Source organism: Anarhichas minor, unplaced genomic scaffold, assembly GCF_050575085.1.
Source record: "Anarhichas minor isolate MPS153535 unplaced genomic scaffold, ASM5057508v1 ptg000049l, whole genome shotgun sequence".
In the NCBI taxonomy this organism is placed as follows: domain Eukaryota; kingdom Metazoa; phylum Chordata; class Actinopteri; order Perciformes; family Anarhichadidae; genus Anarhichas; species Anarhichas minor.
In genome coordinates this window covers 1,339,673-1,411,761 of record NW_027466495.1, presented here as the reverse complement: position 1 = coordinate 1,411,761, position 72,089 = coordinate 1,339,673, and the positions used below count along the sequence as shown (strand labels likewise).

Below are 72,089 nucleotides of genomic sequence, written 5' to 3'. Positions count from 1 at the left end.
GGTTTTTAGCGTCATATGGCGATTCTCTTTGTCAAACTAGTATTTCTAAGTTTAAGATTTGTGGCTGTTTTTACAGATACTTGAAAACTTCCAGCAAAATCCTATTTTTAAATGTGGTGAATTGTTTATCAGTGCATGTCAAGTCGATGCAATTTAATGTAATGATTAAAAACTCCTGCACATTTCATTCCCATTGATTTATTTTCACAATTCTGAGAGGCGTGTGGATCCAAACACTCCCATCACAGATAATTTCAAGGACTTTGTTTGACTTAACACGTTAAAAATGTCGGCCATAATGTGCCGCCGTGGTCAATGTTTATGAACAACCATAAAGGCAAACTTAGTGTAGCGTCAAAGCCAAGCTATTATACAATAAAAGTTAATGTCCATGAAGAGAGGAGAAGAGAGGGGAGAACAAAGCAATCATTAAATACAAAATTACTGCTGTGTCACTCAAATGAATGCTATGCATAATAAGAGCTTTGTGGGTTTTAGAGCGATGGTAAATGCAGAACAAAAACCTCAAACTGAACTGACAAAATGGAAAAATTGCTGTTTTTAGATGGCTAGAAAAGGAGGACAATGATGGTATTTGGTACAAAAGACAAACGCTAAAGTACATATTGTGATTTCTCAAAAGTAAAACACTTAACACCCTGTGGCATTCGAAAACAGATCCGTGGAGCAGTTGTGTGAGGGAGCTGGAATGTAGGAAACTCTCAAAACTTGGCCACTGACTCAGAGCAGACACAGGAAAAAAAAAAATCAATATTAGCAAATGTCCTATTTTGCCTTTGTCTTGAAAACAGATATATAGAAAAAATCCCTATCTTAAAAGGTTAAAGCCTGTTCTCTCGGCTCATGTCGGAGCACTCGAGCCTGGGGACACGAGGTCTGACGGAAGTGGGAACTGGGATGCAGTGCACATGATCAGGAACAACTCTGGCATTTCATCCTCCTCTGGAAGTGATGCCACGCTGCCCGGACTTTCCTCGGCCCTGAGAAATGGAATCAGGTGCAGACAGAGCGTCAGCCACAAAGTACGTTCTCTGGTTTGTGAGGCCACTTAAAACCAGCATAATGGATTATACACATGGATTTATGACACATCAAAAACACTGTAAACAAGAATGTAAATGCTAGGGTGAAGTAATCTAGGATCAAAGTGCAGTTCCTGATTCAATCTGCGGCCAACAGGTTCATTTGCGAAACACTTTCTGTATTCCGCACTAAAAGCCGTACACTGAGATAATGTAAAATTCCGTAATGCAAATCTTTTCTTGCCCTTGACCTAAAAGCTTTGCCATATTGTAAGTTGCGTGGTGTGAGAGGTTGAAGTAATAAGAAATATTATCTGAATGGGTATCATCAGGTTCCAAGTGGGTTATGGCCACTTGATGTGGGTGGCTTTCAAGAGGCCTTCGCTGTGAAAATGCAGCGCCGCTATGCTCATCATCAGGTATCGACGTTAACTGTTTCTTCGCCTCGGTTCAAGGTCCCAGTCACTGTACGCCTTCGTGTCGACAGTTACTACATCAAAAGAGCTTTGCAGAACATATTTGTTTGCCGATTGTATAAAGCATTGCATCCCACGCTTCACCGATGGCTGCTTCAGACCACCTACTTGCTAACACATGCTTTGGGGAACTGTACTTTTTTTTAATTTCGATTAGGCATTTTAATGTGCAGGAAATGATCATCTCCCATCTCAGGCCGTCAACATGCCATATCTTCGACTTTGATTCTATGAGCTTACTGGATAGAGGGAAAGTCTGACTGCAGACAAAGGCGGGGGAGGAGGCTGACCTCAGAAAAGGACACAAAGGTAGCCTCCACAGACAGCAGATTACACTTTATCACATTTAAAGGACTGGGACCTTGAAATAATGCACCTTTAATATAATTACCTGCCAATAGTGCAGGCAGGGAAGAAAAAAAAAACACACATCTTTTGAGTGTCACCCCCGTATCTGGCCTGACCCTCGGTGAGCCACTTAGAATTTCTGCTGGCGTAAAATCTTTTGTCCGCGCAAATTTGATTTTCGTTTGAATTGGGGGACCTTAGGTGAAGCGAAGGCTTTTAATCCAAGACCAAACCGATTAATTAAATCTTTTTCTTATCCGTGTTTTCTGATAAGGCATGTAGAATATGTTCAAAAAGTATATTGATTACGGTAAGAATGGAGAGGTGACTATGTAGCTTATTTAAATTATCTGCCCCTCCTGAGGAGTTGGAAAATGGTTGATATCAAGGATGAAAAATGATGTCTATTGGAGATGCCTCACTTAGTACGAGTGAAAGTGTTTTACAGAAAACTTGTATTATAACTAAAACGAAAGTCTATTTCACCTCTGAACACAGCCGCCGCTATCACCGATTGGTAATAAGTGTGCTCCGTTGCACCTGTAACCACGCCCAATAGTGATGCCACAGTTGTAAAGTTCCTCTATTAAGTTATAATCCTTTTTCATCATGTCGAATCCTGTTTCTGCAAAAAATGCAACACCTTTTTCAGCAAAAGCCAGTCTGTAATTGCCTCTATATATAGTAGTTTGCATTGTTAATGAAGGAGATCGCCTTTCCCGCACTGAATTAGAATTTTGTACCCAAGCATGAGCGATTAATGGGAACCAATGTACGTGCAATTTAACTGAAGTACACTCAGATATTTCAAGTGATGTGGAAGACGACATTCATTCTGTAGTTCAGTGCTTCTAGTGCTTTTTTTTCAACCTTTCTTCTTCTTTTATGTGTAAAACAGTCTGTACAAGGTGAATCTTGATGAAGTCTGGAGAATATTAGCTTGCTATATTTAACAGGAAACAATTAGTTTCACGTAAAAGCTACCGCTTTTCTTGTTTTTGGGGTCTGCTGGATGTGTTCTCCCGGCCGGATTATAACCCGATTGGCTCCGTTGCTGATGAGCTGCATTAAGACTCTATTCTTGGAAGCTATAAAACTCAGCAGAGAATGGACTCAATCTTGTTAATATCAATTTCCTTAACATTAAAAGCGCTGAGGTAGCTATCTAACGGCAGATGTAGCGGAAAGGGAAGGGGAAAGAGATGTTCTGATGCACTGCAGCAAAGCAAATGCGTATCTAATCTGACACCTATAGCACCCCTGGCTAATGTCTTGGTCGGGCATAAGTGGATAATTTCTGCCCTTAGATAACAATTTTGCCAAGTGCAGCTTGAAAGAAAGAGACTAAAAAATATATCCCTGTGCCTTTTCTCTGAACTGTGCCCCCTGTTCTCTTACTGCTCCTGTAATATGTCTCCCAACTTTATTGATTTTGGATTACAGTCGCTTTATGTTTCCCTTGTATTCCGTGCTTTTGTCCAGTGAGACACCTCGCAATGCTGCCCCAGTGTTAGGTTTCCACCAAGGGCTGTTTTTAGTCCTCTGTTGCATTGGTTCGCGTGTCAACACAAATCCCATAGCACCACGTTGCTCAGCAGTGTGCCCTTCTTATCTGAAACGCTTGTCCAAGTTGATGCAGGAAGGTGGGAGGAGCGCAGACATCCATCACATATTTGCTTTGTCATGGCTGGAAAGGGAAGTGCGTCTCTCTAGGCGGAGCTTGTTGGGAGTGTTAGGTTACCCCTGCTTGCCAGCAGCGGGGCCAACGCCTCCAGTTGCACTGTAATAGTATGCCTCTTTTAAACTCTACAAGGTCGAGATAAACAAATCACTATTTATGGAAGCCTCAGCTGTGCTGTGAAGGTTAAAGTACACAATATACTAGCCAAAGTATTCTCCCTATGAAACTGCTCTGGCTTTGGAGGGAAGCCAGAGTGCATGCTTCATCAAGAGAGAGACGCACCTCTTAATGTATGCTTTCGTATGTAAATATTTGGCCGATACATAATTTAGGAAACGGTACCCGCGCTTTTTAGTATTCGCAGGACTAATCACATATGGGGGAGGCGAGTGCAGACAACGAGGCGATGCTGCGAGTCAACAATTACCCGACGAGCGGTGGAAATGACAGGGTGGACGTCAGCCGCTCCCGTGTCCGCACTCGCCACAATTGATGAGTTCATTTATCTCTCCCTGGCCTGTCTTCTGCCTTTCCGTCCCCTCTGTTGCTGTGGAAATGAATAGCCTCTGTAAAATGGGGAAATCATGCCCTGAAAAAAAACAACAACCCCTGTCTTTACAATACCACAGAGGCATATTTATTTCATCTTAAAGGGGAGGTTTGAGACTTACCCAGTGACATTTTCCGACTTGACATTCTGTGACATTTCCAGTTAAATATTGCTGATATTCCTGCAGAGGAATTAAAAGCATGTCTGAAAGGGACACCAGCATTAAAGCGCTTTCTCTCCCTCTCTATCTTCCTTCCTCACTCCCTCCCTCCTTTCTCCCTCTCTGTCTCTTCATCACGAACGCTCTGTTTCCCTCCTCCTCATGCAGCAACACAGGCTTACATGCACTACCTACTAAGTGCGGTTGACTTGCATCCCCAGGTATTAGAGGAAGTCTTTTTAATCCGAAAGGATTACCGGAAAAATTCTATCACCCGGAATATACAGGAGACAGACCCAAAAGTGTGTGACTGGAGACGGTTGCTGATGCTATTTTCAGCAAAAAAAAAATCAAAGATTAAGATGCAGGAACATACCGAGAAGCACACGGGCAAAATAGCCTGAACAAGTGTCCTACAAGGCTGCACGTAAAAATGGATTGGTTGAAGAATCTAAATTCACTTGCTGGTGCTGAATATAATTTCCAGTAATTCTTGCCCACATAATGAACCATTTTAAGAACAAGTAGCCGGTTGCACCAGCTTTTTCTAACTTCAAGAGATTAGTTGGAAGTAATCTCCCTGTAAGATATTGTTATATTTGTACTATTTACACCAAATAACTGCCAGTTGTACTGTTGCATAACTAACTGAACTAGCTTAACTGCTGAATGAAATTGCTTTTTGGTCGTTTTTCCCATAATTAGATTGCATTTAGTGACAGTGTGGGCTCCATGGTAGTATTGACAGTATGACGGAGTAGAGCTGGAGGAGGGGTCAATTGGGCACTAGTTAAAACTATCTACTGAGAACTTTGGAGGGACTTTAAACACAGGCTTATGGTCCAGCACAATTCAGGGGAAAATATATTGGTACAGTTTGTCATTCCCTAATTAAAAGTGCAATGCTAATCGATGTTGACAACCACCTGTCAACCATAAGTCAATTATTCCATTGCCTCCTCAGGGTTGCATGATTTAGCCTGTCACTCACTGAAAGTTACGTACATCAGTCGGACCTTAATGTTTTCTGCATACAAGGTCCTTTAAGTGTTTCCTATTGATTCATTAGACCATTAGCTCTGATACAGAATCCCTAAAAGCTATTACTGACGTACTGTCACTGTCATTAACCTCGCTGAACAAAGTACCTTCTTAGTTCAGTCATCGTGATTCACATCCTTTCCCACACGAACATGATGTGAGCATGAACTATTGCTCCCACTGTTTGTCATAATAACACGTAAAACGAGAGTTATTTCAAATCCATCTTCGACTTTGTTTGGATGCAGATTATGACTGTTTTTCCAAATTTTAATTAATGCCACACTTTTATTCTTAGCCCTGTATTCAAGCAAGCGGACTCAAGAAATGTTTAGTAACAAATCTTCAGACTATAAAACCAAAACAATGGCGTGAAAAACGCTGAAACACCTGAACATTTGCTAATATATAAACATATGAATTGGAGAATTTTTGAAAGAATGGGTTGTATTTGGGCTGTTCAATGTTGTCGGTGTGCTCTTTTTGTCCTTTGTTGGTATAGAGCCAGCCTCTGATTCATGTGCCATGTCTGCACTCCCCACACACATCATCCCCACTCATCACAGAGAATCTCTCTGTAAATAACCCGTGATAAATATGGTACTACACCCGCCTATAGATCGCTGTCATTAGAGCCCTCTGGATTTCATTTTGCACTTCCATCGCCAACAAGATAATGATCAGCGCCTATAGGCTCGCTGAGCAAAACCATAAACGCACAGAATTTCAAGGCCCTTTAACAGTGACTTTTATCAGTGACTTTATCACCCGCTGCTCGAGCCTGCACAAGCAAAGCATTCTAACATTTGGACGGAACCACAGAATCAGGAGATAGCAATTGATTGTAATCAAAATGTAAAGTAAGCCTGAGCTGTCTCGCTAATGGATTTAATAGTTTATTTGACTGGAGAGGTGAATCAATCTTAAAATATTGACCACAGGATCCTGAAGGATTAAGGATGGGCCAAGGGGGTCGCAGGGCCAGACCAGTGCCTTACCTGCGAGAAGGCGAGTGCTTGGATAAAGTCCTGGGTTCTAAGCAGTTTAGCATATTGAATGGGAATTAACCTTCCTCTGAAGGAGAGCCCAAGACAAGTAAATCCTCTTCCTTTTGTTAATCATTCATTAGTCCAAGAATGACGGGACCACCAAACACACTCTGACACTCTGAAAAAACAAAATTATTTCAATAACTTGCAGTGAGCTGTTTACCACATTCCCCCAATAGGACGGTATTAATATTGGATGGATTTCATTTTGCAATGCACACACGGAAAAATTAAAGTGTTTATAGCCTGTGGCTGAGTAAAGGGCTCGCCATCAAATTTATGTGTGCTCCGTTGCCAGGTTCCACTGCGAATGTTTCCTTGAGGATAATGGAGGATCAAGCGCTCATGATATTGACACTGTAAGCGTGATGGAGGGTCTCAGCGGATAGAAGTCCTCAATGGAGCACAAACAATAACTTCTCTTGCAGCCAGTGTCAGGGACCAATCAATGGCACAATAATAATAACAATCAAACTCTCAGGAATAAAATATGGATTACGTGCACTCTCCGTCTTCGGCTTGCGTCCGTGGATATGCACGCATGTGTCACGTTTTGTCAGTAAATGGAGATAAACCTCCAACTTTATCTATTGACGCTGGCAACCCACCATGCAATCAACACAGAGCACTCGCCTCAGTTTGCGAAATTAGAAGTGAAATTTTTGATTGTGCCATTAAGGAGGGCCCTCATTACGACTTGGCAAGGACAATTTGCATGCTCTATTCCACAGAATCTGAATGAGGCTCCGATCAATTATACTCATTATCCAGGCAACTGATTGGTATGTGGTCAGACGCACATCCCTGCACGAGGCAGTGATGTGGTTACCGGGCAGGCTAACAACTCGCACGCAGGGAAAAAATAAGAGAAACAAAAAAACATCACTTGAGCGGCTGGTCTGTACAAACATGGTCCCCCCAGCGCGCACACACACACACACATAAGACAAAGAAACAATGCGCGGGTAATGCGTGATGATGCCTCTGGACCAAGTTAATTAGCTTTTTAAAGCATCTTAAGTAGGGTTTCTTTGTTTTGCTGTTTCTTTGCTGTGTGCGTGTGTAAATGTGTTGATCCACCCAGGGTTCATATGCCTATTTACACTGATAGGGACATATGCACCCTTCATTATATCATCAGATATTGAATTCATGCAGGAGAGGACATGGGAGTATAGTTGGAGTTATTATCACATCAATATATATATATATAAAATGATTCTTTATGTAAGAAAAACTCTTGAAACTGGAAATATAAACTGTAAAACCAGTGTTATGTAATGTGCGTTTATTTGAAATAATGGCTTTGCTCTGCGATGTTAAACTTCGAATGAAAGCAGCAGCAGCAGATAAATGACATTGAGTTACCAGAGAAGTGAATGTACTTCCTTCCAACACAATTGTGATGACGGTTTAATGCAGTCAAATGCAAAGACAATAAAAGCTAGGTAATACAGCACGTCTTCAATGTGATATTTTGCAAGTTAGTATTATTTTTTATCAGTGAACTCATCAGGGAACCTCAGAGCAAGGATGTACTGAAACTGCTGGCAGCTGCTGGCAAACGTTAAAAAGGTTGCTCCCGCCCACACACTGTATCTGTACTGTAGATGAGAGACGCCTCATCCACCACCCAAGTTTAAATATGAATTATAACATAAGCGACCTGTGTTTGTCTGACTTTTTGTAGCTTCAGAGGAATCCCCCAGTGAGCCTCCCCTAACAGCCAGAAGAAGTGCTTGCGAACATAATGCCCACCGACACTTTGCCAACTTGAGGAATGCCTTGGCAGTTCTTAGGAAAGGTTTCCTTCGCCTTGTGGGTAGCCTAACCAGACAGCTTCCCTGCCGCCGGCTCGGTTAGGCTGCGGGGCAATATTTGCTCTCATGAGTACCTCCGAGATCATGCTGCTATTGGCAGGTTAAATGACTGGACACCAGCCAAATGCAATGGCCCACCACGAATCAGCTCGCCCCTCTGGCAAATGCAATTCTGAGGATAAACAGTCAGAGTCGAGGCTGTATTTTAGTGTTCATGGAGAAAAAAACAAAAAATAGGTTGGCCTCAGTAATCAATGCTGGATTAACCTCTCATCAAAGAGATTTGCAGCCTCAATTTAAGCTACCACCGCTCATGTTTTGTGCATTAAACCACAAAATGCCATGATTGCTTCGCCTATTTTGCAAGAGTTGTTTCTGTTGACAGAGCTATTAGTCTGAGAGATACCACAAAATTCATCATAGTCACCCTGTGGTTGTTTGAGAAATTCATCATTTCATTACTTTTCCACAGAGGGGGGGGGGGGGCGACGGGGAGGGGGCTGGCGGAGGCATCGTGTTTGTAATAACATCGAACTCCGGGGGAAGAAAAGGGAACACTGTGGTTGCTGGTAGGCTGTTTGGGTGTGGCGTTGAATGAACAAAAAACTCAACGGCCTAAACAAGGGCAGGAATTAATATGTAAATTCATGAGCGCTTGGTGAGAGGACCTAAAAAGGTTTTCATTATATCTTGATCAGAAAGCCATTCATCTCCAGGCTCTCAATAAGTCTGGCCCCCTAATTAATATCTGCTTATTGAGTACGTGGAAGTCATTATCTTGAATTCATTCAGATTATTTATCCGTCCGTGCTTTATAGAGAGGACACTTGGTGTGGGCCACTTTACCTCAGCAGGTATTGATTACAGTCGTATGGTGTTTGGGGCTTTATTGGAAGGTGCCCTTTGCCAATAACAACAGATCACACAAACGTCGTTAAAGCAATACATTAATATCTCGACAGCCTCAACACAACTCCAGGCAGTCTGCAGCTATACTCCTTCTCTTCTTGTGAACATGAATCACAATCACTTTTCTTCTATTGCAATGCCCCCACATCAATATACGGAGCCCACTCTCAAATGTAGATCTCAACTCACAGCACACACGCATCAGGACGAGAAACCTTGGCAACCGGCATACATACATTGATTGTCTGCAGCTAATAGTTTTGCTGCGTTTTACACGGACACAAAAGGGGAGGCTGTCATTTGAAAATGTCTTTTCAAATAATGGTGCGATCACTGTTTTTCCCGTCTCACATTTACATAATAAATGCAGCTTTTAGCCAACTGGTATTTGGGAGCTCACACTCTAAATGTCACACGCTGGTGTGCGTGAATGGTCTCTGATTCGGATAATTTTGGACAACTTTAAAGCTTATTTTGATGGAAACACTGCATAACAACTGTAATTTGTTGCTTTCAGTATACATGAATGTAATGCAAAAATGATATTGACAGTGTTTGTTGTTTTTTGTCGTTCTACAGGGCGGTTTAGAGAGGGAGTGAGGGGATGTGATCCCGGATCCTTCGCGGCTTCTACTGTAAAGCCGGTCAAATTCACAGGTTAGTGCCATCAAATGCCCGCTAGAGGTGATTATTAGGGGAAAATCACCTCAAACCAAAAAAATTCAAGTACAACTGAGAAAATACAGTGCATGTCCGTCTATTCTCTTTTTTTGGGTTTGACAATTCTGTAACATGAGTCCTCAGCAGTGGTTCGGGGTCTGTGGTGATTATCGCATGCGTGGCAGAGCTCCGTCTACAAAAGTGATGTATTTGTTCCGTCGTAGCCCGTTTATTCTGTAACACACTTTCGGAAATCGTGGAGGAACGAACAAGTTCACTCGCTCATATTCACTGACGGGCATGTTATTGAGCTTATCGGCTCAGGAAAATAATGGACCCCAACTCTTTATACTTTGCAGAACGATGAACAATCAACGCGGAAGTAATTGTAATTTACATTATAGCAATGGTAGTTTATTTCTATTGCACATTTCATTTTAATCAGGCTAAATGCTTCCTCAGGCGTACTAGTAAAGATCGTCAGTGTGCATTTCGAAAAGGAGACATTGAGCAGACTTCATATGACAGTGAGAAGAATATGAACGTGGTTACATAAGTAAAAGTACAAAAGTATTGGTGTCAAAATATACTTTAATTACCAAAGGTAAAAGTACACACATTATGCAGAATGGCCCATTTTGAATATTGTATTAATAGTAGGCCGATATGATTAGATCACAATTATTGGTGCATTAAACCTCAATAATGTGTTCATCACTTTAGTGGTACAGCTGGTAAAGGTGGAGCTCATTTTAACTACTTTATTTAGGCTGTATACTAATTAAAAGTACATCGTAGTTTATAAGTTGATTTATACTTTAGACTTCGTATCTGAATCAGCATTGTAGCCGATGTAATTAATATTGTCAAATAAATGTCGTGAAGATAAAAGTAAAATAATCCTGAAATGTAGCGGACCAGAAGTATAAAGTTAAATAAAATGGAAATACTCAACTGAAATAGATGTACCGCAAAATTGTACATAAGTACAGTACTTGAGTGGCGTAAATGATCTGATTAACATTTACATACACGGGCCAGGCGTCCTGCTGGCAGGCCTCTGGCCGCATGCCTCGGCTCGGCTGCTCCATGTCCTCTGGCTCTGCGGGTGGTGCTTGCTAACCGGGGGTTTCCCCCCCCCCTCCCCCCGAACCCAGCGGAGGCAAGGGTGGGAAAAAAAAAAAAAAGAAAGAAGTGTGACTTCTTATCTAATGGGCTGAGGCATTACAGTGAGATTGTGCAACTGATGGTGTTGTTCACACTTGTGTGCAAAGCCAAGCAAACATACAGTTGGTGGTTGGCAGGGTTGCGTGGGTTGTTCACACCTCGGGCTTAAATTTAAACCCACTGTACAGTAGTAGCCGCACTCCTTTATCCTGCAACTGATTACATTACTGCTGGAGACCATTCTCGGTTAGAAGCAAATCAGTGCACAGACGACTACATTTTATTCTTTTTTTTTTTTTTTAAATGAAAAGGATGCTGCTGCAGCAGCAGTAGGGAGAACTAGGATGAAGGGTATCAAACCACCATGTCAAACTACAGATGTTTTTGACCCTTCAGACAGAGCCAGGCTATCTGTTTCCATCCGATTTCAGTATTTATGCTTCGCTAACTGTATCCTGGCTTTAGCCTTCTAATTAGACAGAAATAGCAGTGATATAAGTCCTCTCATCTAACTCTGGGCAGGAAAACAAATAAGTGTATTGCAAAGGTGCCAAGCTATTCCCTTAATGTGTCCCTTGCTTAGTCTAGCATAGCTTGAAGACTAAAAGCAAGTGGAAAAAAAGCTAGTTTTTCTTTCTCCAAAGTTACAAAACATGCCAAACAACACGTCTAAAGCTAATTAAAATACATTATTTTATTTATTTTATCTGCACACAAACAAAAAAATTTCTTCTGCGTTTTGATTTTCATTTAATTCTTTCGTCGTCGTACCCTTTGTGAAAAGTATTTACAGTCAGGATCGGTTGTAGGTCAACACTGATAAAACTGAATCCTATGTAGAATGAAGGAAAAAGCCGAACCTGTCCCGGAGCTTTTTCTGTCAGTTAAACGTCTCTGTCCTGTCTGCAGAAGTCAGACCCTGAATGGCAATATAGATTCCTAATAACCCTGTCTTCTTTTTAAAAGAAACGGCCAGGCTGCGAGAGCGAGAGAGTGAGAGAGATTGATGGAGAAAGCTGAGGGCAGATGCCTCTGCCTCTTTACAAAACAGATGTTTGGCTTGTCTAATGTCGAGGAGCTACGTGATATTTAGGATCTCCTCTGCCCTGTCTGCCAGGGCCCCTCAGGGTAGAAGCGTGGTGGGGGTTGGTAGAGGTGGTGGGCAACACTTGCCGGAGACTGACGGGAAGCTTTATCTCGACATCTCTGTCACTCACCCGCGTTAGACCTTCCCTCTACGTTCGGGGAGCTGTCATGCCAAGGTTTGCCTCTCAACTCCTGTGCGCCCCGCCGCTGCCCATCTTTTGTTACGTAACCCGCCGCCCCTATCACAAAGGCCCATCACAAACCCAAGCCTCTCTCACACACACACACACACACACACACACACACAGAGCACCACGCCTGGAATGAGATCCGACTGCTGTGAAAGCTCGCAGTATAGGGCGCTATATGGAATATGTGGTTGAATGAGGTCCTGTGCGGTGATAATACTGATCATACAGTGCTGGAGTCCAAAGCAATTTCCTCCTCTCTCTCCCTCCCCAGCACCTCCGCCTCTGTATTGGACATAACATCCTGAGACGGCGGAGATTGGTGGCCAGGATGCTGAATTTTTCATGAGGCAGGAAAGGTTAGATAAGATCCTCCCACATATTCCAGATAGTGCACTTACAGATCCGTCTGCCAAATAGTCAAAAATACATTTTGTAATGGCTCCGATTTTGAATGTGACCTCTTTCCTGAAAGAATGTTCAGAAATGAAATTCTTCTGGAGGGTGTCATCGCAACAGGGTATGGAAGTGGCACATGCGAGACAAGCCTGCCCATGATTGCTTGCATTGTGTTGTTTAGGCAGACGCATGACTCGTGAAATAAGGAACAAAACGCCCGCTGATACTTCATATTTCCATCAAGTTCAGTGTGTCTTTCCCCACAAATTACAATTGGTTACTTGGCAATTCAAAGAAGGAGAAATTACTCTGATTGTTGTGTTTATTATAATTTTTTCATCACAGAAGAGACAAGAAAATAAATATAAACTGACCTCAAAAGAATCAAACTGACAGTGTGGTTGTGTGAGTAATAGAAGGTGCTTGATCACGATATTCGGTTTTGTGTTTCACTAAATTGTAAAGATTGTAAGGATTTATTGTCATTGTAAAGATTTGTTCCTCAGTCTCTTATTGCATTTGATTTCATTTTAATTAGGCGTAGTTTGAGAGCGTGGATGCAGGATTATGTTGTGAGAAGGTTCCTGCTTTTCATGTTTGACGATAGAGAAATGTGTTACTTTTAAAACAGAAGCATCCCCGTGGTGATACTTCTGTTTTACTCAAGATGGTTAGTTGGGGAGAAGATTACAGGCTGAGAAACGACCGGAAGCACACAAGGAGGAATCCGACACAGAGATGGGGAGTCGGAGTCTTGATGTTAGGCCTGGTAAATGCTCCCCTGGGCTTTCTCCCGGCAGAGACATCTACAAATATTTCCATAATCACCAAATAGCCCAGTGACTGCCAGGCGCAAAGCCCAGATGTAGCAGACAACATGTTATAGCTCTTAGTCGTAAAGGTCAGTGGCTGCCTCCTCAAACATGGATAAAAAGCCACGCTGCCATTTCCAATTGCGTTCTCAACCACAGGTTGCAATCGTTTCTTGACAGGGATGAGCGTTTTTTTGTTTTTTTCTTTCTCCACGGCAAAGACGAGATAACGTAGGAAGGCCGGAGGAGTGTCCGTCACTCAGACTTCCTGGCATTGTATATAGATCTGTTTTCACTTGGCAGGATTTTCATGCAATTTGGCGAGATTTGTTTTGGCACCGGATCATTTGAAATGACGTGCGTGCGTGCATCCAATATAATTATCTTGTTGTGTCGATACCTCTGGTCATATTCTTCCACATCTTCTCCTTGCGGGCGTACAGTACCCCACCTAATCGACTCTAAGCTCAGCCTCTTACCGCCTCAGCAGAGGCACCTCCCACCGAGGACATGTTTTGACTTGCAGGTCAGCACTAAATTCAGCTTTCATGACACTAGCAATAATCAAGAAATGGCGTTCCATGTGTATTTAACTCTGCTCGTTGAGCTGACCATTAACTGGCTATGACTCACCACACAGTGACGTGCGCCAACTCTTTTGCAAATGGTGTTTAAATGACTTTTATTAGAGTGAGCCTTTCATGTTGCGGAATAGAAATGACCTTTGAGTGCTTTTCAGAGTTGTCAAAGCATAATGTGGGAGGGCGAGCTGATGGGTATGTAATTTACGGGGATGCTATGAATTTGTTTTCACGTTGGTGGCGGCAGAAAAGTCTGTAAATTCGGGAACTTTATGAAAGCTATTATTCACAAGAGCTGCGTTTTCTCACAGCCCATTGGTAAGCAAAAACTGTTTCAATTTTTGATCATTCTTTTCAACAATTCAGGATGAATTCCGGTCCACAGAGCTTGTTACCAAAGCTCATTTTACCATATTAAGGATCCCTTTGATGATGGCTGGAACTGCCAAATCAAGAAAGTGCAGGTATTCCCCTCCTTGGACACTCAAGGACATATTTAGTATAAGCAGGCAGAGGAGCTGGGCGAGAGTCCACACGACTCGTTTGATGACCCCTACAAACGTGCTCTGATAAATATGTATGTGTTGGTACGGTTTTGTGCGGTCAGGCAATGTTAAATGTAAAAGGTGAGCATTTGTAAACGCAGGACAGACACGGATCCTGTTTGTTATACGAGGCGATGTATGAAGGCTGAATAATGCAAATTTACTATTTAGTATTATAACTTAATTTTGCATCCAGTTCCAGATTGGCAAAACACCCAGGTTCGCTTCCCTGTAAGGCGAGCAGATATTTTAGAATAGTTTGTCTGTCCTTGCTCTTTTCTTGTAACAAACACAGCTGCTGGCCATCTCTTTTCCCAGTTCTAGACTATATCAGCTGCAGGTAATAAACCGTATTCTGTTGGCAACATGTCCAAAGGCCACACTGAAGCTGATGGCTATTGTCTGCTTAATATGCTCTCTGCAAGTCGTCTATACATACGTTGTACAACATCTTTGCCGCACCAAAATCAAGTTGTTTGTGGTCCGAAAATACCAACGTCTGGACTTTAGCTACCTCAATGGTGGGTACGGGCAGTGGTGTATAAAGTACCCAAAAGCCATACTTGAGTAAAAGTAAAGATACCTTACTGGAAAATGACTCCAGTAAAAGTCACCTATTAGAATACTACTTGAGTAAAAGTCTTAAAGTATCTGATATTTATTGTACTCAAGTATCAAAAGTAATTTTCTGATATTAAATGTACTTAAGTATTGAAAGTAAAAGTACAAGTAAATGCTGTTAATAAAAAAGCAAAGGGTCAGAATTTTGAGAATTATGAAGTTTATTCTTTTAAGTGCTGTGGCACCATGACCAAGGACATGGAGCTGTGTTGAACATAATTGGGTTGGCTGTGATCCATCCAGGAGCAACAATGTTCAACATAATATATTGTACATAAGTATACTTTTGCATCTACTATGAACTTATCATCATAATTCTCCGAAAAGCAATATGACACTATGAAGGAGTTGTAACAGTGCGTTTATAAGTATGCTCATTCCGACTAGAGGATGTAGAGGGCAAATGCATAATAGTGTTCAGCAAAAAATATCCACTTGATGCATCAGGTCAGTGTTTAGAGAAAGGACACCTGCCTTGTAAACTCCTACGGGCCTGATTTGAACACAATAGCAAAGGTTTTGCTCAAGCTGAATCTGCAATTGGGCGACTGCTACCATCATAACTCCATCTGATCATCCACAAAATGACTCAAATATCAAAACATGATCAATACTAAAGCAGCACCGAAAGTAACAACCCAGTCATTGCTTGAAACTAAAAAATGTCCTGTTCATCTTCAAAAGACAATTCTAATACAATGTAGCTTCTTTACATTCTAATAGAATGTAGAATGTAAAGAAGCTACATTGTATAGAATGATTCTATTGAAGTTATTCCTTTTTAAAATGTTTTAGACGAGTCACTAATCACTTTAAAAGAGTGATTAGAGCTGATTTAACTTACAGACATGAGATTGATCTTCTCATGTCACTCTCTTTATACAATGATATAAATTCATCCCCGTTTTATTGATATCTTACGAAAAGTTCTCCTCGTTTTTCGTGCGTTTTTCCTGCAAAAGTCCAGCAACATGAGTCTGTTTTCGCTTGTTACATGCATACTGTCTTTTCAAAATAAACGTCCATCTTCACAGGAAACAACTACGGTTTAGGCGATGAAACTACTTAGTTAGGTTTAGGAAAAGATCGTGGTTTGCGTTAAAATATCTACGGAAGTGGCGTTGCTTAAGTACGGAAGTCACGTCACAAATAAATCAACATTGGCTTCTCGTTTCACACACGGCACAAACTGCGGCCTCCTGGAGGAAACACCAGTGTTTGTTTGACCCATCCACCTCTCCTCATCCCACCCGTCCTGTGTGGAATTCTACTCGTGTAGTCGCTCGCTAGCTATAGCATGTAGCATCCTGGGCATCACTGGGAATCTAAACACCGCGGCTTTGAGAGCACTTGTTTTGCGCATTAACGTGATTAACCAATGATTTAACCTGCAAGCTAGGACCACTGATTCACCAAACCTGCTTGCTTGCAGTCTCTGTTCCACCACAGTCCCCGACGCTGGTCTCATGATTCATTTTGTTTCTAAAGATAGATTTGATTTTGTAGCGAGTAACGAAGGTTTCAGGGGAAATGTATGTTTTCTTTGCAAGATGTAGGGAATATAAATAGTGAAGTAAAGTACAGATATCCAAAAAAACGACTTAACACAGTAACGAAGTATTTCTACTTCGTTACTATATACCACTGGGTACGGGCCATGCACTCCACGATCACGAGCGGCCAATGCGTCGTGACTTCACTGGTGTCACGATGGTTGTGAACATCACTGTTTCAATTTGCGTGCGTGTCGTATTGCTTGTGACAATCGCACCGGTGTGCCTAATTGCTCGTGACGTCACTTGCGTTGTTTTTGCCTGCGACGCCGCTCATGTCACTCGGGTTTGTGACATCGCCGACGTCGTGTTACTTGTGATCGCTGCACTTGCTCGACATGTAAGATGCACGCGTGTGTCGTCCTTCCCCGCTGCTATCAACTGTATGCTGTTTTTAGAAAGAAGTACAAATACCATAAATAATTCATGTTTACGACTGACGGTCTCAATATGGTGCCTGAAAATGATACAAGTTTCTGAAAGGTTTTTTTTCTATCTGTTTTTCTATAACTCCTGGTTATCTCTCTTATTTGGACAGTGGAGTCCCTCTTTCGATCACTTTGGCTATACATGGCCTTTTCAAGTCCCACGGGGGTAATCACAACATTTCCCAGTGATGCTTGCTTGGCTAAGCACTTTTAATACACAAATCAATTTTGCATTACCCCCTTCTGTCTGTGAGTGCTCATAGTGTGAGAGCCATGAAAAATTGATGGGCCTTAGCATGCAGATTGCAACCCCCAGTGAATCTTAAATCTGGCCTGGCCTTATTTTTAACAGGACAATGTCAAAGGGGTGGGGTGTCTTTCTTTCTTTTTCTTTTCTTTTTTTAAACTTGGGTTGAAAAGAAAGACAGCTGCTCCAGCGGAGAAACTATGTTAAAGAGGCACATAATGAAAAAGTACGATGTGTGAGGAAAAACAAAGTGGAAAAAAAAGTTTTCAGAACCCCAGATCACACACACACACACACACACACACACACAGACCCAGAAAACATAAACAAGTATTCTTCCCGTATTAAACTTCAATACGATGAGCAATATCTTAAAGAGCATTTGTTTTTGCCACAGCAATTATCGTGTCTCATTTGGCGAGCCGCTCCGTATTTGACCAGCTGATGACTTGACTGCTGAAAGAAATTATAGCGCACATAATTAGCTTTCACTATGAAATGAAGCTATCATGGGAGAGAATGAGGAAATTTCACACTTTGGAAATTACATTTTGCAAGGTGCTGCGTCGATGTCCTTGAGTATAGGCACATTAAAAGCCTCTCTCTCTCTCGCTCTCTCTCTCTCGCTCTCTCTCTCTCGCTCGGTCCCGTCTTTGACATGTACAGACGGAAATCTGCAGCGAACAGCAAAGAGTCGTCTTGAGGATCTAACCGCCACAATTGTGAATGTAATGATTTCGTTCAGTGCTACAACAGAGGAGATCTCCTCATTTAGTCATTGCTATGTAAAGATGCAGCATTGGTAATCCAGAGTCGTTCTTTTTCAAGCATGACTTTGACATTTTACGATGTGAAATTTCACTCAGCATTGAATAAACATTAAAATCACTTAACATTGTTTATCCATAGCTGTGTTCAGGTATGTGAACTTTCAAAAAATACAATTTTTTTTTATATAAACAAGCTAAAGTTATGTTTAGAACTTGTAAAGTAAGAAATTTGTCTATGTTTGAGGCCTAACGTTGCGTTTTCTCTCACAAAAAACATTTGAAAGGGCATTAATAAATTCCATCTTTGCATTGTTTACATCCACGTTTGCTGTCTCGCAGTCTTAAATACTCGAATGTGTGCGTTGCTCAGTAACTGCAGATAAAGGTTATAATATGTGGAGCAGAAATGCACGGTGCAGTACACAAATGTCTCTTCACAATGTAAATGTCAGACATGCCCATACGAGGAAGTTGCATATGTACAGAAAATGTAGAATAAGTAAGAAAACTGTAAATTGAATATAGTTTCCTCCGGCTTAGCTCGCATGGAGCTGAGCAGTGTGCTGTTTGCACAGGGTGCTATGAACAAGTGTAGCATGCAAACATGCCGACTTTGCATACACTACTGTTCAGACCGACGTTCGACCTTTAGCATACCAGGAGACGTGTGCACAGATCTGAAACTGGTCTACCTGACTCCAAAAGAACAGGACGCTGTGTCCGACAGTCTCTCTGTGGAGAAAGGGGCTTTGTTGCCATGACAATAGTAATGTTGCTTCAATGGCAGAGATGTTAAAGATGGGAGGGTGTGTTGCATTTTCATATGCAGGTGCTATGCACAGAGGAGAAGTGATACAGATAATGGAATCAATTTCCTGTGATTTCTGAAGCAGAGAGCTTGCTGAGACAATAATAAAGGAATTAAATGAGCTAGCGCTAAACATAACCCACCGGTTACCGACGGCTATTTGACTTCAGATTGCTACTTAGCCGGTAGAATTTGGGGGGGGGGGGAAAGAAGGCAGACTTCTGCTTTCATTTTTTGCTGTGATTCCTTATAAACTCACTCTTACATCATGAGCAGAATGCACAGGGGGCTTCTGCATCTTTTCGGGCCACATTTGACAGAATTGTAGAGGCAGGCTTTTTACCCTCAAGACAACAAGCTAAAGCACCTTGTGCTAAAATACAGATCTGTAATTGACTCGGTGATAATGTTCCCTATTTAACGCATGGCAGACTCGCAGGTCGTGTTATTGGTCGTACAGTGGCAAGTAATCTGATCACTTTGCTGCTGTATTTGGCTATCTGGAACTTTGTTGCAGGTCAATGACAACGATTTTCTTACCGTCTTGCCGGATCAATACTAACGTGCTTATCTTGTACTTTTGACCTGCCCCGGCCTTGTGAGCAGCGATGTCCCCGCATAAAATACCACACATCTGTCCGGATTAAATTTCTCTCAAGGCTCAGTTGTGCGCACTTATTATTGAACCTGGTTTCAGCTCAAAGCAAAGAAGTATAGACACTGCAAAATGCTACTCAGAATGTGTGCGACTGTGTCTGTTGAGATGTACCTTCATGGATTTGCCTTCATGCAGTATTTGTGCTTCACTGCACACCGGCATCCACTTGTGCCAGGATCTGTCTCCGCACGTCAGACTGCATACTTTGTTGTTGCAGAGAGTTGTCCCTGTTGTGTCTTCTCTGAATGTTCCTCTCTGTGAGCATTAGCAGAGAGACAGACAGGGTGGTAGCCTTTAGTGTGACAGCACTAATCTAAACCCTTTTTCATGAACTTCTACATCTTTTTCTGTTTGGCCTTTTTTTTTTTTGCAACCTTTCCAGTAATTTCATTAGCTGTCTTCCATCTTCTTTATCAAGCTAATATACCGCGGCTGTAGTCTGTTTCCTTGTCTCCTACACTGCAATTATCTTTGTGCTATCTGGAAATAGCAGAGTGAAAACTATCTGCCTCCTCCTCCTCCTGCCAGACCTAAATCCTGCAAAGACCAATTCGGGTGCTGCAATAAATTTAGCTCGCCATTATGAAACACCGACTCAGTTGGCTGCAAGGTAGGCTCGGTCTCCCATCGCTGGACGGTCCCATTGATTGGACGATCCTCTGAACATAATTTCAGACGTGTTGAAAGGGACATTAGCTGCCCGCGCAAGCTGTTCCGGGGAATATTGGTCCTCTTCATCAAGTCAAAGTGGCTGGGCCGCCAAGAAAATCCTCTCTCAGTCTGCTCAGTGAGCTGCATTACAGCAACTTATTCTACGGCGGTTGTTGTGTTTACTGCATACCCACACATGTCGCTTCAAGGTGTGATTAGTGTAGCAATTAACAAAACCGAAGCTAGACGGCACGGTTGGAAGTGAAACGTTTTCTTCACCGTTATTTCTTTCTGTTTTCGAGCATGAAAATTTCAATATTTAAAAAACGATTCTGGTGAATTGGAGAGGTTTTAAAGCTTTTGTGCTTTGAAAATAGAATTTTTGTGCCATGTCTGTACAATAAGGTACACAATCCTGGGTAGTTACCAAGAGAACAGTGTTTAGCACATCGGACTAGCTGCTGATTAATATGTTTATTTGTTTGGAACCTGTAAGCAGTTACTTACTTTCTTATAAATGCCTTAAACGAAGAGTTGACAATCATAATTGTTGCCAACAAAATCATATAATCGACTATTATTATTGACAAATTTCCTCTAAAGTAGTTACTGAATAATTCTGAATCCAGGACTAGCTGGGCAGTTCATTTAGCTTTATTTCTTCAGGAACTGTCATTAAGACCAATAACAGACACCTGAGAACAAAGGATGGTGAATTAAAGATATCAATAGGTCTGTCACATATTTCTTTTGCATGTTTATCCATGAGCTTAGGGATGCATTACCCTGTAAAAACTCCGCAGTTACTTTAGTTCTTTCCTTGTAAGTAATGGTGAGGTCATCAGGAAGTAATGAAGCAGGGCTTTGGAAAAGGGGGATATTAAAATAGTAACTGATATGTAGGAAAAGTAGTGATTAATTAGTGGTTATGGGCTATTAAGCAGCGGATTCGCAATTAATTAAAGAAAATTCATCAAGAAAGTGTTCAGTATGAATTACATATGTAGGAACTAATCCCTTTGGTTCATTCATGTAGCATCTAGCAGCATGTTCTCAAGTAACATATTATTATTGTTAATGTTAGTTCCTGATTTGTTCCTGTTTACTGGTAACTACTTCTAGATTTTGTGTATCTTATTATAAAGGCTTACTGGTTGGGATGTAATGCTTCCTATGAAACCATTCTAAAAACATTCAGAGGAACATTTTCCATGAAGTCAGTCAATAGGATAATGTTGCTCCTCGTGTGTGTGTGTGTGTGTGTGTGTGTTATACATGTGCTCTATTTCTATGAGCATGTGTGTCTGTCTGTTATCGAGACAGGGGAAGGGAAAAATGGTGAAGGAGAATGGGCGAGATGTGAGTGTCCCATCTATGAAAGCGCCATTAAATTGTCAGTTATGATGGATGTTCCGCCTTTTCTGCATTAACTGGTACATTAGAAGTCATTAATTCTTCAGGATGTGCACTGGAGATCAGAGCCTCCCAGGGGGTCTCGCCGCCTTGATAAAGCAGGGAGGGAGGGAGAGAGAGAGGGAGAGGGAGATATAAAAGAGGGTGGAGTGCACTAGCTGAAAGAAGAGAGCTGGAGAGAGATCCTTGCAGTGTGATGACCGTTTTTGATTGTGATGCCTGCTCGTTTTCATCCCAGTGGCCTTGAGCAGAGAGACTAAAGCGAGGGCGACTCTTTAACAGCCCGTAATGGACATCTCAGTAGACGCCTTTTGTTCCGTCCAGAAGAGCCAGAAAACACAATTAGCACTTTTTTAAAAACAGAAACAGATACGTCGCATGCCGCCTCCTACGGCTCTCAAGCATGCTTTTAAGATCACATAGTACTCATGTCCTCTGTGCTGTGTTCGTCGCACCTGGAAAAGTGCACGTGAAACCTGGAAAGATAATAAACAGCACGTTTTATTTTTTTCATCTCATGAATTAATCCTCAATTACACGGCGGGGATGTTTTCCATTATGTTTTCAGAAAACAGCTTAATTAGTTAACTTAGTTTTTCATGAGCATGAGATGTGGATATAGTGGGATCAGTGGAGTCACGTCCCTCCTCGCATCCTTTTATAAATTGTCAAACCAGAAAACAACTTTTCACTGCCAATTAAACAACAATTACTGGACATGGCGCACTGGGATGGGTGACTAGGAATTGTTCACAACATTGCTAATGCGTCTCTCTCCTTCTCCCACACACACACAGGCCACTGTGGTTTTCACAGCAGAACCTTGAAAGTAGACGAGCACTGAGCTTGAACTTCATTAAAAGAAATAAGAAGGAGCAAACTAATAGGGGTTGAGCATTTCTCTTGCCCGCCACTGAAAACTAAATAACGCCCTGATGATTTGAAAGTGGTCTTTGGCTCCTTGTGATTTCATCGTTGTGACCTGCTTTGTACAAGAGCGACCCCGACCATCTGCTGTGTTTAAATGCTGTAAACATGTTGAATTTGGGGGGGGGGGTCAAGAGAGACAAATGGGGGAAGTAAGCAGCCATCAGTGTCCCACAATCCCCCAGTGTTGTTCCAGTCGACCACAGTCACCGCCAGGTATTTATCATACCGTAACAGCAGGTCAGAGGCAAGTCGCACAACTATTGTTACTGCCCTCCGTATTTGCTGTTACACTTTCCTGGCTCAGGCCACAGCAGTTTTTTTTAATTTTTTTTATTAATACCCCCTCAAATACGAGTGAAAGTCCATGAAAGTTATTGGTTTTCAGCTTGCTCACCTACATCAGGCTGCTGTCTGTGGGTGTCTCCGATGTCCTTGTAAACAGTTCAGTCATTTAGCCATGTGGCTTATGAATCGGCATAACTACAAAATAACATCATCTGCCAAAATACAGAATTTCATTCTAGCCCATAAGTGGGCAAAAAGGTTGAATCTCCATTTCCACAGTACAAAAAGCTAACTCCAATGTTCCTGCTGTTAACATTAACACCTCATTTAACCAAAGGTTATCTATGAAAACAGTGGTAATCCAGTGTGTTCTACAAAACTCCAGCTCTCGTGTTTACCCCTCTCGGACTGGATGATTCACATCCTTATAATGAACTACGACTGAATGAATCTTCTACTTTTGTTTTATCTACAATTGTATTGGTTTGGGTCCACTTGTTGTCCAACTGTTCCTTTTATTAAATGTTATCATTTGAATTTCGGCAGCCTCGGCCATGATTGTTAAAAATCGAAGTCGGACTGTGTATCGGATCGATAAATTGACGCCAAATGCGAAAAAGCAGTAGCTACATGGAGACCCACGGCGATTCAATCCAAGTTCGATCTTCATCGGCTGATCACATGGAAAGCTTTTTCACGCTGAAATCCATTTTTCCATCCCCAAATAAATTGTAGTCAAACTCCTAAATCCCGTAGCTCAACTCCTTTCTCATTCGCCGTGGAAGTCCCCAATTTATAAACAGTGCGAGGCTTCAGTTCAGACAACTGTTTTCAGTCACCATTGCTCGTTTTCACCAGTGATAACAGCCTCACTGGGTCACACCTTTACTTTTGCTCTCATCAGCAGAAAAGCCATATGGTCCAGAGCTGAATTTTCCCACCAATTAAAATGTGTCAGAAATATTTCATATCTATTACGCAGAATGAAGTTATCCCTGTGAAACTAGATCTTTTCCCCCCCCACCCCTCTCTTCACCTTATTTAATCCGTCCTCTGCAATGTAGTAGCAGCATGTAAAAGGAAAGGAAAGCCCTCCCAGTGATTGTGTGTATGTGTTGTTTTCCCTCTCTGGTTCTTGTCTGATGATGATCGTGGCTCACCCCGGGGGCGTTAAGCGTGCCTAACCTTCACTCCATTACTACACTTCAATGCAGCCCACACATTTCGAGCACAGAGTTGAATGGAAAGGGGCCCCTCTAAACATTAAACCCTCCACTGAGCTGGCTGACCTGTGGCAGATTTCTCTCATCTCCCAGGACCCTCCTGGAATACACACTGGGCCTGATTAATTACTCTTAAAAACAAGTGGGATGTGGGTGGTTTGTAATTGGCAAGTGTCAGCATCCAGTGAAAGATCACTCGTCTTGAAGGCACGTGTGTCTGCGCCTCCCATTCATGCTTTCTCTCCTCAGCCGGCTGATTTCTATGCCGCTGCGCATCCCCACTGTTTTATTCCGCACGTTCTGAATTTATTTAAAACCACGAGTTTTCGTAATGACGGAAACAAAAAAAAAAAAAAGAATCTGGATATTCAGGTTGTTAATCTGCAGAAAAAAAAGAAGCTTTTTTTTTTGCATAAGCATAAAAAAAAGGCTGTTTAAATTGCAAATACAAAACAAATTCATGTAATACACAGAAAGAAGGGGAAAATGAAACGCACAGGCAGTTGTTTGAACTTGTTGCTGCAAATTGGCCATTCAGCGTGCCCAAGCAACTTGGAAAACTATCTCAACGTTGAGCCATGGCGTGATCTCAAAGCGAGTGGGTGGATTGCCATATATTACAAGTGGCATATCCACTGACATGAGGCAGCCAGAATACAGCCGCTCTGTTTCCAATTAGAATCCAGCACGAACCACGTAGCCAGTAATTACATTGAACCATGTTCGGGGAAACTGGACAAAACGACTGCTAATTATTTTGTGCATCCACCTCGAGATGTTTTATTTTGAGATGGAATTCCTGCTTAGCAATTCAACAACATGGCTCCTCTGGGAGCTTCTCTGTTTGCCGTATGGATGAGTGGAAGTTGTTGTACTTGGTACGATAAGGACTTGCATAGATGTGCCCTGAAACTTTCTGCCTTGAGAATGTGGGACAACCATCCGTGGAAAATGTGAAATAGGTTTCCCCCTCCGCACGAGGAGGCAGGACAAGAAGGGGGGTGCTGTTTAAGTCTGTGTTCATTGGTTCATCATTCTCAATAAAGCCGTGCGTCCGATACCCTTTTCAGGGGGATGTGTAATTACAGCTCATTCAGGCTGATTATGCAGGGGCACAAGATGGCAGGCAAATAATAAAGGAGGTTTCACTTCAGCTGTCACGTGTGATCTTGCTGAAAGATGAGGGAAAACACAAAACGAGGGAGGACTGGGTTTCAAAAGATCTATATGAGACACGCCAAGTACTTCAAGAGCGACCTTAAACTTTTAAAGGGAAAGATATTGGAAATGGAATTACGAACTGTCACGAGCGAAAAGCAGTAAGTCATTTCATTTCTCCCCCCCCCCCCCCCCCCCCCGTGGCCATTCGTGGCCTTTGCAGTGACTCTAATATTAGAAAATATTACTGCAAGAATTATTTTCTGACATTCAAATGTTATTGCCTCCACCAGGATGTGTGTGTGTTGCTGCTCCCTTGTTCATTTGGATGGTTGACAATTATGACAGAAACAGAGAGACGTCGTTGGGGGTTCTGTTGTTGTTTTTAAGCTCGTAACCCCACAACGTCCTACTGGCCTAACTCTGCAGCTTCTTGGACAGACCATAAATGTATCAATAATTGAGTGTCTTACTAAAAAGGGTGGGGTGTGGGGGGCACTCAAATTGTTATGGGTTGTCATTACCCCCCCCCCCCCCCCCCAACCCTCTCTCTCTCACACCAGCACCACAAATCCCTTTTTCCCCCTCAGCGGTGTCTTTCTTCCTCTCCAGCAGGAAGCGCCGTGATATGGAGACGTCTCTCAGGAGCTCAGTAATCCCACTATACCCCAGTCAGTGTCGTCAGCTTCACAGGAGCTCTTACAAAGTGTCACCACTGAAAAGCCACAAGGAAGCAACCAAAAACAAAGTTGACTTTGGAATATTTTGATAAGATGTTTAGGATCAATGGTTCTTTGCAGAGTTTGATTTGTCATCAATACGTACTGGGAAATGCATTAACCTTCAGAGTGCTGCAGGAGTTTCTCCTAAAACACAGCAATTAGTCAGCGTTTTTGCACCTCCGGTGATTACCTCGTCTCAAAGTGAAAGTCAAAACAGTTTTTTTTTAATTAGGTTTTTGGTTAGATGTCTAAAATTCGGTCTGTGGTAAACACAAACGTAATCGATTTTAACGTTTTGTCAGTAAATACCCCACTCGTGTGATGTGGACGCCTCCTGTGAATTAAGAGTGGTTTATTGAACCTCATGTGTCAAAAAAAACAAACTTATTATTATAAATTATGACTAAAATGGTTGAATTCACATTATAGTCCGATTTTGTATCGATGTATCATACGAGCAAAAGGTAAAGTAGTTTGAAAACCTGAACAAAAACAAAAATCTGTCATTTTGAAAGTATTTTTTGACTTACAGTAATTAAGGAAAGTCCGAAATGCCGACTCACACATACAGGACACGGGAGCCAGCCACTTTAATCAGAGTGTTCATCGAGCTGAACAAATATGCAAATACTTGAGTGCTGGTACATCAACAAGTCAAGCGTTAGTAATACAATGTTGTGTCTAGACACAGCATTTAGGGCTGTTGTTTTTTCCCTTTATTTTGTTTGGGGGGTTGGTTGGTCAGATGTTCAATAATTAATAGCTGTGTTTTCCATTTTCTCCTTTCTTGTGTGTTCTTGGTGTCAGAGCCTGGCGTAAAAAGTCTTTCTGCTCGTGTGTTATCTTCAGCTTGTATTGCGTCAGGGAACCGTGTGAAAACACCTTGCTGTTAAACACACACGGCCGTGACTCACTCTCATGTTGGTCCACACTGCTGTCATCGTTTGCAAAATGGTAGAAAAAAGGGTTCCACATGGACTCTGAGTTCTCTTTGAGTTTGAGGCGTGCGGCCGGCCGGCCTCGCCCCTCTGACCTCGCTTGACAGGAGGCCATTTTGTTTCTCTCGGATATGCGTCAAGATCTTCTATTTTTTTGCGCTTCGCCGTCTCTCTCCGTGTGTCTACGCTGTGTCACGGTGGTCCTCGCATGTTTGCTGGAGCATGACATTCTGTCGTTACAGACAGCAGGACTCCGGTACAGTACCTGGTGTTTGACGGCCTCTCACACCGTCTCCGCATTTGATGACAGTGCTTCCGTGCCAGCCTCTGTTTATTGGTATTTCCCCACGCATACAGATTGTGCCTGCGCGCCCACCCCACCCTCCCACCTTTTCAAAAACTGTCAAATGTGGAGTTTTGTAAGGTGAGACTTGCACACTCCCACCATCACCGTGGTTGTGCGTGTTTGCGATGGCTCTATACATATTTGGAGGAGGAGGATTCCTGTTTGTTCGTTCTCCTTACAGAGACTTGTTGTTTTCAAACTGCGGGGGCGGTGGCGTCTCTCCGAGCTCACCCTGCAGTTCCAGTTACCTCCAGCAGCAGCCCTGCTAGTGAGTCAGTGGGTCAGGGGGATTCACCCGGCAGCCCGTCATGCCGCAGCATCCAATTACTTGTCTTTCACACGCCCAACCTTCCTCTCATGAAGCTTTGTTTTACCAGCGCCATTCCCTGAAAACATATCTCAGCTACACCAAACCTGTCAGTGGAAGGGCTTTTTAGGAGCCCACTTTGCCCTCCCTCTTCCTCGCTTGTTTCTTGCCTCCTCTTCCTCCTCCTCTGCCTCATTCCCAGAGTCCTCCCTTCTTCCTACGCTGCCTGTGTGTCATCCCTCTGTTCTAATGAGAGGCAGGGATCAGCAAGGCAGACCCCTGGAGTTTGACAGAGCTACCTGTTGTGCCTCCACATTTCTTCCTCCATAGCTTGCTCACTCTCTCTCTTTCTCTCTCTCTCTCTTTTTCTCTTTCTCTCTCTCCCCCTCCCTAAACACCAGAGCTGTCGACTCCTGGCAGTTTGATTCTAAACTGTTCCCCCGTGTCGGGAGTAGCTGCCATGACAGAGAATAAAACAAGTGAAATGTTGAGTTTGTAGTGAACAATGTGAGGATTGACTTCCTCTCTACATGGTGTGTGGAAGGCCAGAATATTCCTTTTCTTTACCCATTCAGTCTGGGAGCGAGCGACTCTTTGTGTTTTGTGGATTCCTGTGAAGGAAGTAGTTCAACATTTTGGGAAATACACTTATTTGCTTTCCTTCCAAGACTAAGTTGAGAAGATTCATGATAATCTCATGTCTCTGAATCAAGTACAGACCTGTAGCCAGGACCAGATTAGCCTAGCATAGCATAAAAACGGAAAGCAGGGGGAAACAGCCAGCTAGCCTGTCCCTGTCCAAAGTTCAGAAATATGCCGACTAACACCTACATCTCCATGGCCTACAAACCTAAGACAAAAGAGAATTTAAAAAATAAAGGGCAGCATTTCCGGTTGCCAGATGTGGTCAGTTAGGAATAAGAACAGTAACAGGTTTTGGTCTTGGTACGTGATGCCACAAAACATGGCAACCTTACTATGACGACAAGGCATCAATGTACGACAATGTACTGTGCATTGCATCCAAGATGTGTTGTCATGGCCAGGCTAGCAGTTTCCAGCTGCCATGTTTTTTTTTAATGCTAAGCTAAGGCTAAACGTCCTGACACCTGCTCTCTGATTAATACAGACTTTTGCATCGCACAGAGCTGTTGTCGGACCATGTTTAGGCTAGCATTAAGACATCCTGTAGCCTGGTGTTGTCCAAAGTTCGATGAAGGGGATGGAAGCCTATCAACAGCTCTAAAGCTCAATGATTAACACGTTGTTTCTCACATGTATCTCATTTATTCTGTACACAAACAAAAACATAACACTGACAATTTGGTGGCATTTATGGCTAAACAGCAGTTTATCTATGTGCAATGTCTATTTCTTTGACACACAGCGTAGTGCAGTTGCCTGGTTTGGCAGCAGTCTGCCTTTACCAAGAACCAAGACCAAAATCTGAGCTCACCTAACTGTGGCATCTGGCAAGCAGCGCTACAGCCGAAGATACTGAGAGGATGAACAGAAGTAGCTTCAACACACGACCCATAACATGTTGTTAATCCTTATACACTTAATGGAACCAACATGGGACTGATAGCAATCTTCTCATCTCACTCCTAAAAAACTGTTTCCCGAAACTGTCCATCTGTTAATTTAAGTGTACAACCGAGCAAAGGCTCTCTGGTTACATTCTTGATAGCAGAATGAAAGAAAAACTATTTATTTTCAAATTAGCTGCAAAAACACACTTTGGTGTCGTGCAAAAAGTTGCCTGTTGGATCGTGCTCGTGTGAAATTCCCGAAATGTCAGCGCGACAGTGAGAAGTCCTAAAGTAGCATGAAATGCAAACAAGCTGTAGGATTCAACTCCCACCTCCCTCTTTCCTCAACACTTATTCACTCACACATCACAGAGACCGAGAAATCATTCTGCAAACTGTGTCACACGCTCACCGTTTTAAGCCACCACAGGTATAGCCACGAGAAAAAAAAAACTTCTCAGCTGAAATGCTATTTAATAGGTTGTTTTTTTGGCTTACCAACAGTTACCGTGGCAACCATATAATGAGTGACAGCAGGGGCTTATGAGCAATTATTTCTGTCTGGATATTTCCAGTATTTCTGTTGATCTACTTCAGGTCAAGTCAGTTTATCTTTCTTACTTGAACTGCGACACATCACCGGCCGAGCTTTAACTAGCGTCAGTGTGCAGTGAAGTCAACACGAGGTTCCTATTTACTGTGAGAATTCAAAATAAGATAGCAGAGGTGTACAAGTTGGTGCCACGGCACAGCAACGTGTTTACCAACTTGCTTTCAGTGGTGCCCTTGGCAACTTTTTCTTCTTTTCATTCTTGTCAGTGATGTCGTCTCAGAGAGTTTTTTTCTTTCAACCTAAAAGCTTCTAATTTGATTCCTAAATACACAAAATAAGAGCTGTGATATTTATTTAGACTCCTTAAATTGATTTGTATTCAAAGTGAAATGCCACTCTGTCCTTTTTATGGTAATTGGCATTTATTTATTCTGTGTTTGCTTCGGTACATTGTTGTGATATACACACAAAAAAAGCAGCAGAAACATGAAACGGAAAAACAGAGGAAAGAGGGAGTGGAGACAGTGAGGAAGAAAAAGACAGACAGTGACTTCTCATGCTCTCACTGTTCAGCTCACACGCCTCTGTCAAATAGGTCAATGCGACAGGCTTGACTGATTTCTCTTCTGTAGTGTTTTTGTTCAGGCTCTCGCTGAGTAGGTGCCACGGCGGATTCACCTGTTTGATAAAGCTTACACAAATGCAGAGTGAACTGCGCGTCTCGTCCTGTCCGCGGCCAACGCGATCCTTCTTCGTGTATCGGAAAAAAAACAACTGAAAACATTCGCTAAATCATCAAGAACTTTAAACACCCGTGATGAAGTTCATCTGAAGTTCATCGGATGCCATGGGGACATATGGTGATCTTTAAGCTTGAGTGCTTTATTTTATTTTTTTAGGGGCAAATAATCTCCATGGGGACCAGCTGAGCCATTGTTATTGAAATCATCTTCCCTCACAATTGTACATTTATGTCGAGCATAATGACTTGTGCCCTCCACTTCACGGGCCCCTCTTCCTGCACACTCGTCTGCTTCAGAAGGACTCATAATAGACCTCATTAGACTTGTATTGAATAAGCTCTGAGCCAGCGTAACTTAGCCTCACTGTGTGTATGTTCCATTAGAGAATTAAAGATTAATTGGCACATTTTTTTTTTTCTCCCCGGTTTAAAGCATTGATTAATTACAGTGAGGAATCACTGGCGGATCCAGAAGATTGATGTTGTGAGATTCGCCCCCTTTTAGATAGCTATTGATTTTGATTTGCTCAAAAAAAAAGAGAAAAAAAGCCTGTCTTTTCTTCCCAGGAGGGGCAGAGGCTGTAAAAAAAAGCTCGAGCAATGTGCCAGCCAGCTCTAAATTACAAACTTGTTCAGCATAGCTTAAAATATGAGCGTTGTGATTTAAGATTTGCTTTAGTGGGCAGCAAGGGATTGTACAAAAAGAGGTTACCAATGGCAACAAAGGATCAGATACTATAGTACATCAAAAAAATCTTTATTCAAATTAGGCATTAGCTCGGCACAGGAAGATTTAATGTAGCCACTGTTACTTTTTTTTCCATATAAAGGGACTCTTGATTTTCAAATCAGACTGTCTGCAACATTTCTATTTCAAGATGCAAGTCTGTCTCCTCTGTAGCTTCAGTTTATGTCGTCTCCTCCTGCCCACGAATGATGCGCGTACAGTAGAAAAGAGGCAAAGACGAAGACAATTGTCCTTTTTTTGTGGTTGTCACATTTTTTTTTTACTGTTCAATCTCGGTCTCAGTCACAACAAATCGGAGCGACTGAAGCATTTCATCTGTTGGAGACAGAGGGTTCTTCATTATTTGTGCGCCACTGGGAGGTAGTCTTCCAAACACGGGATTATGCCCATTGTGATCTGCCTAAGCACACCGTATTAGCCATATTTTCGTGAAATCGCATGAAAGCCACTTTGAAACGCGGGATGCTTCTGATATGCCTGTGTCAAGGGAACATGCACTGTATCTGTGAGCGCGTGGTCTCAGATTCAATTATGGTTCCATATTAAATGAGATATCTTGGCTGTAAGAATCCCAGATTGTAGCGCTTTGAAATGGAAAAGGGAGTAAAGCACGAGACCTATGTGTGATCTGCCAAAAAGACTTGCTTCAAACGGATTTGTGACGCCAGTCGCTGTAGACTATTCATCCTTTTTTCACTGCAAGCGCAGGTATATTTAACTTTGCATGACAATGGAGGATAGATATGAGGGGAACATACATGGGACTGTGTCGATGGAAAATTGCAAATACACAGCTGCTCCGGGTGTAAAATCAGAGCATAAGCTTGTATTTGGAGGCCTTGGCACTGGGCTCAACAGGACTGGGTGGGTGGTTCAGACTTTCATAAATATCTTCCTTCTTGTCTGCCCTCCTTTCATTCCCTCCCTTTTCCTTATTTCAGTGCTTGAAAATAATTGTTCACTGACACAACTCCTCCACCGAAAATACTCTTTTCTTTCCAGGTTCTGACTTATCTCTAAGTTTCAAGCGGGTGTCTGCCAGGCCCACCATCCCGAACCTGTTGAACTCAATCAATGGAGCTAAGATGGACCATTGGTTGCGGGTCACGTAAGCTATGCTGGGGGAATGTTTGTCTCTGTGATTGAACTGTCCCCTGGGTCTACGTTAATTGAGCTTCCTGTAATCACACGCAGGCCCGTATGATCAGAGCCTGCAGCCCTGGAATAGGTGCTTGAGATTATCCTCTTCTTGGATGTTCCATTTTGAGACTGTAATCGAAATGGATTTTTTTGTCTTCTTCTTTCACATTCTGACAGACATCTCAGGATCTCTGACCCACAAAGCTCTTCACAATGACGGATCCCTGAAACTTTTTGATACGTCTTCAGTAGAGCTGCTTCCCTGGCATTTATGTAAGCTAGCCACATGGCTCGAGACATGGCAATGTGGGTCGGTAAGTCCATCGCTTTGGTCTTGACTGAGCCATCTCTGCCAATATTACTGTAAGATGGATACATTGCATTTTGTACAGGCGTTCGTGGTCGCCAGAGGATACATTTTAACAGTGTTGATGATTCGTCACCGGCTCAAAAATTTGGTTGGCAACCAATATACGCGTGTCAACTGTGCATGGTGCGTTTTGTGCTAATAAGTAAATGTTAGCATGCTCCCAGGGTAACTTTCTCTTGAAAACAAATCAAACAAAAAGGTACATTTATACAGAAAATCCAATAATGTGTCAAGTGGAGCTGATCTGAGAGAAGATAGATGGTGAGGAAAGCTTGTGTTGTGTCTTTCTCTCAGATCAACATCTATTGCAACTGCTCTCTTTACTTGATTCTCTGTATTTACAGTGAAAGAAGGGATGTAAACATATAGGCTGTTTTCTTCAAGGCCTCGGACCAAAGCAGTTCTAAACGAGTGAGCAAATCCTCTTTGTCCTCTGTGGAGGCATTTCCAATCACATCACAATACATCACTTTGCTGTAATCAACGACCTACATGCTCAATTCATCTTCTCAGTAAAGCCGGGCGGTCTAATTTGTACAAATATTTCTTTGGGTGAAAGCAATTAACTGTAGTGATGCGCTAATGTGACACCACAGAGCTGAATCATACCTCAGACGGTGAACCGAAATAGGATCCAACGTGTTTCTCTTTAGTTAAATTCATCAGGGCGGAGAAGCCATTATCTCAGCAAACTGCCATGGCTGAATAATTAATCATCCCATCACCTGTTTGTTTGACTGTATAACATTCATCCCTCACTCTTCGCCTCCTAATGAAATCCCTTCTTTTTTTTTTTTTTTGAGAAAAATAGTTGGCTCATGTTTAGTCCGGCGAAGGCCTGGCTGACTTTTGATTTGGCTAATGAATAATAAATTAGAGTTGTGTGGCACTTTTGAAATAAAAGGTCAGCAACACCTTGAGATCTAACGAGGCGTTTTGGATTTCAAAATAATTCTTTGTCGAAGACGAATAAGTTTGTGAGTTTTGCATTTCTTTGCCACTCCAGTGGGATCAGTCTTCACCCGTTTCACAGAACAGAACGTGAATAAGAAAACAATGTGACAATTGAGAGTTGCTCGTATTGATGAAGCTACAGAAAATAATCACCTGAATCTGTCGCTCCTATCGGCTTTACGGAGCTTTATAGTAAGTTTCCACTCATTGTTTAGCTGCCGCCAAACACCTTTACTGTTTTTGTTCACTCTCTATACTCAAAAAAACACCGTTAGCCACTAGCTGGTGAATATGACTCCAAATGAATGAATGATGATGATGATAATAGTGTGAAGAGGTCACAGTCTTGATGTTTTGTCAAGCACAGAGTCTATGTATTGCGTTGCAGAGATATCTACTCATGAGCTAACTAGCTAGCCACTTCGAAGGGGAAGGCTTCACAATGTGAAGGCACAGGGTCCATGTACATTTTTGATTAAATGACAAACCACTTCAGCTCTAATTTCATACACTTCTTAATATTTTACAAGCTTAATATATATTTTGTATATAAGATATTAATTTGTAAAGTAGCATAAAGTAAATGTTACGGTACAATATCTCCCTTTAAAATGTCGTGCAGTAAAAAAAGGGCCTTAAATTTGTACTTGACTACGGTACTTGAAATCTTGTTAACTTTGCACAACTGGGTCCTTTCAGAATGTTGTTGATGCATTCATGGCTTTTATGTTAGAAACACAAAAGGCTATTTTTTTTTTTTTTTTGGAAAGCTGACATTTTGGAGCTACAGTTGAAGGCTTTCACATGACAATGACCAAACACCACAACAATAGCATGCGAAGGTGGAAATAGGTCTTGGCTGACAATAACCAAATCCAATCATGCATGTGCCTGCACTGCAACAGGGCTTTCATGTTTTTAAGCTCCAATAAAATGAAAGCGAAACACCCTCTGAGTGCTGATGTGTCGCTGATTTTCCCGGATTGATTTTCACACAGTAATTGATTAGTTGGGGAAGTGACATGAGGGCGGCCTGTGGAGTATGTGGCAGGTAAACATGAGTTTTAAAAGCACAGATTGAAAAATGCACACGTGTTTTGTTGGCCCCGGTGGGCAGCAATACATACCCTTTATAAAGAATTGTTTTCTGAGCTGAAATATAGTCGTTACTTTGATATAAATTAGCTCACTTTGCACTGGTCACAGTTCGACCCCAAGTGAACACGCTATGATGCTCTTGAAGAAGCAACACTAGCCTGTGTCATCAATTAAGACACAATGTGCTGAAGCGTCACTGCTCTAATGAGTATGTACTGCAGAAAACTGGATACTGGCGACACGGAGAAGGAACTGCGGCTGATCAAAGAGCTTATTTTCTCAAAAGTCAGTGCATTTCTTGTGTAAAGACTTGTGCCAGAGGCTGAAGGCAGATACAATTGGCTTTCAATCAAACACGAGCCCAGAAACTCCCCCCTTCTTCTCAGACATTTGGGTTTAAAAGGGAGCCAAAGATCAAATTCCACTTAAGAAACAAAGTGTGAGCAGTCTAGAGCGGGCTGTTTAATGATGCCCTTTGTCTGTTTTCTGGGAACTTCACTTTCTAATCTCCTGGACTCTGTGAAGGCCTGCCAGGGAGTGGTGCCACATAAACCCTCTTGATTCCTTATTTTATCTGTGGACAACCAAATCGATCATCGTCTCCCCTGCACCTGCTCCCCTTCTTCCCTCCCCCTGCACCCCCAAAAGAGATAGGCCCACGCTGTCCATCCCGCTCTCCAATCACACTATTCAGGAATAGGCTATTTCAGGGGGAGAATGAAGAACTGGGTGGTCAAGCGCTCCTCATTCTCTTCCAGAGACAAGTGTTGGTAAAAATAAATAAATAAATAAAGGCATTGAAATTTCCCAGGATCTTGACACATCTAATTGAGATTTCATGCCCTATTTTCTCAGAGATCCGAAACCTCGCTCTGTTCTACCGCAAGCAGTATTTCCCCAAGGAACGAGATGAAAGAAAATGTTTTCAGGTTTTATTTGGTTTCTGTTGTTTAAAGGGCTTCTTTTTTTTAATCACGTAGGAGCAGCTTTTCAATAAAAGTCCCATTTTAGTTCGGTAGACAAAGTGACTGCTGTTGATTTGGTTTTGTCTAAGTCGGAGGTAAAGGAAAAAAATACATTCCAATAAACTTTTAGTTTCTTTCATCAAAATGATTCATTTGACTGCATGCGTAGATTTGTCATGATTGTCGCAAAGAAATAGCAAAAAGGAAATACTATGTCTCTGTGGCCTGCGAAGAATACTTGAATTGGTTAAATATCATAAAAACCAAACAATATATAGTTGCAAAACACCCAGTGCACCCTACTTTTGGCATACATTTTGACATAGGGCAATGTAAAACCATCAAATAAAAATAATTCATTTTAAATAAAGCCCATTTGTATTGTATCCCATATTAATTTGTCTGGCTGTATCATCTGCTGCCACGTCACATGTAATTGTTGTCTCTATGGTCCCTGTGCTCCTGCAATGACATCACCCAGTCTTCCATTACATAGCCCTTAACAGTCACAGTGGGAGCTGGAGCTTCCCAGCAGGAACCCATATTGGATGGTCTACAATCAATGACATCATGCACAAGCATCAACCTCTAATTCCATTGGGAAATGTACAAAAAGGGGGTAGTGATCTCAGCCCCCCTAAGGCCTTTTCTTCTGGCAGCAGGTGAAATGACAGCAAGACATTAGCATCACAAGAGCGAAGACAAGAGGTCGCGTTCTTCTGGGTTTGAGTTCTTTCTCTTTGTTCTTTTTTTATGCTTTGCACCTTCAATGCTGACATAAAAAAAAGTGTTTTATGTGCAGTAAGTTACTTTGAATGAAACACTTTTGTATCCAAGAAGGGCCTACGATTGATATGCAATACTGTAAGATTGTATCAAAGAAAGAGAGCATGTTAAAACATGAACTAGAACCCAGAGCTCAATGCTACCAGAATCTTGTAAAATGCGAGTGTTTATGATGAGCGTGCTTCTATCAAGGGACAGAATATGTACTTTGATGGTCCAGGGCAGCTGGTTTGAGACTGGACCGAGGTGGTTTAGGGTGTGACTGTTGTGTTAGTACATTGTTCTTTACCTGAAGGTACTTTAAGTAGTGTTTTCCATCCAGACTGACACTAATGTTCCCTGTTTGGTGTTGTTTAGCAGTTTAAAATGTGTTTTTACTGGTTAAGGAGTTGTTGCACATAATGATTTAGAAAGTATTTTAAATGAAATGTAAAAGTTTTTTTTATTTTTTATTTTTTTTACTGTATCCTGATATAAGGGGTTGTGTTTTTGGCATAATTTATACAGTCATGTTTTATACGTATTACATTTCATAACAGAATTGTTGTTCTATAGTTTTATATTATATACTTACCTTCTATTGGTCTTGTTCGGTGCATCGCTTATGGTAGGCTTTTCTAAATAAAGGTTCCAATGATGTAGTTCACTAATTCACATGAAATTCTCAGTTTTTCATTTAACTAACTCTCATGAAGGGATTCATACGAAGTGATTCAAGCCGTTAGAAACAAGTTAGGTTTACACACAAGTGTCTGCTTCAGAATTGCCAACAGATATGTAGCGGAGTTTAAACCTCATTTGGGTACTTAATAAACTCAGATATTTCATTCCAATGACTTCACAAATTTGGTTAGATGGGTTCATAGTGTGTTAAACGAAATGTGCTCAAGCCAGGTGTGCAACATGGGAGTAATTTCAAAGGGTTGCGTGACCCTTTTCTTTTTAATTTAAATGAAATGGAGACGTAAAAACATATGCTCAGAAATAATTGAGCAAAGCTGTAGTGTTTCCCCGAAGAGAGCGCCTGCCTGTACACTTCTGTCTGATCAATCCTTGGGCTAGAAGATGAAAAGGCTTTCAAAGAGACATTTTACTGCAGTTTTGCTTATTACCCTCTTTTACAGCCGCCTTTCAGGAAGCTCCTATCGACATATTTTGTCCAGTCCCGGCAGGGAGCATTAATAATCACCTCCACGCAACACTGAGACCATTGTCACACAAGGGGCCCGAGCACGGGGAGCGTTAATGTCTCAAAGGAACCACTATTGACGTCTTAGTCCCTTTGCTAGAATCCATTGGAGAGCCGTTCTGGCCTGTGTCTGATAAAATGCTGGCCTGTCAACCTCACAGGTTGCCTGTAAGTGTGCAGGGATTGGCTCTAACCCTTGACATGTAATAGCAGGAGGTGGGACCCACTGGATCAGTTCGACAAGTTATCAATGAGCAGAGAGAAGATGGAGGTGGGAATATTTTATGAGCTGTACCAGGCCAGTTCCTTGGTACTGGGGGGCGCAGTTTTTTTTTTTTTCTCGCTTCATCAGTGTGGTCATCTGCAAAATAAAGCTTACATTTGCATTTTTAACACCATAACATACAGTAGGACATGAGTAGGGGGGCGGGGGTTGTAGTCATTAATTTTCATTCACGTTGCTATAGGCTGCCATTTGAATTAATTACATGCATTTTTCTTTTAATTAAGTGTGCAGTGGTGGATAAATGTTATGATCTTTTAAATAAGTAAAACAGTACCACATTTTTTAAATACTCCACTATTTGGATAAATGTAGTTTCCACAACTGAACGTGACTTTTTGTTCTTCTTATTCCACCCCTTGTGTACCAGATTAGCTACAGACCGCGTACGTATTTGTGGATATTTTGTGATTTACTGCTAATGTGTCAATCAGGCAGAAAAACTGTGAGGAGTCGGCACCTAGTCACTGTCGTGCAGTCAAATGAATGCTCCCGATCCCTATTGTCCGGATGGTTTGAGACCATGGCACTCCAAATTACAGAGATGTATTATGTGAACGACCCCGGCATTGATCTACATTCCCTCCAAGGGGGTGTATATATTACCCATTTGTTCATATTTGTGGCCCTGAAATATAGATGGCTATATGATCCGCAGTCAGGTTTGGATGCTCGGGCTTTCTCTCCATTAGAGCTATATTGCTTTACAGTCAAGAGTCCCCGATGAACCTTTTAGCCCGTGGCCAGTAAGCACATCCGCGTGACATAATTGTAACTCCCAGAGGAATATTAGGTTCTTGTAACCAAAATCCCCTTGAATTATTGTCCTTCACCTGATTCCATGTCTAAAGATCATTCTGTACTTAATTCTTGCTTTCGAGTACGTTTTAACTTCTTTATACTGCTGTAAGTAATAATATAATTTAGGTTTGCCTTTTTCATTATGTGATGGAGTTTTAATGTGATTCCTTTAAGGCCACACCCCTGGCACAGTCCATCATGGGTGTGGTCAGGAAACTGTTGTCCACACCAGCAAGTGCTATTTGTGAGTAAGAGGACTAAACAGTCTCAGGATAAAAAAATGCATTTTCCCCGACTTCCAGTGATGTGCCTGTTAAAGTCTCTTATTAGCTTTGAATATGTAATTAATGCATACTAGCTCAAAACTGCTGGTTGAAGACTGTATGTAGAGTGGGAGTAGCAATGTGCTAGCAAGCAACTGTCAAATCCACAAGAAAAGGCAGACGAAGAAGGCAGTGAGGAGCATTTAAGCTTCCTGAACCTGCTGAATCCCCTTTTTATTTTTACGTGTGATGCATTCTAATTATTACTTTTCCTGCACTAATGAATCTTTCATTGGACCACTTTGATGGTGCTTATACATGGAACTACAGCTGAGACCAACATGTCCATTCTTCTTTGTCTCCTCGGTGGAATCAAGATGGTTGTTTTCTTACAGCTGCTTGGGTGTGGTGTAGCTGGCCAGGAGCGTGCTGCGAGGGCCCGACAGGGAGATGCTGCTGGACCAAAGCTACAGGAGTCTGGTTAAGATGCTCTAATGCTTGTTGCCTTGGCTGCCGCGCTGGGAAATCTCCCGAGTAGCATAATATTTAATATGCCAGCGTTCGGAGAGTTTTTGGTATTTGTTCAACCCCAAGCCAAAATTGTTGACTGCTAGACTGTGATACTGTGTCTGGGGATTTAGTTTGATGTAAGTCAGACTTTAGGAAGAGGCTCAGCAGTACCTGAAGTGAAAGAGTTGATTTGTCAGTTTGTTCAATTGACCCTTTACTAGGTGTTAATTTGCTGCCTCCAATTCTATTCCTGGAAACAAGTCGCACAGAGTTACTGATTTATCCTGATATATTGAGCCCTCCATGTGTCTGATCTTTCAAATATAATCTTCCTACACAGTAAGTCTTCCTGACATTCTTTTGAGACACACTTTCAGAAATCACCATTAAAGATGGGGGCAATAGGTCCATGTTCTCTTTCATTCTATGAATTCGTATATGCTATCTAAATGCTAATCATCTAATTGATATTTGTGGGCATGAATAACTTCCCCCAAAAACCAGAAACTAGAGCAGCAGGAATTAAACATATGCTGTCATCAAGATGTAAATCCTGGAAAAAACCTTTTAGAAGACTGATTTTGATTTTTTTTTTAACCTTAAAATGTTTGTTTTGTCATGCAAATTTAAAATAGTCTCAGCCAGAAACTGCCGCCTAAATCAAACTTAACAGTGGCGCTGTACTTCAACATAACATCGCAGACTGGAACAGGAAACTCTCTTAATATCCTTATAGATCACACATGTTAATAGTGCACTACTTTGTTTTCATTTCCTTTACTCCCTACAGGAGCATGAGGGACATCATTCACGCTGTGACTTCAGAATGCTCACACCAGTTTATAATTGAAAATATCTTAACATAGAATAATTTGCATTTTATATATAAAGTTATTAATGCATTGTTGAATTTACCCTGTTACGGTTTTCTGCAGTGAGCCTATGAGCTTCTAGCCTTTTGCTACTGTTCAGGCTTATTTGTTTGACAGCATCGATCTTCCTTTTCACTTGTACAGCCTAACTGTTGCTCCACCCTCTGAAAGTCGACAAAAGATGTTGGTGGGATAAGCCTGCTTCGTGTGCTACTCACACATGCTGTGATGTTACTAGAGTAAGGCCTAAGGCAAGTGTTTTCTATTGTTTAAAATGTGCCAGGGGAGCCCAAAATGAACGCCCACCTTTGTCTCTAGCCTATAGGTCGGGTATTGAGGGCTGCCCATTGACTGGAAGCTTCTGAGGCGGGCACGTGGAAGCATGCAGTTACTGTACTGGAGACCTGCGCTGTCCGTGGTGCTGAAAGCTGCTGCGGAGGATTTGCCTGCAGCACCGATGCAAACGGTGTTGCAAAACCAGGCGCCGATTTTCAGATACCTGGTCCTGACAAATGATGATGTGAGAGCGCCGAAATGGCGCAGACAGTGTGTGTGTGTGGGGGGGGGGGGGCCACATGATGGAGCAAAAAACAAAATAAAATCGCGGTTGATGAAGAGCGCATTTGGCCCATTAGGATGATAATTCGGAGCGGTTTTATTGTCTTATGTGAGGGCTTAAGTGGAATAAAACAGTTAAAAAGGAACGCCTCATAGCACGTGAAATCTGCACACATATGAATACATAAGTATAGTTTTTATTTCTTCCTTTTCCTGAATGATAGTGACATTGTGGTGATGTGGTGTGAAACACATTTGTGACAACAAAAAAGGCGGAATAAGCCGCGGTGTTATTCCCGCCTGCTGCACTGTGCGTGTCTCGGCAAGTCGATGTTTGACTTTAAATGCCATATTTAGGAAAAAAAAAAATTTGAGTGACTGGGGCGAGGACGAATGGCATCTTGAGGTTTGGAGAGACGGTTGCGCTCAACGAGCACCGCGTTGGAGCCAATAGCATTAGAGAGCTTCTGTGTGCATAAGCGGTGGATGGAGCTTCACCGGGTATACTTCCGCGTCCAATGCGTGTTCGTGTGTAGGTTGAATGGATGAAACGGAGAGAGCGGAGAGGTATAGGCATGCTGTGATACGGCCCTATATATTTGCCGGCAGGACTATCTTCCTTTTAAAGACAACCTCCTCCTCGCGTTGGATTCCAGTCAGTGATGTCGCGTATTTGTGTGGCGCACCTGTAAAGAGCGAGACAGGCAGAAGCCGGCTTTTTTAATGATTTGATTCCTTTTATTTCTTCTGTTCTTTTTCCTTTTGTTTCATACATTTGCTGAAAGGAAATGATTTTCTGTGTTTTGATTTAATAAATATTTAATTTTCCTCATTTTTATCTTGTTTGTGTTTGCTTTTTATGTTTCCAAGTTTTAACTAAGAGAGCGGAATTCATCATTTTACAAGCTATTGGCCAGGTGTTTCATTCAGAGATTGTTTGCCAAAGGACGTCCATAACTTTCATTTATAGAAACGGTAAGATCTTTTTTACACATTTGCTCATCCAACTGAAACATTTGAATCGCTATTTCATCCTGTATCCATTCTTTGAGGACAGTGTGTAGGGCAGATCATGCATTCACTGCAGTCTCGGGCTGTCTTATTGCATGCAAACGCGACCGGAAAGTAACCGTGGTACATTCATGTTTCCAATGACGGCGGATTTCCAACTCTGAATTGCGGTGCCTTGGCATATCTTACGATAGGATAGGTAGGCTGTCTCTGCACATGTGCTCATTTCAAAAGCGTCCAGGATTTCAGACACGGACGTGTTTATTGCTCGTGTGTAGATATATAGGCCCTGGTAGAGTGCTGAAAACGTGGGGTCCGCATAGTTGTCGGTTATGTTAATGCATGTAAAGTAAAAACGTTATCATGTTGGATATATCGGACTAGCCTACACTGTTTTATATACAGAATTGCAGAATAGTTATCGAAATAATGGCTATATTAAACAATTTGTATTTTTTAAATTTTTCTGAGCTCTTTATCAAAACTTGCATTTTAATAAGGATATTAATGTTAAAAAAAACATGCCTCGGTTATTGCAAGGACGGCTTCTTCGATATAAAGTTAAAATAGCACCGGGCCGAGGTGTAACTCTGAAATGAGTAATGCTATATAGGTGAAGTGAAGCCTGTGTGTTGCGCTACTTGGAGTAGCTGGATGACGTGTTGTAACTTCTGCTGTCATAGACATATTTGTATGGAATTTCTGAATTCACGCGCAGATCTTAATTGTAAAGTGCAGACACGCCTATTATTCCTTTACTAAAATAAATCACTGTCTGAATTTGGATCCTCATCTTTTTATGCCAAATATCAGCATTTACCATTTTATTAGATTTTGCTTATTTTTTTTATACCTAGGCCTTTATCAATGCCAAAGACATGTCTGTCCTGTAGGCGCACAAGTAACAGTGGATCAAATTAAACGATTTCTAATGGAGCTGGTTTCCCCTGAATAGCCCAGGGACTCTGGTGCCACCCTGACACTGCTCCAGAAAATTCATTGCTGTGTGTTTTTCCTTTGCATTGACCGTTTAGCCGAAATGCCTCTCAGGCTAGGAAGCATGAAGTAAAAGTAACGTTACACCTGCAGCAAATCAATTACTTAATAGTGTATTTCCGGGTTTGAGACGGGGTCGAAGCTGATTGGCAGAGGGTCTGATTAGTTTACTTGGGTAGCCGCGTTCCCGCCACCGCCCCCTTTTCAGCTGCGCAGACTGCGACCTAAAGTTAGATGTCTGCAGACTTTACCTCATTAAATACCCGTGACACCGATTGAACACCTCAAGGTAAGCCGCAACAAAGGAATAGTGCAAGAATATTAAAAATGTAACGGTGCCGAAAATGCACATAGAATAAAAAAGGCATTTAACGAGTCATGGTAGCTAGCAATGTCAAACAAAAGCTGGCCTGCAAGTCGGACATAATGCTCGCATAGCTTCGTTGGAAATATTCGTGTTTTAACATAATGGCCAGTATCATGTCAAGTGAAACTAGCTAAATGACTAATGTAGTACGAAGCGCATATCCAAATATCGGTGCTAGCTAACATTTAAGACTTGCCCCTGTGCAGTGAGAGTTGAGCACCACAAACTTTGTTCCCTGAACGCCGCAGTTTAACGCAAAGTTGTCTTGAATCTCCACGACTTCGTTACGGTTTCTTCCCAACCACGCCGCATGGTGGGTGTAACCATTGAGACCAGCATGGCGGTGCAGTTTCAAAAAAGAAGCGAGATTTAAATGAATTGCAACAAATGTTTTTGTCCGTTTAGCATTTGCTATAGGCATTCGTGGTGTTGGAGAATTAACTCGGTAATTTGCGCTTTGCATGAACCGAATTCGGTCGCAGCTGGTGTCGGTGCGCAGATTGCCCGCAGTGGCACAGGTGTCACAGATTAATCAATTAGCAATGCAGCTCTCAACTATCCCCCCTTGAGCCACTTCACGATGATGTTCGCCAATGAACGCCTTACCTTTTTTTAACATGGCAATGGGTTTAATCCAGACGTTTACATGAATGGTTTCATGCATGTTTGGAGCAATGTAGCAGGTGTACTTTTAGTAGTGATATTTTAAACCAATTCTTTATCATTTTTTTGTTATACTTTTAAGAAACTCTGAATTAAAGCAGTAGCAGACTATTTATTTAGCTGTGAATTCATTTTATGTACATAATGGCCATTATTTTAAGTGTATCTGATTAATTGTTTTATTTTACCAGCACATGAAACCGTATATAGCTGCATGTGATGACAGTAGTCACAATTTACTAACTGGGGAGTGATCCGGTTAACTGTCCACTTGTAAATGTTCAGAAAGGATGTTTTTGGGGTTCATGCAACTCCAGCTGAAGGAACAGGGTGTTGTTCATTCTAGTTTTAGTGCTCAAGGGCTTTGGCCACAAGTGTTGGGACTGTTCCCTATGGTATAAACAAAGGCATATTCTTTGTTGTTTGCATTTGGGTTTCTTTTGTGCCTTGAATATTGAGCAGGTGAATGCGCCGAAGCCACAGGCATCTGTTATAGTTGGCAGCGTGCGAGTTATCTTCAGTTGGTAGTTCATGAAAAGATTATGTCGTCGAGCCAGCAGCAAAGAGCTTGACCAGTTAATTTACCTGGAGGTTGCCAACACACACACATCTGTGGTCCTGTGGGCATAGGGGGGCAGCCTAGCAAAAGGGAATGGGGGTGCTTGATGAGGGTTTAAGTGTGTGAGGAACTCTTTACCAGGCTATGAGTGGAGATTCCTGGTATTTGTAAGTTTGAACATAATTTATAAGGTTATATTTGAGACGTTTGCATGCTGGAGTATGCTGATTATTACGTGTGGTTTCTTAATGTAACATTGTTCCAAGTATTGATTTGGCCCCATGTGAAAAATGAGACACAAGTAAGAGTAATGTGATAAAAAGACTAGAAATGTGTCCCTTTTTTTTGTTTTTTGTCCAATCACCTGATTAAATATAGTATTTATAGCAATTAAATACTGCAACTCTTTGTATGCAAAATTAAATATAATAACAAAAAAAATACCTGAATCAGGTTCTATTTGACTTGGGTGTTACTCAAGTAGTGATGTTGTGCAATTTTTCTATTAATAGATGATAATAGCTTTTATTTTTATAATGCTTGAAAAGGTACTCAAAAGGCACTATCGGTTAATGTGTTTAGCTTCAGTATATATAGGAGTTGCCCTCATGTTCCTATGCTGCTTTGAGGCATATTTCCTCTTCAGTGTCCATGCAACTTCCACAATTTCAGCAGCCTCTGTGCCTGTGAGAGCGACAAGAGATAAGAGTGGCTGTCTTTATGTATTATTGAGCCCCCCACGTTTGCCTTTCTAAATAAAGGCTGCTGACAGAGTGACTAAAATGCAGGACAGTGAATGAACTTCCAAAGGCCACATCGATGTGTGCTGCTGTCAGAACTGGGTTAGTTTACAGTGGTTGGATTTAGCAAAAACAAGCTATTTTGCCCCCTTTGTCCTTCTTAAATGCCCATCCCCCTTTCTCCTCGTCATCGCATCCCCCCCCTCCTGCAGTTGATCTAGTCTGAGGTCTGTGGATGCTGCACAGGACTTGTTTTCATTTGGTCCTCGGTGTCTGTTGGCCATAGGGGGGCCCTCCCTCTGCATGTGTGTGGGTCATTACTGAAGGCCAGCAATGCAGTGTTCTTGACCCCGTCACTGCATCATGGCAGCTGTTATAGATCACAGCTCACGCTCTGTATAGGTGTTATGTGGTGTGTTGAATAATGTTTGGGTGTTTCAGTCTGTAGGCCTATGATGGTGAGAAGCAATGTAGCATAAATAAACCCGGTGGTGTCTAAACGTTTATTTTTTTATTGAATTGGAGCTCATAGAGACTGTATTGTAATGGATAAACCCTAATTCAGTGAGGAATGCGCCGATACAAGTCCTTACATTTGAGTACTTGTCTATACCGGGTACCGATGAGTACTTAATGATACCATTACAGTTCTTACTTTGAAACATGTTTTATTTTTATCAGATGTTCCTCACATTCTGACTGCAACAAATTAAATATGCAATATGAAGCTGTTGCTGACATTCAACATTGTGTTTTCCTTTTACAAGCAGAGCATTGTTTGCAGTAGGGATGTTACTAAGTAACCGTTAAACTGTGCTATCAATTAGACGGTTGAAAGAAATATATCTTTTTTTTTTTAACTCAAAGGAGTGGCTTTAGAATAGCTGGTCCACCTTAAAGGTCCGCCCACCTCCACTGCTCCTGAGCTGTTGCTGACTTCCGGGCTAACCCCCACTTTAATCAGCAGGCGGCTGGCAAGCAAGACACGGGAGTTTGGCTTGGGTCTCCCAAGCAGTTGTTGTATATATCGACAAATAAATGTACACAAACTCCACGACTACATTTACAGCTATAACGTTTCATTCTCATTATCACACGCTCTTTTGATCGGACACTGGCAAACGTTACGTTGGGCTTGCAAATACACTGGTGGAAACCCTGACAGAGTATGCCAGGAAGACGCACAACTGACAGCTAGACTAATTCATGTGGTGGAGACTAAAGTGGCTACACGTGTCCATGACAATGTCGGCTACATTGTGGCTGCTTACTCTGCCTAATGGGTGAACTGGGGACTGCCTGTTTTGGTTACAGTTGGCAGTAAATGATGGATTTAACATGTTTGTGCATTTGGGTTATTGTTGCAGCTGGGCGTCCCTTTAGGCTCATCTGATGAAAGGTTGAAGTCACGTTGTATCAGAGTAGTTTTTTGAGCGAGTGCATGAGCACAGTATCGGTATGGTGCATCCCTAGATTTAGTGTTTGGGGCTTGGCTACTAAAGTCATTAAATCAGAAAGTTGCCATTTTGAACATATGGCTTGTTGTCCTTTCTGTTGTGTAATTCTGGCACCAGCATCTATTAAGTCCAGCTTTAACATTACAGCCTTTTTTACGATATACGGCCTGCACACCTTTTTATATTATAGCAGGTAGCCCAGTATCTGAAAATGATTTACTGCTATGTTCCAGAAGTTTCACTATCAATCCCTTCTCTGTTGGTGTTACTTTTAGAGTTTTACTATAAGTACAACATTTGGCATTTTCAGAATAAATACATTTAGCAATGATTACTTTGTATTTAGTTTGAATCAAAGCACCTCTGAGTTAACACTTATTCTTAACTAATAGATATATGTAATAGTTATGAATAGGTAAGAAGCTGCAATTCATTTGATCATAACAGACTTTGACTCTTCTTTATGAAATAAAAGAACAGAGTAGGAAATTTGGACAATACTCTTATTTACAAGCAGTGACAACTTGATATTATTTACATTGGTTCAGCATCAAGCCAGAAAGAATAAAACATGCCTCTAGTCAAAATTTCAGAATAAGTCAATATTGATGAACAAGTGCTGCAGTCTCTTGAGCAACACAAACTACCCAACTGAATTGTATTTCAGGCAGACTCTGTGGTAGATGGGTTTTGTTTTGTGTTGGTGTGGAATCGTGCACTTCTACTTTGGAGGCAGATTGCCAATTAGAATTCAGTATTGCTTCGCTTTTCAGTGTTATTCTGACTGGCTCTGGTATGAGCTGCACTGCAGCACAGCTAACTTGCTCTCAACCCTACCCACTGATATTTGGTTTACATGCACAAAATATTCAGCTTTTTTGCCCATATCCTGTAAAAGGCAATATTCCTACTAAGCTGTTTGCATGGCTAAAATTAATATTCCACTAATATTTTGTTTACATGCAGCCGTGCATACGCTGATAAAAGTGTATTATACGAATACGGCCTCCCTCTTTCATTCCTTCATCCACTCTCTTAAAAAGGTTTGTGCAAATCATAATTGCAGGTGTGTATCTCCTTCTGACCAGAAATGTGGACTTTTCTTTTGGGCGTGGATCTCCGCAAACTGTTGGTAGTTGGTTTGTGTATAACTACTGTACAACACACAGAGCTGACCCGGAGGCAGGAAAGAGGCCTTGTGTCACACGCTGTGGTAAAAACTCCCACTGAGACAAATATTCCAAATGGATTTTATACACATCCAAAGAATGCTCTAAATCCAAAAATGCTAAATGCCAAAAAAACGAATGTTATCTGCATATCACATGTCTTAATCGGAAAATGCTCCATTGGGAATAAGACCTAATTAGCCTGAATAGATAATTTTCTTTATTGAGACGCGGTATATGCTGATATTATTTGGGTTTTTGAGAAAAACTCATATTTCTGATCGGAAGGAAAAACGCACCTACTTTTAAACATGACAGACTGATAAGCGGGTGGTTGAAGGAATGGAAGGAGACTGTAGTTTGCACTGTAATACAAGTCCACCACCTGTTATGTTATTCAACGTATGCGAACCTGCATGTCAATGGAATATTAGTGGAATATTCATTTTCATTAGCCATGTAAACCGCTCTGTAGCAATGTTCTTTTGTTCAGTTCAACAATTGTACAGTCCACCTTATTTTTCTCATCAAGGTACAGGTAGTCTGGATCATTTTACAGCATTGTGTGTTTTAGCCTTTGCCTTTGCATTCTTCAGTGTGTGCGAGTAGACGACTGGTCACATCTGTGGTTTCAACTGGGATATTTTAAACTGTTACTTGTGGGCTTTTCGTTTTTCAAGGACAGGCTGAGCATGTCAGTGTGTGCACTTTGGAGTTTTTCACTCTGCAGCTCGTCACGCACACTTGGTCAATTTAATCCTCCGAGGAGCGAGTAGCAGAGATGCGTGCCTCCTCACTTTAAGTGCTCAGTGTCACATCAGTACATGCTGATCTTGCTGTTGGCTTCAGGTTCATGTTTGAGAAGTTCTGCTGTTAGTCAGATCTGTATGTGGGCAGAATTGCCTAATTATTTTTATATGACAAAATCTTAAAACTTTTTCCTACTGCATTTCCCCTCATTTGATCCCATAAAAGGTGTTAAAGAAATGGACGTAACATTATCGTTTTATAGACTGGCTGAGGAAAAAGGACGCCAAAGGCCTTTTCCACCAATGCGTAATCAAATATCACCATTTTGTGCAAAATGACTGGCAATGCAGAGTTTAGTGCATTTAGCCTTTTTGCTTCATCCCCTTATCGCTCAAATCTTTCTATTTTTATATATATTTTACTATTTGCAATTACTAGATTGCTTGATGGCCTTCCTTTACTGAAACGGCGGTCAAGGATGAAATTTAGCTTCATAACACCCACTGAAAGTCACTTTTCCATGTAATTAATTAGCACAATCAATGAGCTGCTAAAACAGAGGCAGCACCACCAGCTTAAGAGGTTAAGGCACAAAACTAAAGTATAGTACCTGTCTAAGTATTTAAGTTAAGAACTTGCATGTAAAGTAATGACCAGGCTTTGTCTTTAGTTTGAAATGTCCCTTATGGTTTTTGCATATTGTCAAAGTGACAATATAGATACCTCGAGCTTGCGTGTGAAGTCGAAATCGTTCTTTTTATTTGAATTGTGAATCTCTGCATCCTCTTCCTAGTAACACTGCGTGCAGAGGCTTTTTCCCCCTTGTGAGAAGGCTGTGGGATCTGAGAGTACCAATAACGAAACACGCTACACTTTAATGAGTCCTAAAAGGCAGCCAGCACAGTGGGGTAAAACTGTGGAGGTGGGTGGGTTTATCCAAGCAATGATGGGGGGGGGGAGAAAACAAAAAAAGAACCGTGTGGTCTTTATCTGGGGCTGGGTTCTGACGAAACCTGTGAGGCAGGGCCTCTAGGGAAACGAGATGCTCCGCACTCAAATGCCTGCGCTAAGAGGAAGCTGCTGGCTGGCTGCACACAGTGAAAGCCTTGCATGAAATTTTTGGGGAGAGGCATCTTGCCAAGCTTTCTCTTCCAAGTGTTTATCTAATGAAATATTTCTGCCTTGTGGCGCTATCTCAAGCGGGACAATAGCCAATGTTTGTGCTTTGTACTTGCAATAAAAGGTGAAGCATATGAAATGGAGATTGAAGGAAGTCATTTTCTTCAACACAATATGTTCTGTTGGTGCTGCTTTTCTCACAGTCACTATACATGTGGGGAGGCCTTTTGTGGCTTATAATTGTGCATTTTGTTTGGCATATGAGAAACTGGCTGAATATCACGAAGGTTTTTCAATGCGTTGTCTTTGTGCCCTTCTTTGCAATCTTAACTGAACTGCAAAAAAACGTTCTGAAAGCAGAAGGCTACATATATTTTTGCTGTCGCCGTTTGGTTTTATATTTTGAGACTCACAACAGATGGGAAAAAGCAGCAGGAGGGTTAGGTTGACCTGCAAAGTTCAAGCCCCCATCCTTGCGTGACTGGGATGCTTGCAGTGCGCATTGTTAACTGTACTTCGTATTGTTTTAGCAGTTAGTTTAAAACTGATGAGCAAACTCTGATTTGATATTGTACTTCCCTAAATCAAATGTTATTTGGACTAATGCATTCAGGGGAAACCCTTGTGTATTGACCAACATCTTTAATTCAGTTGTTGGGACTGCCAGATTAGATCATGACTGCTCAGCATCACAATGTGTTGATCATACTAACATTTCGGGTCGCTCTGAAACTTCGTCACAAGTATTTTACACCATTCGTACAACCTTGATCCTAAATAATGCTCCGCCCACTTTGTGTGCGCAGGTGTCAGACAGTTGTTCTCCTGTACGAGTATCTCTCAGTAATTGACGGCATCCCCCAATCTGTCACATTATGTTACAAACTAGGCGCCACAACTAGACGGTTGTTACAGATCCCCCCTGAACCGCGGATTAATTACAGTTTAATGTTGTGAAATAAAGTTTTACTGACGATCGTTATCCGCCAATAGTAAAAAATTGCGATCAGGATTTCGGCATTCATGCTTTTCTAGTCGCCGATCCTTGATAACGTTACTTTGTAAACAACAAATCTGTGTTTGAATCAACAGGAGGGCTAGTAACGATGGCGGCACCGCTATTGGCCAACAAACAAAGGTTCCATTCAGTTAAATTATGATGCGTTCAGGCTCTGTTCAGTGAAAATGACTGTTGGGTGAAGGTAAATTATCACGTGATGTGTTCACATGTAATCTCATAAAACACAGTGTTGTCTAGAAACTTATAAATGTTTTCACAACAACCTAAATGGAAATTAAAGAGGGAATTATGACCTGTTTGCAATACCTCTAAGCTTATAATCATTAAAACTACTAATGACAAGATTAGTTTTAATCAATAAAATCACAGTCTTTAATTATTATTTGTTACAATAATTGTGTTTTCTTCCTCTTATTAAAACAAAGTAAAGGATAACATTTAGAATTTGATGGTATACACTGACTACAGTGGCAAAACAATATATAATAGTCTGGAGCCTTGTAGACAGCTGTATAATCAAACAACAAAGGGATGTATCGGCCAATGTGGATCATTAGTATCTGCGCCAAAAAAACGTGAACAGGAATCTCTAAAAGTTATATTTGCTCCTTTTTTCTGTTGTGCCGAACCGTCAGTTTCAAGATCCGTTGCGCCACCAACCACAACACACAATTAAGTCTATTTAGACGAATATTTACTGAAATTGCATCTGTGATGAAAGAAAACATTGGCCTTGCTGCTTTCATAAGTCATTCAAAGTTGTGTAATCATATTCACATGTGAACCGCGGATTAATTACAGCTTACCTCAACCATCACAGTGTGAAATATTGTTTTACTGACCTCGTTATCCGCCAATGTTCTGTAAAAATATCAGGACATCGGCATTTATGCTTTTCTAGTCGCCGATCTCTGCTCATGCTACATTGATGTTTGATCAGATGTTTTCACATATTGGAGAGAACTATAACCTGTTTACACGAGCTCTAAGCAAGCTTATGTTACATCATTAAAACTAATGACAAGATATGTTTTAATCCTTTATTTCCTAATCGTCTGAACTGTGAAATTATGAAAGAACACTATAAATTACTTTCACAAAGTAAAAGGATGACATTTAGAATGTGTGATGGTTAACAGACTTCACAGCGGTTGAATTGATGTTCGGGATGGAGAAAATCAAAGATATTCAATCAACAGCATGAAATCCACAAATTGCAGATCTTATGATTGTCAAGTGTAGTTATATCGCCGCCCTCGACACAAAACAAGTCAGTCAGTAAGCACAGTTGCGATGAAGCAGCATGCAAATGATGCCGCTTAAGTGTATTTTCATACATTCACTGAGGAATCTGTAAAAATGTCAACAAACAGTGAAATGGACATATTGTCAGTGACGGGATGTTGTTACTCGGATGTGAATGCGCTGCTGCTGTGAGGAGGCTCTTTCACAGACTTCACGACTCAAACGCAGCTTCTCGAACACGACCGGCCTAGCTCAGAGCATTGGCTTGAGTTCACCGTGGTCCTGTCACAACAATGGATACTACAACAAATAATGGGTAACTGAAAAATGGACTACTTTTCTATTTGCCTTGAAAAAACTCTGCGACGAGTCTTGTTTTACTTGCTTGATTTGGAGTATGTAAAATACAAATGTAAAACACTTAAAGCTTACAGCAACGTGTGCTGCTGATCGTCGTTCTGTTCTTTACAATCCTGATGAGTGTCTTATGAGCTCAACACATTCTCCCTACTGACAGGTGTTCTTCTGTGCACAGAGAGTAAATATATCTAGACAAATAACACTGTTGCATACATTGTCATTTTTAATCAAGCTATCGCAGTGAACCCTGATCGCACGCCTTCAGGTTTTCACACTCGGATAAGCCGGGGGCGCGGTTATTTTCTAATCGAATAAGGGTCCAGAGCAGATCTACAGCTGTTTCATCTGACTTGCAGTGAGCTGTTTGCTGCAGTTTGTCATTTCACGTGCGTTTTATGTACATCGTGACGGCGACAGCTGAGATGTGGCAGTGTTGAAACACTATCGGAGAAAAAAGCAGCAAATACAGGAAATGGCTTGTTCAAAAATCAAGGGGGATCCTCTTTTATCAAGGTTTATCAAATACTATTGGGAGTAAAGTCTTTACCTGAATGTGTAAAAGAAAAATATCAGATGGAGCATGTGTGAAAGCAGTATATACAAGGAATTTATTGACATATTGTGCATATACTTATGGACCACAGTGTGAACAGTGTGTTTTAGGTGGCAGAGATATTTTGACAAAAAGCAATCAAGATGGCATAAATAATTGAATCTCGCATTGTGTCCTTTTTTTTTAAAATTCATCCATTATCCTATCCTTTGGCTGAGTATGTTGAAACACTAAAACGGCACATTGGCTGTAGTTTGAGAAGCGCTCCACTAAGAAATATTGATCCGGTTTAAACCTGTTCAGTGCACAATTTGCAATGCTGTTTTCATCACTTGAGTAGAGAAAATCAATTTGCATTTGAGTTATTGCAGGTTGACATTTTCCCAAGGTGCACCCGACAAGGTGAAACAAATTGATAAGTAGAAGACGAAATGCTCAGTCATCTGTGCTGTATTAAAGCATGCAGCCTAAGAAGCTGCTATAGTGGAAAAAGCACAATTGTTTTATGTTTTTCCTAAAAAGTTGAGCATGGTGGCGCTGCTGTATGTGGCTGGTTTTACTCTTGTGTAGTGGACAAATCAAATCATTGGATTTTGTGTAAATAGCAGCATGTGACCCAAATAATGGAAAACTTATACTATATTTATCGTCAACTGTGACACATTTTACTCTTAATTTGAACCCATTTAATGTATGGTAATGTAAATATGGTGCACTAGTTATTGTGTTTCGTGATAAGACTTGCTTTGGTTCACTATAGAGTATTAATATAGATTTCTTACCTAGTTCGTAAGGGTAATATGAGTTGTTTTCTTTTTGCCACTGTGTTGGTGAATGCTGGCTCGTCTCACCTTGATGATCTAACCAGTCTGTGGTTTGTTTTTAAAGTATGACTTTAAGGCTTATGGGAAACTTGGAGTCACCGTTCACTGTGGATTAAGTTGTAATGCTTTGTTTCCTGTGTGCCTGTGTGCTAAAGACTGAATTAAAAATGCAGGATATGTCGGCGTGACTTAGGTATCCGCTCTATTGCAGGATGGAAGTAATCGGAGCAGATCGGTTGATTTGTACTTTCCAATTTCAGTGATCACCTTTGTGCCGCGCTCTTATCCATTATACTAATTTGCCATTCTTCATGCTTGCTGTCAGTGTTGAGGCCAAGGTTCTCTCTTGACTGAACACTCTGCTTTTTGCTCCTTACTGAAGATGAATTGTGACTTAAGTGAAACATTACCTTTTGCTTCTCCCTGGTTTAAGCTCGTACGTGACCCACTCTCCAACAATGACATGTAATCACCTCTTGACTGTTGCTTTTGTTCATGCTGATCTAACGTGAAGTCCTTTTTGTGTCCACATTTTCAGACGGCAACACCAAACTAACATGGCAGTGAGACTGTGCGATGTGGCTTCTCTGCTTAGAAGTGGTTCGTGGGCGCCTGAGCCTTGGACTGGGGTTTGTGGCTCTTCTCTCTTGAAATACTTTGCGTTCTGTCTCAATGCTCAGGCCATACCAACGCTAGCTCTGTTATGTTTTGACCCTCGAATCAAATGAATCACATGTTCAATTTGGAATTCAGGTATTGGTATGGTCTAAAGTCATCTCCCAGAATTACTTACTCACCATCTTGAATATTGCTTTATCAATAGTTGAGCTTCTGACAGATTAATAGACTTACTTTTTCAGTAGAAAGTCTCATCTGTTTGCCCAGAAAATAAAAGCAGCCATCATGAACAGCAGAGAGGGAATTAATTGTGTCTATTTTCAACTTCTTTTTACCACCTGTGGTAGCACTCTAAGATCTAACGTTTCACACTTGGTCAGACATCTACGCTTTAGTCACACATTTGCATATTTTAAAAGCATGCCCTAAGCTCTTCTGAGGAAGAAGTATCTTTCTGAACATGTAATGCCCTGTAATGTTTATTTTATGCTACACTGAAGTGTGTTAATGCACAATAAAAAAAACAGCACGAGGAATCTTTGTCTGACAGTCTTTTGACTTGTATGTTCCCTTTAACTTAGATGTCTTTATGATATTCCAGTTAGTTAGGATACCAACAAAACAACGTTTCAATTGGTTGTTTGTTGGATGATGATGTCTAATTTCCACGTGGTTTTGACTGGATTTGTTTCTGTCTCTTCAGCAGGTAATTGCTGCAATGGAAACACAGCTTTCCAATGGGCCGACCTGCAACAACACAAGCAACGGGCCCTCGACAATGTCAAACAACTGCTCCTCGCCTGTAGAGTCAGGGAGCATAGAGGACAGTAAAACTAACTTGATAGTCAACTATCTGCCTCAGAACATGACCCAGGAGGAGTTGAAGAGTTTGTTTGGGAGCATCGGAGAAATTGAGTCCTGTAAACTAGTTCGAGACAAAATCACAGGTAAGGCAACCATTTTCATTGCTATGGCTGTTTATTCACTTTGACTCGACAACTAATATGTGCTCTGAGCCTTTTTTCATATAAAATACATTTAATGTAAGTTTAAAGTATAACAACATTAAACCCAATCAGTGAGGCAGGATTGTTAAGTCATAAACTTATTTTTATGCATGCACAGTATGATCATGCATCGAGCATTACATTATGAAGAATACCAACCACTGTCTTTATTGACTGATGTATTTTTATTGCTATATTTTAGAAACGCACCAATGCTTCTCTCAGAGGCTATTTCTTGGTTCTTTACTGTGCAAATTTCAAGACACAGATTACATGCATTTTTTAATTCCTTATTTTTGGGCAGCTAGATGACTTGCAAATTATTTCATTTTTATTTTTAATGAGAGGAATGCATCTGGCAGAGACACAGATTGCGAGTGTGACATGAGCGTGTAGATCATGAAGCTGAAGCTGCTTGATTCTTTTGCTCGCTGTTTTGATCAAGGTTACCTCGACCTTCTTCCATCTGCTTCTTATAGCGTACTCAAATGGTCCGGCACATGAGCCTATTTGCCTTTTTTAAGGATTTATACACACGTCTGTTTCGTTTGCACTTGGTCGTGAAACGTCATTGGCTCAATGAACAGATCGTTCCCTTGAAATGCGTCTGGAGGGCTGGGGGCTCCTATTGAGAAGCGCTGTTGAACTGAGATGCTAGAACTTCAGTAACTGTGGATCATCTTTATTCTGAGACTCCAAGGTATTCGCCGTCATTAAATGAACATGGAAGATGTGCGCCCGGCCGCATCTGGTGTTGAAATGACGATTAATGTTTCACAATGCTCCTCCCCCTTGTCGTCGCCGATCCCTGATTATGCTGTGTTGAAATCGTCAGGAGGAAACCTGTAACGTTGGCAGCGCGTACAAACAACGTACAAATGTTCCATTCAGTTACAGTGCGATGCGTTCATTCTCGATTCAGTAAAAAATAGTACTTGTAAAATGTAGTTTTTAACGATAACCTTGAATATTTACAGTTGTTTTGGATGAGAGGTTTTCACAGCAATATAATAAATGATATTAGACGGGGAATTATTACCTGTTTAACTTCCTAACACAAGTTCTAAGCAGATTATAATTAAATCTACCAAAGCCAAGATGTCTCAAATGAATGAAATTACAATCTCTTATTTTCTAATCTTTTGATTTGTGTGTTTTTATGCAAATAACCGCTATAGATGACGATCACAAAGTAAAAGGATATTTAGAATTTTTGACGGTTCATGCAGACTTGAACAGTTCAAAGGATATTTGACGGTGGTGAAAAAGAATAGTTTGGAACCTTGAAAACGAACAACAAAAACAATGCATCGGCCGGTATGGCACATTGACGATCAGCAATCCGTGTTGGCAGCAAAATAACCAAATAATAACCAATAACCAAAAGCTCATGGGATCCCTGACTGAAAGCCGTGATGCAATCCAAACCATGAGCTTTGTGATCCTTTGCATCCCTACTAATGTTTCCTACAGCTGCTAAAAATGTCAAGTGCTCCAAGTATGTTTAGAAACTGTCTCCGTTTGCTTCTATCACCACACTACACCGTCGTTCAGGCTTTCAGTAGGCAATATTTTTATGGAAGCAAATAACTAACTAACTTTAAAAACTAAGCGGTAGCACATTTGGTTTCTCACAGTGTAACTGTTGTGTATATATATTATTAAAGCTTTCATGTTTTATTTCATTGGAAACAAATGGTGGCAAGAGGTAGACCACACACCAAGATTGGTGTATTTGTGGAGATGGAAGGCATAGGGGTGCTATCATTATGCATTTACTGAATTTAGACTTTTGACATGCTGGAATGATGGAAATTGTCAAGTGTGTTGTCTTGCATGAAATACATGCCCTTATGTAGTCATGCATACAAGAAATGCATTTGATTGTTGACGTGTGAAATGGTCTGAGCTGAATTGACGAGTGATCCTCGTTTTACAACGGGTGTGGAGCACGGGCTGCTCGCGTGATTGAACATAAAACATGCTTGATAGGTTGCATATTTAGTGGAGCACGTGTGAACATAGCACTCAAAGTCATTTAAGTGCAAGGAAATGAATGAAACAAGTTGTTTGAAATCAGCCTGCTTCTCAGTGAAAAGGACTTGAGGCGATGCTAAAGTCAGGCGGTGGAAATGTAGATTCAGATTAAAATCAAGTTTGGTCTTTTAGGTGATCTGTAATGTGACCCATTAATGGATAAACAAACGTTTTCCCTCTATGGTGCCATGTTTGCCACCTTGTTTTTTTATAGACACAAGTGATTTTAACAATTTTAAGTTAAAGTTTTCATGAAAAGCAGAAAAAAGAAGATGGTAGTAGATAGACAATCTTGCTTTTCTACACCAATCTAATCCAAACGATTTTAATTCGGAGGTATTTGCTACCAGGGACATAAGAATTAGTTAATGTGTTCAAGTCAACAGTTCTGTTTAAACGTAATCTTTTTTAGTATTTTTTAGTATTCAACCAGTAAAGCAGCGTATATAAATTACACACGCTTCACGTTGTTTTCAGAATGTGAGCTTCTGTTAGATTGGATGAGGAATGACAGTTTGCACCGGCATCTTCAGAGAAACCAAGTGTGTAGATGGGGTTTGTTTACGGCACAAATCCAAAGGCTCTTAGCATCAGCAGTGATCTTATTAGAGTAATTAGCCATATAAAAACAAATTGCCTTTTTGATCAAAGAAATACCAATGTAGCCAGCTGGAAAGAGTGAGTTCTGTGGCAGTAGATACTTTCTAAACAGGACACTTAAGGTTTTAACACATTCAAACTTGTTTCTCTAAAACATAATGTTACTGCTGTTGCTCTGACAGTCGCTTAAGTTTCAGTGTGCTTATTATTGCTTCATGTGTTATGTCACATTTGTAGAAACTGCTTTTTTTTTTTCCTTTTTTAATCCCAGGGCGGAGGCAGAAAAAGGGCATTGATCCCTGCTGTTGAGCAGATGTTTTCGTCAATGCACCCATTTGATCGTGCAGTTGGATTGATAATGGATTGACCAGCTTTTTCCCATCCGCACTAAGTACCCAGCAGGCTATTGCATATTAAGCAGCTAAGCTAGTATTATTTGAAGTTATTTTTAACTGAGAAAAGCTTGAATTGGGTTGAGCAAAAACTGACTTCAAAATCAGTTGGGGAGGGGGGAATTGTTATTCAAAGCCTCCAAGTCATTTCTTAGGAATGTTGCCTTGATTTCAATTTCAGCTCTACATGAAGCCCGATCCCCTCCAGACTGTGTTGCTTTTGTCTCTCCCTTGGCCCTGTGGCAGTGGATTTAAGTCAGCCTACATCTGTGTACTGGTGCTACATCAGATATTAAGTAATCACCAGGGAGATGCGTGCTTCTTCTTTGCTTTAAATGTTCTTGCCTTGGCTGCTGCTGCTGCTGCAGCTTAGTCTTTGTGTCATTTTCCTCCCACTATGGGCAGCACTAGTCTTTTACTGGAAGCTGGGTGCAGTTATCTGTTTGAAAGTGCATCCCAGCATGTCTCCTCTACTCCTTAATGACGGCTGAAAGTGAGCAAGCTGTTTGTTATAGAAACATGGCTGAGGCCCACCCCCCCCCCCAGTCATAGCAGCAGATGTAGCGGCTATTTAGACGTTCCATAGGAAGACATCACTATAAGGGCATAGCGTGCCCACATATGCACCATGTAGAGCAGAACACAGTGAGGGAGGCGGTTTGCCTGCCAGGCTTAAGCAAAAGTGTCATTTCACCAGCTCATTTCAAAGGCTCGCCATGTTTCTCCCGGCTATAACAGTCCCTGGGATTCAAGGTGAAATTAAGTTTATGAACTTCACTTGATCACAGCTGAAGAACGCATGAGAGCAGTGACTCATGGTGGTGAGACACGATAAAGCCAGCATGGATGCATACAGGGTGTTCAGATGTACAGTGAAGCTAAATAGATAGCAATGCTGCAAGCAATATTTGACAGTTGGATGTCTATTTCCCTAAATTAATACACAAATGTCTTCTTGTTTTAACATACTTTGAGTTTTGACTTCTCAAATGCATGTATTGTCACGATGTTACATACAGTGTTTTGTATTTCATAGTCTTGATTGTCTTCAACATGTAGGAGCTGATGTAGCCAATATGAAAACCTAAGAACATTTTTTAATTTAAAGTCTTTGTAATGAAGAAATAAGAACCTCTCTTGTGAATTTCCCATCACAACACGGATACACCATCACTCATCTCTCGAAAACGCGTCTTGGGCATGAGTGCGATACTGACGTATGTGGAAAATATTAACCAGATTTAATCATCAAGTTGCTTACGTACTGTATTAATAAGCTGAAGCGGCTCGAGCTGGTGAACTTGACCGGCGATGGAATTGCAGAGAGACCCGGCAGTGTGGGTGGAGGAAATTGAATTGCCTCTGTGCACATAAAGAGTGGGTGTCAATCTATTGTACATTTTAGAGATAAACTGTGGAGGGAGGGGAACGCATTGAGCCTCGGCTACTGCGCCGTGTCAGAGATGAGTTGGTGTAAAAGCGGAGCAATTGCCTGTCGTTTTTAATACGAGAGTTAGTTTGTGAAGTTACTGTAGGTTGTGAGCCAAATAGATGTTGGAAATAGGCCTGTGACCTCCTGTGCTCTTCATGCTCTGCCAAATGAGAAAAAATAACCGACTTTTATTTTTATACCCTGGTGTTGCTGATTGTGATTTATTCCTTGAGAACACTGCATTCATGATTCCTAAAAGGCAGTTTTGTCCGTGTTTAGTTGTCATATATACTGTGGTGTTTGTGTTTAGTCGTCACTTTTCAGTTTCTATTAGGTGTGAGGTTTTATGCGTTTTCTGCTCTTGTGGTTGCAGGGCAGAGCCTCGGCTATGGATTTGTGAATTACGTGGACCCGAAGGATGCAGAAAAAGCCATCAATACCTTAAATGGCTTGAGACTTCAGACCAAAACTATCAAGGTAAGATGTCATGCGTGGTTTGTTTTTTTAATCTCTAACGGGCATTACCGTGTTCACCCTTATCTCCAATAAGCGACCTAATCAGACGGTCATACACAGCTCACTGAAATCAGTTACCATTCACGACTGGCTGCAAAAATCCAAGATATGCCGTTCATGTCTAGCTCTCTGGGATGGAGTCGGAAGCATAATGAGGCTGGAGAAATGTGTGGTGGAAAGGGAAGAGCCTATTGTTAATCTGGGTACATGCAGCTTTGCCTTGGCCTCAAGTAGAGCAGAACTGTTTCTATGGTTGCATGTGCTGTAGCACTGCTGTATGCCTTTACAGGGAGGTAGCTGCCATTAGCATTCATCAGGCAATGTAGCACCCAATGTGCTGGTGGAGAAACTGATTTGCTTCATACAGTGCTGCAGGATTTTTGGATATCTTTCCACTGGTCTTACCAGGAGCTTGCCAGATCCCTTCTCACACGTCGGGCAGAGGGGTATTCATGAAAGTGTCTGTGGGCAAAACACGTTTTGCTTCTGAAAATTTGTTGAATTGCACAGAATTCGTGAGCTGTATGTTTGATTATTTCTGTTTTTAACACCTAAATACTATATTGAAAGTTGAAGATGAGCCGTACCTCTTCATTCTCATGAAGCAAACTGAACGCGTCTTTCTCCCCACCTCTCTTCCGCACTTCATACCTCTGAAAGTACAACATAGGAGCATTTTTTTTTAAATATATCACACATCCCAAAATATCTAGCTGCTCTGTCAGAAGTGCAAATAAACCCCAGTGAGGTAGGGGAATGTACTTTGCAAATATTAGCATCAAATGAAGTGTGAAGGCGAGGCAGGGATGAGACAGAGCTCGGGAGTTGCCTGGCTGTGGACCGTGAGCTTTAGATTTCACGTTCACTTTGTCAGCCTGCCCTGCAGGGCAGGAACAGGGTGAGCTTTGCAAAGTGGATGACCAATTGGAGTTCTTATCGATCCGAGAGTACAAAAAGGAAGGTTTAATTATAGTGAGTGATTCTTTTTTTAATGTACATTTCTTTTCTTTCCTGTGATCCATTGCAAAAGATTACAAGGACTTGTTATAGGACCATTTAACATGCCTGACACTGTAATTAAATGCAGCTGTAGTGCTTTTTAGGTTATTGACAGTCGAGTGGCAAGAACATAGAGCCACCGGACGAAAGAGAAGGCGAGGTTCATGTCAGCAGATTCATGACCTCTGTGATCTCTCGCTTAGTCCTCCTATAAACCACCCTTTAGCCATTCTCCACTTCAGCTGTTACATTTAGGCTAACCGGGTCCCTCTGCATCTCATTGTATGACTGAAAATGATAATGTATGACTGCTCAGGGATGGATGATGTATTGATCCGCAGGTCCTGGTAGATAACTCTCTTGTCTCGCCCCATTTTCAATTACTCGGCTGCGTTTATGGACAAATGTTGATTTATGCTGCATATTTATCAAGCCGGGTGCTGGGTGTTCTCCAAATATCTCCTGAATTTAGAAAAGGAAATGAGCAAGATTATTTTTAGTAGGCAGCTACGCTGCTCTGTTGTCCATAGAAATGTGCACGTTATAATCAATTTCTGTTTTAAATGAGAGCCGTCTCGAGAGGCCTGACGCTGCATCCGTCTCCGTCACGTCTCCGACTGAGTTGATGGACAAAAATGTGCAAGTTTAACTTTTTTCTTGACGGACTGATTCGTCACTGTTCGTTTAGCTGATGAGAGTCGATATATAGGGGGACAAACGCAGAACCCTAATGATGATTATAAAAACAATAATAATGGAGAAAACCTGGTATAGATGTTTTAATGTAGAGTACATTTGTAAGCGCACAGGAACCAAATGTATCACCGTAATGCTCCTTAAAAATGTGACAATATTTAGTCCACTCTGACAATAGCGTGGTTCTCTTCAGGTGTGTTCAGACTGAACAAGAAGCACATTTTTGTTTTATTTGAGTGAATTAAATTGTTGTGCAGCGGATTTTCTGTCTGTTTATTAGCCACAAACAGCCGATGTCAGCAGAGATGTTTGCTGTAGTAGGCACCAGCTGTGTGTGTGCGTGTGTGTGTGTGTGTGTGTGCGCTACAACTTACACTGATCTCAATTCTTAGCAGGAACTCCATTTGTCTATTTTCTCCAGACTTTCTCCTTTGTCTATATATTCATGGAGTCTCACAGCGTTGGTTTCAAACTGAGACTTTACAAGATTTGAGCAGACCGGTTTTGCCTGTAGTTGTGCCACCTGGAGTAAATTTATTTTTAACATTTGCATTTAACATAATTGATTAATGGATCCAGTCGCATTCATATTTGCATCATTAAGTACAAACGCTTATAATAAAGCAATTGTTGCTCTATCTGAGAATTCCAATGCATTCATCAATATACTGAAATATGATACAAACATTTGAGCTAAGTATTTTTTGTTTTGTTTTGCATAAGGCATTAGGTGTGATATTAATATATGTGTCATAAACAGTGACATGTTGATTTCATAGCATGACTGTATTTAAAGAAAACTCAGTCCCGCTAATTACCAGTTAGTGTTTAATTCCTTTCTGGTAGAAATGGGTCACAGCGTCTGCTCCTCTGCTTCTGTTAGTTTAGAAAACCCAACATGAATAACCTGCCTTGATCTCAGCGAATTTGCATGAGAAGTATGCATGTTCAAAACTGTCTGTAATGTACTGGTGGTCATGTCTCCGTCTGTAGGTTTCCTATGCGCGTCCAAGCTCCGCCTCCATCAGAGATGCAAATTTGTACGTCAGTGGCTTGCCAAAAACCATGACTCAGAAAGAACTGGAGCAGCTCTTCTCTCAGTATGGACGCATCATTACCTCACGCATTCTGGTGGACCAGGTGACTGGTGAGTAGGACATGACAGCCCCCCCCCCCCCCTCCCTCCCCTCGCTGCTTTTCTCTTCACCTGCTTCCAGTAGTGACTCCCCAGCAAAGACAAACAGCCAGGCCTGAGAAATACATCAGAGGTGGTGGTACATCACCAAAAATGTCATTTCTAACTACAGTTGTCCATAAATATGCAGAGATGGACAGAATAGGAAATGGGTGTTAAGTGGCAGGACTCCAGGCTTCATAATTTCTTTTCCCCTCCAGTCTCCCTTCTGCCTGCACTTAACTTCCCTTGCTTTTCTTCCTCCTTCTCTTCCCGTCCCCCAAGGTGTACATGCCATGCCCGTTTCATGACAAGAAACGAAATGCATGAAGAGAAGTTATATTCTCTATATCTCAACTGTCATGTGGAAGCAGAACCCTTATGAAACACTGATAAGCAGAACGTCTAACGGAGACGTTTCCCAGTGGTTGTGTCCCCGTATGCTGCAGAAACATAATATTCCTTCAGACATGCATAATGGGAATGGTTATCTTTCTGGAGAAATCTTTCAGTTAATGGAACAACCAAAGGTACTCGTTCTTCCCCAAGCCTTTCTACTACAGTGGCTCTCAATCACAGAACTCATACAAGAATACAAACAGAAATGCACTCAATCAAATACTGGAATGCATAAGCTCATACCATAAGAGAAATGTACTTAACAAGAAACCAGCAAAAAAAAAAAGTGGTACCACAAGCAACATGTGGTACTGGAGTGATGGACCTCATTTTGACTTGGTAAAGATACTGATGCTCAAGGCTGATTGGCAGGCAGCAGGAAGAAACAAGACCAAGAGCGAAAGACATGCGTGGCTGTTCCAAGAGGTAAATAAGTTAAAGGACTGATGCTTAAATCAACTTATAAGATCTGTTGGGTATCATCTATTTAAAGGGTTTATGAGCCGGTGGGGTTTGATCAAAATAGCTAGCCAAGTAATCTAAAAAATAATGTACTCTAGCTAGATGATAACGCTCACTTTCTATCACTACACACAGAAATGTATCGTCAGCAGTTAGTGTAATGCTACTAATCTTTCTGTGAAGTTTGCTCGGAGGTGATGTTTAGATAAACGTTGTTTCTTACCTTGTGTTTTCTCCTCTTCTCTCTTTCTGCCGTCTTGGGCAGTCCGTGCATGTCACGGTCTTCAGACTTGGTCTTTCTACCTGCTGCCTGCCAACGTCCCACGATGGGAAAGCTGGTGTTCTGTCAAAACAAGTCCACTTCTTCACCTCCCCCATGTTTATTCTCCCGTGACACATTTCACTTGTGCTTTTGGTGCTCCGTTGTATAGAAATGTATTTAAGTTCCAGTTTTTATGTACCTCAAATTTTGCTGATTGATAATTGTATGCCTGCTACAGCAAACCTCTCTGCTCTCGCATTGAACTACTGTTTAAGCCGCGTCGGTGGAGTTCAAGCTGCATATCGTCACTGAATGTTTTCATGGCTGTCGAGAGAAACTCGGCCACTGATCTTATGTTAATTCTCTCTCCTCAGGCGTTTCCAGAGGGGTCGGCTTCATTCGTTTCGATCGGCGAGTTGAGGCCGAGGAGGCCATCAAGGGTCTTAACTGCCAGAAGCCGCCTGGTGCCACCGAACCAATCACGGTCAAGTTTGCGAACAACCCGAGCCAGAAGACCAGCCAGGCACTTCTGTCCCAGCTGTATCAGTCGCCCAATCGAAGGTACCCAGGACCCCTCGCACAGCAGGCCCAACGCTTCAGGTAAAAGGAGCACACCGAAAAATGTCAATCTGATTAGTGCCGAGCCGAGTAAATACTGCCAGTGATTTATGAGTCTGACCCTCTGAGGCTATTTCAAATTAGCATTTAAATTGTCTAACACAGTACTTGGAAAATATTCTGTGTGGAGCTCATCAATGCTCTGGACAGAATTATTTCGACCCATATTAACTTTGCTGTGTTTCCCCTGATGCAGATGTCGGCCTATGATACAATTGGGTTCGAGCAGATTTTGATAAACATAAAGAGTTTTAAAAAATCAATAGATGGTGTGAAAGTTTTGCATAGTTAGTGGCCATTGACTGATTGACCTCAGTGGTACTGTATGCAAACAATCACAATTCATGGAACATTTTTAAGTTGCATGCTTAAAAATATGGTTCTGTTGTGTATTAATAGGTTGAATATTGATAAACGCGTTCAGTCAACAGGTTAAGGAGGAGATGATGGTCTCGAAAATCCCTTGAATGGAACTGACTTTATTTTGACATCAGAAAATATTACTCATCTGTCATTCTGGCAAAATGCATCATTAACGTGGTGAAACGCTTCCTTCTGTATTGACATTAATGTGTGTTTGGCTTTGTTTGTTTGGTTTGAAGGTTGGACAACCTGCTGAACATGGCCTATGGAGTCAAAAGGTAATTCTATTCTTATTTACAGAATGTACAGTTGTGTAAGTTAAGTATGAGCAAGTTGAGTCATTTGCGCTTCAAGTGTAATGTTGATTGATAATTATTTGATGTCCCTCCCTTAAATAAGGAGAGTGCCTCTATTGGATAAGGTCAGGGATGCTTTAATCTTGACATAATGTCACATGTCTAAATTAAAGTCTACGCTGCTTGTCTACATAACAAAGGGCAGAATGTCTTGCTTGCTATTGCACACAATTGCATACTTGTATTTTGAGCTCTCTGCTCTCACCTTGATCTATTATGGACAGCCTTGTCCTGTTTTAAAACTTGGTTGCGTCAGATGTCTTTCAGGATTTGCCAGGATACCAGTTTGTCAAAGTTCAGTTTTAAGAATGCCTTCCTCAAGTATGATTGAAGTCCAATCCCCTGAAAGCTCAAAGGCCCGTCACCGGCGACAATAGACTTGTGATTTCTCTTCTGCCCCGCTCTTTGGCTGACGTCTTCGTTGCCAAATCTCTCTGCGTGTCCTTGATGCTGGGAGCACACCTGTCATGGTGGATGTTCCCTGAGAGGCCAACTGGAGCAGCTAATCTTATGTGACACCTGCTGCAATAATTCATAGGCTTTCCATGCACTTTGAATTTCGTTTCTTTAAACTGCAATACCACATTTGCCAAAAGCCAGTGCTTTTGAGTGGCTTTTCATTAGCCTTGGCACCAACGGCAACTTTAATATGGCAACTTATTTACCGTTCAAATTTGCCCTTTTGTGTTTTTGAGTAAATAACTCCGCGGCCCTTTCTTTGTAGGCTCATCGTGAGCTCAAAAAGCAAAGAATTGTTTTTATAATCTCCAACTCTAATAAGAGATAACTGACTGAATGCTTGTCTGTGTGCTGCATTGTTTGCTGCTCAGTCAAACTTACAGGTCGCCTTTCTTTTGACGAGGCCGACTTATTATTGTTCAGCTGAAGAAAAATATTTACTTATAAGATAACTTCACAAGTTCATAACTTCAACTTGTATTGATTTTATGAAATGAGAGCAGGGCGATATCTCCGACTGTAGAAGCAATGAAAACACTCGGCGTGAAGCGCGGCTGGTGCTGATCTCTGTAGAGACGGAGTCACATTCTGTTAGGCTTGTTGGCAGACTCTCCTGTCTTGTAAAGAAATCTCCATTCCATCCTCATTGTGTCTCTTGCCTTGAACCGTGTTGCTTGTGGTCTTTTACAGCCGGTTCTCCCCCATGGCCATCGATGGGGTGACCAGCCTGGCTGGCATCAACATCCCGGGGCACGCAGGCACTGGCTGGTGCATCTTCGTCTACAACCTGGCTCCGGATGCAGACGAGAGCATCCTTTGGCAGATGTTTGGGCCGTTCGGTGCCGTCACAAACGTCAAGGTTATTCGCGACTTTAACACAAACAAGTGCAAAGGATTTGGTTTCGTCACCATGACTAACTACGACGAGGCGGCCGTGGCCATCGCCAGCTTGAATGGATACCGCCTCGGGGACAGAGTGCTGCAAGTCTCGTTCAAAACCAACAAAACACACAAAGCCTGATACCCACTGAGATTGTTTCTAGAAAACTCGGCAGAAAACGGAAACAGAAAATGGAAGCGCATTGACCGTAACTTTCTACATTAGTAAAAACAGCTTTGTAAGTCAGTGTTACGAAGAAAAACAAAATTTAGCGTCCGATGTAATTTTTTTTCTTTTTCTTTTTCATCGCTACGCTTTGAATCTTCTCGATATGCTTTGGACAGGAAAAAAATACAGCAGGTTGTAATCCCTGTGATGTTGGATTATCTCGCTGTCTTTACAGATGGACCATCTGAAATGTTACTATAGGTTTTTTGTTATTTAGTTGCACATCTGCTTTGAAACAGTCAGTCTCGTGAGGTTACGTGTCGTGATTTTCTTTGTGTTTTCGTGTCCTGATTTGCCTTCGGTGCATTATGCCTTCAGTGGTTAGCAAGTACTTATTTTGAACTATTTGCAGTTTTGTTGATTTTGTAAGTATTCCGTTCATTGTAATATGAGTTGGTTATTGGTTGGCTGCATAATGTTGCTTATTGTAAACTTAATGGATAAAAGACAAAAAAAAAAAAAAAAGAATCTTAACGCAGTACCTTGCCAAAGAGCTAATAACCTCTTTGATGTGGGTTTAAAAAGCATCTATTTTTATAAAAAGAAAAATTTGGAGAAACTTTTTACTGGACCTGGAACAAAATATTTTGACTTGGATACTTTGAAAAATATCTTCATATGACACCTTGTGAGCTTTTGAACTTTACAGGAAAGTTTGCAGTGGTTGAAATTTCTGGGGAGATTTATGATGTAAAAGATACCTTTTGAGATCTTTGTATTATCTTTAGATTATAGAATCAATGGCAGTGCTGGTTTCATTTGTAAAATCATCTGTGGGTCCCCTGTCATCCTGGTTGTTATATAACTAGCAACTCCCTTTCCGATTTGATTTGGAAACTGATAAAAATACAAAGGTTTATTCGCAAAAAAGTGCATGCAAAATTATAACGTGGAGATGTCTTAAAAGGTAAACGGGGGATAAAAATCAGTTCTTCCTGTAGGATTGCCTTCAGACGAAGGAGCTTCTGGTGTACCTACGATGTATCATTAGACTGATTTTTGTCTCAACATCAACCAATAAGGGTTTTTACATACTTTGTATGAAAGATCGAGGACAATGGAGGCAGCAGCTTAAGAACAGAACGGATTACTCCTGAGCTTTGTAAATAACTCCTTTTTATGTTGAGTATTTGGCCGACTTCTTTTGGTTCTAGTTCTTCATCGGACAGTGTGTGATATATAAATATATATCGTTTTCTTTTTTTTGGAGTACGTAAGGTATTTTCTTTTTGGATATTAATCTTTAACTTTTCCGTTTCCCTTCAGTTGAAATACTTGATTTGTTGTCCCATGGACGAGCATTACAGTGCATCAAATATGTTGGTTGTTTGGTCTGTAGATAGTCTCGCTTCGTAACAAAAAAAAAGCTATTAAGAACCTATAGACATGTTTTTGTTTTTTATATATAAACATTATAGATATATATTTATGTGGTAAAGAATGGATATAAACCACAGTTTTGAACTATTTTAGTTTTTTTTGTTTTGTTTCCATACTCGTATATCTATATATCTGTATAGATATATCTGTATAGATATATCTATACATCTATTGTAATGCATATAACCTGTCTTTAAAATCGTACAAAGGTGTATATTGCTTGATTCACTTTGGGGGGGGGGGGGGGGAAGGTCAGTGACGCGGTTCCACTAACGAGAGTTTCTCAGGCCGTCCCAGGAGCCCTGAACAGACAGACGCTGTCCCTGCATCCTGCTCGGTGTTTAAACCAACACTCGTCATGCTTCCCCTTAAATGAGCGGTGTGCTATGCATTATGGGATTCTCTTTGCATTAGAGGATTCTCTCTGCAACTGCTTTTTCTTGTTTATCTATTCCTTATTTGTGTTACTTGTAAAAGTTAAATTTAAGTCTAGATGAGTTGTGATACTTGCTGCCGTGGGTTAGAAACTCAACTTTTCATGCCTGACCGGTCATTGTTTAAATATTTCTTTTTTCTTTTTGTAACTTCTTCAACGATGATTTGGTCTTGACAAATTGTGCCGATGGTCCGGCATGAAGAACGGTTCCCTCCCACCCCTCTTATCTCAATTCCTAATATAAGAATGATTATTTATTTGAAGTTGTATAGTCTGTTTTGGTTAACAGCATTTTTGGAATAGAATATCTTTTGTTGAGTATTTAAAAGGATGTACATGTTCTTTACTTTGTGTTTGGATACTTTTGGATTTTTTCCATGTTCAGTACATCAATAAATAAGTTGAAGGGCAATGCAGCACTGTGAATGGATCCCATCACTCATCCAAATTTCTGTTTAATTTTTTCCGATTTAACATCTAAACATTTTACGGTTCTTCTTCTTCTTACCGTTCTGTGCATTTTCTTCTGACTATTATTGTTTTAATTCAAGCAGAAGGCACACCCTTTATCATTTTCTGTAAATCATCGAATTGCTCTGGAAAGAGCAGCATCTCCAGAGATCACTGGAGTCTGGATGTCCCGGGCCACGGACTCCAGGTCCACTTGACCCCACTGTAAAGATCTACACTCTGCTGTCTGTGTTTGTTCAAGTGTCACATGTTCATTCGTGAGCTTTAGAGGTGCTCGTCGACACTTTTCTTCTCTAACTTTCGTTATACTTTGAATAAGTCCGTGTCACAAAATGTCAAACCTTCCTTTCATGGACCCCGATTCAAACTTTGAATTGTACTGTATTGACTTGACTATTGCAATTCCTATCATTCATACTAGCGACTTTATTTATTTCTTTGTGAATTATTGACATCTCTAACTTTATGTTTTAACATGTTTAAACCAGTGTTTACTTTCTATGTTTCTTTGCTGGACTGCAGCAAAGAGGGGCCCAGCCCTATGAACTCCAATGCGTTTGACCTGGTACACAGTTTAGTAATTAATGTCGTACAACAGTGTTAGTTTTGCCTCTTGTTGCTCTAGCGATGTATGTCACTTGTCGATTTAATACTTTGCGGTGTAAAGTTTTACGGTTGAGGATAAAAGCTGCTTGCTTGAATGCACCATCAAAGAGCAGCACACGGCTTAAAGGAAGAAGCCTGATTATAGAGAATTGATTCTTCCTTTTTATGTTTGTATCTCGTGCTCCACTTGAGGCAGGCAGCCTCGCTGAACATGGACTGGCCTGCTTTGAAGTGTGCTCCCCTGCTGCGCAGCCACCTCATGCTGCCCGACTGTCATTCTAGGGGCATTGCAAGGACACGGATGTGGAGCTGCTGAAGAAACCACACCGCCTTTCTTTTGCAAAACAAAGCTTTTTTTTTTTTCCAAAGCTTTCCGTTTGGGTTCCAGCACGTCGCTCCTGTAGACAATATTCGTGGCATGCTCAATCATGTAGTCGTTGTAGCGCTCTGTTTGGCTAGCAGAAGATAAGGAGGCTAATCTGTGCGCTGCTTAAAAAGCTTTCACTCTTCTATTAGCATGTTGGATGAGAAGTAATCTTTGGTGACGGCAGTCTTTCCTATGAGGGAGTCATTTTTAGCAGTTTAAAAGAATCCCATATGTCAGTGTTAAGGGTTGCATGGCTCTTTGGTTTCTCCTTAACGGGAAACTGATATTGAAAAGCTTTGGCTGAATGGCGGCATGTTTAGGTCTTATCTGGCATGCCTGAGGCTCGTCTCCCAACGGCAGACACGTGATGTTGCTCGGCATCCTCTAGCTATATGTTGCTGCTAGTTGAAATAGGATTAGGCTTCGGCAGTTAATGGCCATCACTGATGAGTTGATGTCACATCTTTCTGTTATTTGATGTCAAGAAACAGATTTCCAGTCGGTGGGTTTCCTCTTTCAATGCGCTGAGTCATCAGGGTTCTGACTTTGACTCCTTATTGAATGCTTTGTACGAGCAGTCATTCAGATCACAAAGTGAGTTACACAAATGAGCTTTTAAGTTTGAAGAGGACACCATTTCATCCTGAGTGGCGTCTCTCGGCTTCCTCTGCAAAGGCCAAAATATTACATTTACAAAGTCTGAATTAGAAGTCACCCAGCCTATGAAGTGAGGAAGTAATTAGCAGATGGCACCGTCTGGTCTTTGGCGTCAGACGTCCCCCACAGCACCGTCGGACTAACTGGAGGACTTCAACAACCTGCCGTGCTCTAAATGCGCTTATTCAGTATATAAAAGTAGATATTGTTATTAATTGAACTGTAAATGTATGTGGAGACGTGAGCTCCAGCACAGGATGAAGAGGTCTGTTAATGAAGAAAGGGGTCACACTCCCTCCATCATCATGCCGCCCATGTGCTGCTCTCACCTGTTGTGAAACTTAGCATACCGTAGCATGGTATGAGACGGGACATGAATAAAACATGCTTCTACGTGTTGTACCGAGCTGCTGATGTCAGCGGGTGCACGTAAACATATTTGCATTTGGTCCGTCCGCTGATGTGATTAATGGCCCGCCAGGTTTTCGTTTGCGCTCATTTATAATTTGCACCGACCCTTTTGTTCACATTTCACAGTTCAACTGAAGCACAAAGCCGCTCTGCAGCTCATGGTTTTCCTCCTATTGTGTGTGTTGTTGAGAGCTGTTATTTAATGCTCACATGAATGGGATCATAGGAGTGTGTTAATGACGGGATGTTTGTGCTTTTGAGCACAAAAGCGACAGATCTGCAGAAGTTGGAACATCAGCATTTTGCATACCGACACATTCCTTTCCACGGTTCCCACTATGAAGCCGGTATGCAATGAAAGCTCAGTGGTATGCCTAGAATACATGTGGATACGCCCCATGTATTCTAGGCATAAAACACAAGAGCAATACGTTTATACTTCTATGGCATTGACATTATTTCACATCAATCAATAGTTTTTGTTTTCAATAT

At 41.4% G+C, this 72,089-nt stretch overlaps 1 protein-coding gene across 3 annotated transcripts; it reads left to right on the top strand.

Annotated features, from left to right (window-relative positions):
- Positions 1-54,328: 54,328 nt before the first annotated feature.
- Positions 54,329-68,865, top strand: LOC142971712 (ELAV-like protein 2). 3 transcript variants are annotated; one of them, XM_076112342.1, is made up of 7 exons: positions 54,329-54,400; positions 55,096-55,336; positions 60,231-60,334; positions 63,062-63,215; positions 64,740-64,965; positions 65,586-65,624; positions 66,852-68,865. In XM_076112342.1, the coding sequence occupies exons 1-7, from the start codon at positions 54,329-54,331 to the stop codon at positions 67,180-67,182; spliced, it is 1,167 nt and encodes a 388-aa protein (XP_075968457.1). In that variant the 3' UTR covers positions 67,183-68,865. The 3 variants fall into 3 exon arrangements, with proteins under 3 accessions (XP_075968457.1, XP_075968456.1, XP_075968458.1); XM_076112341.1 differs by having other exon boundaries at positions 55,093-55,336; XM_076112343.1 differs by lacking the exon at positions 65,586-65,624 and having other exon boundaries at positions 55,093-55,336.
- The last annotated feature ends 3,224 nt before the right edge of the window (positions 68,866-72,089 follow it).

Bases quoted from the DNA above. Each gene is read 5' to 3' on its own strand.
- LOC142971712 (XM_076112341.1), top strand. From the start codon at position 54,329: ATGGCAGTGAGACTGTGCGATGTGGCTTCTCTGCTTAGAAGTGGTTCG. The intron at 55,337-60,230 runs GTAAGGCAACCA...TTGTGGTTGCAG, and splicing joins AGTTCGAGACAAAATCACAG to GGCAGAGCCTCGGCTATGGA. The intron at 65,625-66,851 runs GTAATTCTATTC...GGTCTTTTACAG, and splicing joins ATGGCCTATGGAGTCAAAAG to CCGGTTCTCCCCCATGGCCA.